The sequence below is a fragment of the Lutra lutra genome, chromosome 16, assembly GCF_902655055.1.
Source record: "Lutra lutra chromosome 16, mLutLut1.2, whole genome shotgun sequence".
Classification (NCBI taxonomy): Eukaryota; Metazoa; Chordata; class Mammalia; order Carnivora; family Mustelidae; genus Lutra; species Lutra lutra.
In genome coordinates, this window is record NC_062293.1 from 59,650,707 (window position 1) to 59,717,125 (window position 66,419).

General features: G+C 59.1%; 4 protein-coding genes across 20 annotated transcripts; 3 read left to right on the plus strand and 1 right to left on the minus strand.

Annotated features, from left to right (window-relative positions):
* Nucleotides 1-6,263: 6,263 nt before the first annotated feature.
* MINK1 (misshapen like kinase 1) lies at nt 6,264-49,226 on the plus strand. Of its 12 annotated transcripts, XM_047707163.1 has the most exons (34): nt 6,267-6,562; nt 34,245-34,310; nt 35,952-36,008; nt 36,097-36,222; nt 37,734-37,844; nt 38,102-38,192; nt 38,597-38,727; nt 38,968-39,022; nt 39,165-39,243; nt 39,459-39,634; nt 39,801-39,870; nt 40,076-40,289; nt 41,654-41,767; nt 42,213-42,299; nt 42,496-42,684; nt 42,818-42,991; nt 43,378-43,638; nt 44,035-44,120; nt 44,284-44,394; nt 44,531-44,640; nt 44,772-44,860; nt 45,065-45,088; nt 45,212-45,372; nt 45,646-45,748; nt 45,828-45,965; nt 46,062-46,170; nt 46,499-46,666; nt 46,765-46,908; nt 47,086-47,220; nt 47,332-47,432; nt 47,515-47,664; nt 47,737-47,896; nt 47,986-48,125; nt 48,406-49,226. In XM_047707163.1, the coding sequence occupies exons 1-34, from the start codon at nt 6,506-6,508 to the stop codon at nt 48,487-48,489; spliced, it is 4,071 nt and encodes a 1,356-aa protein (XP_047563119.1). In that variant the 5' UTR covers nt 6,267-6,505; the 3' UTR covers nt 48,490-49,226. The 12 variants fall into 12 exon arrangements, with proteins under 12 accessions (XP_047563118.1, XP_047563116.1, XP_047563121.1 ...); XM_047707162.1 differs by having other exon boundaries at nt 6,264-6,562; nt 43,438-43,638; nt 47,515-47,896; XM_047707160.1 differs by having other exon boundaries at nt 6,265-6,562; nt 47,515-47,896.
* Nucleotides 30,937-34,236, plus strand: LOC125087162 (uncharacterized). The gene is made up of 2 exons (XM_047707180.1): nt 30,937-31,486; nt 32,185-34,236. The coding sequence occupies exon 2, from the start codon at nt 32,735-32,737 to the stop codon at nt 33,827-33,829; it is 1,095 nt and encodes a 364-aa protein (XP_047563136.1). The 5' UTR covers nt 30,937-31,486; nt 32,185-32,734; the 3' UTR covers nt 33,830-34,236.
* Nucleotides 49,227-49,305: 79 nt separating the features above from the next.
* Nucleotides 49,306-54,495, minus strand: CHRNE (cholinergic receptor nicotinic epsilon subunit). 4 transcript variants are annotated; one of them, XM_047707176.1, is made up of 12 exons: nt 54,132-54,487; nt 53,228-53,683; nt 53,091-53,135; nt 52,872-52,981; nt 52,588-52,743; nt 52,394-52,494; nt 51,885-52,085; nt 51,696-51,810; nt 50,406-50,520; nt 50,149-50,335; nt 49,951-50,057; nt 49,306-49,864 (listed from the first exon to the last, which is right to left on the minus strand). In XM_047707176.1, the coding sequence occupies exons 1-12, from the start codon at nt 54,306-54,308 to the stop codon at nt 49,715-49,717; spliced, it is 1,920 nt and encodes a 639-aa protein (XP_047563132.1). In that variant the 5' UTR covers nt 54,309-54,487; the 3' UTR covers nt 49,306-49,714. The 4 variants fall into 4 exon arrangements, 3 of the variants coding, with proteins under 3 accessions (XP_047563132.1, XP_047563134.1, XP_047563133.1); XM_047707178.1 differs by lacking the exon at nt 54,132-54,487 and having other exon boundaries at nt 49,341-49,864; nt 53,228-53,367; nt 53,585-53,870; XM_047707177.1 differs by lacking the exon at nt 49,306-49,864 and having other exon boundaries at nt 52,635-52,743; nt 54,132-54,491.
* On the plus strand, nt 50,579-51,687 carry C16H17orf107 (chromosome 16 C17orf107 homolog). 3 transcript variants are annotated; one of them, XM_047707186.1, is made up of 4 exons: nt 50,579-50,705; nt 50,799-50,999; nt 51,104-51,388; nt 51,473-51,687. In XM_047707186.1, exons 1-4 carry the CDS (start codon nt 50,616-50,618, stop codon nt 51,569-51,571), a joined length of 675 nt encoding a protein of 224 aa, XP_047563142.1. In that variant the 5' UTR covers nt 50,579-50,615; the 3' UTR covers nt 51,572-51,687. The 3 variants fall into 3 exon arrangements, with proteins under 3 accessions (XP_047563142.1, XP_047563140.1, XP_047563141.1); XM_047707184.1 differs by having other exon boundaries at nt 51,104-51,687; XM_047707185.1 differs by having other exon boundaries at nt 50,627-50,999.
* Nucleotides 54,496-66,419: the final 11,924 nt, after the last annotated feature.

The window sequence follows — 66,419 nt, forward strand, 5'->3', positions numbered from 1 at the left end:
GGAGGCCCCTTTGGGAGTGGTTAAGAGCATAGCCTTGAGGGCAGGAAGAATGGGGCCGAATCCCGGGCTTGTCGTGGCCGAGGTGACCCCGTCAGGTCCTAGCACTTCTCTGGGCCTCAGGAGTCACCGCTGGGAAATGAGAGGAGCTTGCTGTAAAGATGAAGTCACCGAGTCAAGTATTTACTGAGCATCTACTCTCCGCCAAAGACGAGCGGGTGCTCTGTAGCCGCTTGCTGCTGGGGGCCTGCTTGCATATTGAACAGAGCAGGCATACGATTTCCATGCCGGCACCTGGCTCTCCCGGCCAGTGCCTCTCCGGACTGGAGGGAGGCAGACGCGCCCCAGGGGCACTGCTGGTCTGGTAGCAGAGCCAGAGCCGGGAAGCCAGCAGGGCAGCAAAGTGAGCAGCGTGACGTCGTTGGCCTCCCAGGGCTTGTTAGGGTCACACCCTTCATCAGGTTTACTTTCCTGCACTAAGAAGCTGTTACCTGGGGGCACCTGGGGGGGCTCAGTTGGTTAAGCATCTGCCTTCCCCGGGTCGTGATCCCAGGGTCTTGGGATCGAGTCCCACATTGGGCTCATTGCTCGGCGGGGAGCCTGCTTCTCCCTTGGCCTGTTGCTCCCCCTAAGAAGAAACTGTGATCTGTTGGTTGTGACGCATTGCTCGGTATTAAACATACAGGGGTGCCTGGGAAGCTCAGTAGGTTAAGTGACTGGCTTGATTTTGGCGCAGGTCGTGATCTCTGGGTCTGGAAATGGAACAATGTACCGGGTTCCACGTTCCATGGGGTCAGTTGGGGGTTCTCTCTGTCTCTCTCTCCCCTCCCCGCATTTGCATCTCTATCTCTCTGAAATAAATTAGAAAAAAACTTTTTTAAAGATTTTTTATTTATTTGACAGAGAAAGAGAGAACATAAGCAGGGGGAGTGGGAGAGAGAGAAGCAGACTCCCCACTGAGCAGGGAGCCCAATGTGCGGCTCGATCCCAGAATCTGGGACCATGACCTGAGCCGAAGGCAGACGCTTAACAACAGAGCCACCCAGGCGCCCCTAAAAAATGTTTAAGATTTTATTTATTTACGGGTGCCTGGGTGGCTCAGTGGGTTAAAGCCTCTGCCTTCGGCTCAGGTCATGATCCCAGGGTTCTGGGATCGAGCCCCACATGGGGCTTTCTGCTCAGCAGGGAGCCTGCTTCCTCTTCTCTCTCTCTGCCTGCCTCTGTCTACTTGTGATCTCTGTCAAATAAATAAATAAAATCTTTAAAAAAAAAGATTTTATTTATTTGACACAGAGAGAGAGAGAGAGCGCGCACATGCAGGGGGAGCAGCAGAGGGAGAGGGAGAAGCAAACTCCCCACCAAGCAGGGAGCATGATACAGGGCTGGATCCCAGGACCCTGGGATTATGACCTGTGCCGAAGGCAGACGCTTAACCCACTGAGTCACCCAGGTGCTCCCAAATAAATAAAATATTTTAAAAATAAAAATAGGGGGGGGCGCCTGGGTGGCTCAGTGGGTTAAGCCGCTGCCTTCGGCTCAGGTCATGATCTCGGGGTCCTGGGATCGAGTCCCGCATAGGGCTCTCTGCTCAGCAGGGAGCCTGCTTCTCTCTCTCTCTCTCTCTCTCTCTCTCTCTGCCTGCCTCTCCATCTACTTGTGATCTCTCTCTGTCAAATAAATAAATAAAATCTTAAAAAAATAATAAAAATAGGGGCACCTGGGTGGCTTTGTTGGGTACCTGCCTTCGGCTTGGGTCATGATCCCGGAGTCCTGGGATGGAGTCCCCCATCAGGCTCCCTGCTTGGAGGGAAGACTGCTTCTCCCTCTGACCTTTCCCCTCTCATGCTGTCTCTCTCTGTCTCTCAAATAAATAAATAAATCTTAAAAAAAATTTAAAAAACCAATAAAATAAAACATACATGCCAATACATGTAAATACTAGCATTGTAAGAACAGTTATGTTACACTACACTGTATTCTGTTAAATGCAATAGCATTAGGTCTAAAAACCCCCAGTGTATATACCTTAATTTTAAAATATTTTAGGGGCGCCTGGGTGGCTCAGTGGGTTAAGCCACCGCCTTCGGCTCAGGTCATGGTCTCAGAGTCCTGGGATCGAGCCCCGCATCGGGCTCTCTGCTCAGCAGGGAGCCTGCTTCCTCCTCTCTCTCTGTCTGCCTCTCTGCCTGCTTGTGATCTCTCTGTCAAATAAATAGATAAAATCTTTAAAAAAATAAAATATTTTAATTATGGCTTAAAAATTATATAAATATTAATATATAATGACAAATATTAATTATATGAATATTATAATAACATTTAATTATTTAAATAATTGCTGGGGCACCTGGCTGGCTCAATCAGAGGAACATGTGACTTTTTTTTAAGTATTTTTTTTTTAAGATTTTATTTATTTATTTGTCAGAGAGAGAGGAGCGAGAGTGAGCACAGGCAGACAGAGTGGCAGGCAGAGGCAGAGGGAGAAGCAGGCTCCCCGCCAAGCAAGGAGCCCAATGTGGGACTCGATCCCAGGATGCCGGGATCATGACCTGAGCTGAAGGCAGCTGCCCAACCAACTGAGCCACCCAGGCATCCCGGAACATGTGACTCTTGATCTCAGGGCTGTGAGTTCGAGCCCCACATTGGATGTAGAGATGACTTAAATCAATAAACTTTAAAAAGATAAAAATAAATAAAAAATAGAGCTAAAAAATGCTAAACATCGCTTGAGCTTTTGGTGAGTCATAATCACTGACTGCAGATCACCATAGCAAATATAACAATGATGAAAAAGTTTGAAATATTGGGAGAATTAACAAAAATGTGACACAAACGGGAAGTGAGCAAATGCTGTTGGGAAAATGGTGCCAATAGACTCGCCCAACACTGGGTTGCCACAAACCTTCCATTCGGAAAGTATGCAACCAAAAAACGAGGTCTGCTGGTAAACGGTATGGTCTGTGAGGGAGTGGAACCCGCACCGAGATGAGGAGGGTGACCTCCCAGGGCAGGCAGAGGGAAGGGGCTGACAGAATGACATAACAGAGAGTTCTTCACCTGAATTGCTGGCATTTCTTTCTTTCTTTTTTTTTTTTTTTAAGATTTTATTTATTTATTTGACAGAGAGAGATCACAGTAGACAGAGGCAGGCAGAGAGAGAGAGAGGGAAGCAGGCTCCCTGCTGAGCAGAGAGCCCGACGCGGGACTCGATCCCAGGACCCTGGGATCATGACCTGAGCCGAAGGCAGTGGCTTTAACCCACTGAGCCACCCAGGCGCCTGCTGGCATTTCTTTCTTAAGCTGAGTGGTGGGTAGATGAACTTGCCTTTTATACACATGTTCCTATCTTTCTATGAATCTGGACTATTTCACAATTAGGAAAAAGTTTAGCACGGGTCCTGGCTTTTGCCCGTCAGTCCCTCAGCCTCGCTCCCCAGTCTGAGAATTGACCACAGGAGCAGGGAGAGATGGAGGGGAGCAGAGGGAAGAGTTTGGGAAGGCTTCCTCGAAGAGGGATGTGCGGTGGATGACAATGGGGAGAGGGGGGATGCCGCCGCCTTGCTCCCATGCTTTGAGCCCAGCCACACTTTCCTCTGAAGAAGCCACTTGCACACAAGAAATCCCCCCTCCCATGGGATACCTGGGTGGCTCTTTCAGTTAGCGTCTGCCTTCAGCTCAGGTCACGATCCCAGGGTCCTGGGATCAATGGGCATCAGGCACTTTGCTCATTGGGGAGCCTGCTTCTCCCTCTCCTTCTGCCTGCTGCTCCCCCTGTTGTGCTCTCTCTTTCTGACAAATAAATAAATAAAATCTTAAAAAAAAATAAATCCCCCCTCCCACATACAGCGGTCCCCTGGTGCTAATTGGCATCCTGCTAATTAGCCTCATTGCCAGTAGTAAGTGCCTCTTTCCCAAGGGGACCGTTACCTCATTAACGGTGGAGGGGGATGGTGGAGACAGCAGGTGTCCCGAGCTGGGTTGGGGCTGGGAGGGCTTCTGCTTCGAACTGTCTTGTCGGTCTATCTGCAAACCCCTGAAGTCTGGGGGACTAAACTATCCCTGCTGTCTTCATCAGCTCACTCATTGATTCAGTATCTCTTTATTTTTTTTTTGAAAGATTTTATTCATTTGAGAGAGAGAGAGCACAAGCAGAGGGAGCAGCAGGCAGACAGAAGGGAGATGCAGACTCCCCGCTGAGCAGGTAGCCCAAAGCAGGACTTGATCCCAGGACCCCGGGATCATGACCTGAGCCAAAGGCAGATGCTTAACCGACTGAGCCACCCAAGCACCCCTCAGTATCTCTATTAAACACTGCCTATGAGGCAGGCATAAGCAAATGTATTGAGGACCTAGTGTATGCCAAGTGCTTTACATATCTAATTTTATCCTAATCTATTCTCTATTTCATAGATGATAGAATTGAACCTCAGAGATTGACTTGCCCAAAGGACTAACTTCAAATTCTATTTTTTCCTGCTATCCCATGGACTTGATCTTGCATTACCATATATCCAGTGTCTGCCCAAAGGACAGATGCCTTCATTCACTTAACATGTTACTGAACCTCTAATGGGCGCCAAGACCCACACTGAACAAGGCTGTCATGATTCCTGCCTTTATGGAGATGCGACAGACATTTACAATTCAAAGACTCCAGTGTCACCATGGGTTTAAACCAGGCAGTTAAAACAGAAGAGTTTGACTGAGTCTTGGCACATCAAGGAAGGCTTCACGGAGGCGGTGATTTAGATATGTAGGGCAAAGCAAGGCGTAGGCAGAGTGGGCGTGATCAGAATATTCAGGGAGAAACAGCAGGTGTGCAGGCTGAAGGAGCCAGAGCTGGGTTCCAGCCGCTGTGAGTAGATTTCACTATGGGTAGAACATGTGAGATCGGATGGCAGAGTGTTGAAAACAGTGCAGGAGAAGCAGGCAGAATCAAAGGGTCTTCGATGCCATACTTGATTCAAAAGTAGGGGCGCAGTGAAGGGTCTCAAACAGGACACTGAACATCAGATTTGAGTTTTCGAAAAATCACTGTGGGTATGGAGAACTGACTTAGGGGGGTCCAGGCAGGGAGACCAAGTAGGTGGCTGATAGAGAGTGATGGAGGTAAGCGGGGATTGTGGCGTGGACAAGGGCAAGGCAAACAGGAGGGGAGGGTAGCAAAGCGGGACGTACATCCAAATGTGTTAAAGGATCCAGAAAGGAGGGTGTTATCCCCTTTCTAAGGACTTTTCATTCAAACTCTGCTAAGCGATGTTTGCATTAAGATGGGCTGTGGGGTCTTTCGGAGACCGTACTGCTGGAAGTGATCTCGGGGAGCAAACAGCCTTGTTCCTCAACTTCGCAGGGAAAGAAAAGCCCAGAGAAGCAAAGCAACTTGCTCAAGGTCACACAGCATGACAGTGGCAGAACATGACTCCTGGTTCTTCTCATAGCGTCACCCAGGCTCCAGTGAGGCTAACGGCTGTGGGTGCTGCGCGCACACTAGACAAAGGTGACCCATGCAAGATCTGGAGGGGCTGGACATAGGTTCCTCCGCCTCTTGGGGCCACCTCTTACCCCACGCGCGGCTCCGGTGATCGGTCAATGAGTAATTGCTGAAACAGAGCCTTTGTGCAGAGACAAAGGTGTGCGGGAGGATTCCCGTCTTGAGATCTCGGGTCCCCCCTGCAACACTCCCGACTCCAGCCAGGTAAGGGGGTAAATGGCCCACCCGCGAGGCTCCCGGCGCCCCCGCCCAACTCCCACGTGGTTTCTCTAGCCAAATTCTCAGCCCGAGGCCCCTCCCTCGGTGGATCCGCCGTTGCCATGGCAATTAGGTGGGTGGACAGCCCATCCTATCTAGAGGCCACCCAGCCCTCGCGTGGGGAGTTACCATAACAACCCCCCTAGTAATGGGGGGTTGGGCCCCGCCCCCCTGCCCCCGCAAATAGAGGTGGGTAGCTTGATTGGCAGCGGGGCACGCGAAAGAGGAGGGAATGGGAAGGAAAAGCGTCAAAGGAGAGCGAAGAAGGAAATGGGGGAGAGAAAGGGCAAAACAGGGGAAGGGAAGGAAACGCGTGTGCGCACGCGCGCCGGCCGGTGGGCGCGCTCCGCGGCCGCCCGGCCACCGCCCACTTCTGCCTGCCAGGCTCGCGCGGTCGCTCGGCCCTCGAGCGCGCCTTCCGCGCTCGCGCTCTCTCCTGCGCCTGCGCGCAGGTGTCCGCGCCGAGGGGGAGGGGAACCCGGCGCGCCCGCGTCACGTTCCCTCGTCCACCCTCCCGGCGCGCGGCCACTCCGCGCCTGCGCAGGAGCGGCGGGAGGCTCGGGTTGCGGGCTCCGGGCGCTTGCTCCTGTCAGTCGGTGGGTCGGTCCTCCCGCCGGCCCTCCCCCTCCGCGTCCTCCGGGGGAGGCGCGGCGGAGTCCGCCCCCGGGATCCCCCGATGGGGGAGAAGCGGCGACGGCGGCAGCGGAATAACCGAGCCGGAGCGTGAGCGGCCCCGGGGCCCGGCTGCCCGCGGAGGCCATGGGCGACCCAGCCCCCGCCCGCAGCCTGGACGACATCGACCTGTCCGCCCTGCGGGTGAGCGCGCCGCCCCCAGCCTCGCCCCGGTTCCTGCCCCCCCCCCCCCCGCCGCCGGGGAGCGCCGCGGCCGCCCGCCTCACGTGACCCCCGGGCGCCCCTCCGCCGACCCCGGCGCCCCCCGCTCGTCGCCCTGGCGCCCGCCGCTGCGGGGCCCCCGCCCTCGGCTCCCCTTCTCCGTGCACGCGCTGCAGATTCCGGGAGCCGGGTCGGTCCCCGCCCTGTGCTGCCCCGCCCCCACACTCCCCGGCCACCTCTGGCTGCACGCGGGCCCCGGACCCCCTTCCCCCACCCCGCTGCCCCAGCCCCGCCACCTGCAGAGTCTCGCCGCCGGCGCCCCTCCCCGGCCCCCCTCCCTCGTCCGGGCCTCTTGCCAGCCTTGCCCTTACTTGTGTCTCCTTCCTTCTACTCCTCCTCCTCCTCCTTCTCGCTCTCGGCGCCTCGGGTTTTGACTTTGCCCCTGCCCTGACAGCTCCCCCTGCTCGCCCACCCCTGGATGCCCCTCTCCCCTGGCCGGCATTTCGGCCCTCCCCTTGCACCCCGCGCCTGCTGCGGTCGCCCTGGTCCCCGGGCTCGGCTCTCCGCGCGCCTCTTCTTGCGTTTCGGCGCAGCCGTCCAGAACCAGGCATTTCCGGTCTCAGGGTCCCTGCGGCTCGCACGGCCCCCTCGGCAGCGCTGCGGGGCGGGGGCAGGGGGCTGGTCCGCGCGCGAGGCCCCGGCGCGGCCGCCGGGAGGACGTTCGAGTGTATGGACTCGCCGGGACACACGCTGCCGGCGGTCTGGGGAGCCTGGGAGAGCAGCGGGGGTGGGGCGGGGGGAGGTAATGGAGGTCTCTCGGGGGAGGGGCCCATCAGGAAAGGGGGTCGGAGGAAACAACCACGGCAGGGATTTCTTGGAAACACCTATTTATTGTCCATCCCGGGGCACGTGCCGCCCCCATTTGGGAGCTCTCAGCAGAGTGCCGCTTGAGGAGCAGCGTAGGACTTCAAGGTGAACCCTCCAGGGACTGTCCGCCCAGGTGCTGTGTTCTTGCTGTGTCCGTGGGGCTTCTGCCACAGGCCAGGGTGTGGGGGGCAGCAGGATACCCCGTCGCTCGTCGCTCGGTCGGCTTCTCCCGAGGCCCCTGTTTCATCCGTCTGGCTTTGGAGTCAACCAGGGAACGTGGCCAGTAGTGGGAAAAGGGGGTCAGCCACACCGGTGCCCCGGATACGCTGGGAGGGGGAGAGGGAAATTGAGGAGAACAGAGTCATGTCGTTAATTGGGTTTCTCTAGGTGACACAGTTTTTCTTGACAGAGGATAATTTGTTTGGTGCTGTGTTGGGCCAGGAGACCTGGCTTGCTGGAGACAAGGTGATAAGTTGATAAGTTGCTGGGAGGGAGACACTGCGTTGAAATTTCATTCAGTGTGTGTGTGTGTGTGTGTGTGTGTGTGTGTTGGTGGGCAGAGGGTCTGGTGGGGTATGATACGATGGAATTCCCGGCTCCCCTTAATGTGCTCTGCTCCTAGAAGAACCCCTGTCTTCCCTTCCCACCTTGGTAGTTGATTAACCCTGGTCACGGGTCCCTGTGGCTGTGGGGGTTGACGTACAATAAAACGGGAGGGTCCAAACCGTGACCTTCGGTTGAAATCATGTGGAAGTCTGCTCCGGCTTCTCCTTTCCTTGAATCCTCCACTCTCTTGCCTGGACTCCCCAGCCTGGGATTTCCAGCAATTCTGCAAACACCCTCTGACCTTGGCTGTGGTATTTCCTTTCTGGACTTCTGTGCTAGAAGCAGAAGCCTCCTTCTCCTCTCCCTCCCATCAGGAATGCCTCAGACCTGCTCCCAGGGCATCTGTCTTTCCTGCCCCCTGCTTCTCAAGGAAGCACTCCCCATCCCCCTCCCTGTCCCCTCACCCCGCCACCACCCAGCCACTGCATGTTAGGACGGAGGGCTGTGCTTTCTTTGAAATGGGGCTAGGGAGGGCCTCCTTTCTCCTTGCTGCTGACCTTTTCTCAGTGCCTGTCCCCTCCGCTCCACCTCCAGAGCCGTGTGGCCCTGGGGAGCAGCGGCTCACTCATCTTCCTGTTCTGCGCCTGTCTGTTCTCCACTGGGAACCGGCAGCCAGGAGAATGAGTAGCAAAGCCTGTTTCCTTCTCCTACGGCATCTTGTGTTGGGGGCCTGGGGGGCTGGGGGGGACAAGAGTGGGACATGTTCACTTACTAGCTGGCCTTGCAGAGCCCACATCGTCTTTCTCCTCATTTCAGAGGAAGGCTCGGTTTTCAGCCCGTGATGAGAGTAATAGTCCCATAGGGGGTCAGACTGAATGGCACTCAGCTCTTGCCCTGCATGGAAAGGCCCGCGGGCCTGCCACTTTGTGAGCCCGGGAGCACTTGACCTCTGAGGCTCCATTTCTCTCCCAGCCCAGGAGCGCGGGGCTGTGCACTCCTGAGTTCACGTCCCAGCTTTCTCGCTCGCGGTGGAACCTTGTCAGAGTCCGGGGAGAGCCCTTCCTCCCTGCTCTGTGGGGCGAGAGTCGCGGTGTGGGTCTTAGAGCGCCGTGCATCTCCCCGTCCTGCACGGGGCACACGGGACCGTGTGCTGCTCCTGTCACCAGACGGCAGTCAGAGACGCCGTCCAGCGCAGCTGCCTCTGATGCAGCCCCGGTCCTCCCGCCGCGTTTCTCGGGAGGTTTTCTCTAGCATCCATCCAGTGGCTTTCTTCTGCTTGGTCGTATTCACCAACGGCGGACGGATACCCTTGTTTCTCTGTGCCTCGACGGGAACGTGAGGTCAGCAGGAGCCAGGATTTGGACCGTTTGGCTCATTTTTGCCTGCCGCTGTCTGTCGGTGTTTCGGACATGACGCGGGCTCAGTGTTCGTTGAATAGACGCGTGTGATGACACGGGTGTGCTCTCCGCACGGTGCTTGCTCAGAGAACGTCCAGTCAATGTGCGGTTCCACGTCCTCCTGCCTCTATTGTATGAACCCACGATTGAGAATCTCTCTTCTGACTTGTGTGTGGAATCAGACCTTGTCTGGTGGTAAACGGAGTTCTGGAAGCCTCCATCTGTGTATGATGCCCTTGAAGTAAACTGAGGACATCCAAGAGAAAACGTGGACTTCTTTCAGACTTCCCTGTGTCCAAGCTCGGTGATGTTCCAGGACAATCTTCCAACTCGTGGCTCTTGGCTTCCTGCTAAAGGAGAAGCATCCGTAAACCCGACGTGACAAGGAGGGAGCAGATCCCGGGCTGACCTCTTTCCTTTTGCGTCGCTCTTCTCGGTTGACCCACTTCATAAATCAAACAGCTTCTCTCCGCCGTCTGGGCAGCTCAAAGTTTCAGGCCGCAGTGTCCTTGAAACCGTGGAGCCGCGCTCGGGATCACGGTGTTAAGATCCCGTCGCGGCACCCGGTCAGGAGGGACTTTTGCCGCGTCGTCATGCAGACAAGATGGCCCTTTCCTAATGATTTTGTGTTGTCGTGTCTGTTCTTTGGAGAAGGCTCTTGCCGTCCCTGGCGCCCGCAGGAGGCTGTGGGGCCAGCATCGCTGGGAGGGCCGGCAGCTCTGGGCGGCTCACCGTGCAGCTGCTGATGGCACCTGCCTCGGGCAGCCGTGGGAAGCCTGACCTGCGGCAGAAGGAGGGGTGTCCGGTAGTGACCCCCAGAGAACCATGGGGGGCAGAGGAGGGGCAGTGAGGTGCAGGGCCGCTTGGGCAGAACAATGGAAAGAAGGGGACAGGGAACCTGGCAAAGCCAGCTGTTTGCCCATCCGCCCCGCACAGAGGACACCCCTAACTCTCCGCTGTCCGATGGAACAGATTGCCCTGATCCTGAGAGATGGGCAGATGGAAACGGTGTGTGGAAAAGCGAGCTTTCGATGGTGAAGACAGCAGGAAGATGGGTCTGCAGGGGAGCTGGCCGAACGTCCACACGGAACGTTCCATAGCGTTCCGTGTGGAACACTGACATCAGAGCCGGCCGTGGGACCCTGCGAACACTGGGCTGTGTGGAACGCTGACGTCAGAGCCGGCCTCCGTTCCTTCGACTCGGGACTCAGTGCCTCACATGGGGCAGCTGCCCCGCTTGGATGTGGAGTGTCCTCCCCTGTCGTTTTGGGGACAAGATGGCAGGAAGCATGCAGCCGCTCTTCACAAGCATGTGCCCAGGCCTGGGTCTATAAGTGAGGAATGCGGAGGTCACCCAGCACGGGCAGGTTCTGGGTGCTGTGGGGAGGGTGTCTCGTCGGGCTGGGTGCTGCGCCGGGCTGTGGCGTCGAGCCCCGGCACAGCTGCCTAGACGTGCGTGTGCAAGCCCAGGCTGCCCCTGCCTTCCTGCCTTCCTTTTGTTTGTTTGTTTGTTTTTAAGATTTATTTAGTTATTTTAGAGAGACTGGGGAGCAGAGGGGGAGGAGCTTCAGGCAGACCCCCCGGTGGAGCAGGGAGTCTGCCCTGGGGCTCCATCCCACCGCTCATGCCGTCATGTTCTGAGCCAGAACCGGGAGGCGGACCTTAGTCGACAGGGCCACCTGGGCGCCTGCCAATCTCCCCCTTTCTTAACTGTTGCTGAGCTCCTCAACACCCTGGCATCCTCGAGGTCGGGAAATTTTTTTTTTTTTTTGCTTTTTTGTTTGTTTTTTTAAGATTTTATTTATTGACTTATTTGACAGAGAGAGACAGAGAGAGAGAGGGAACACTAGTAGGGGGAGTGGGAGAGGGAGAAGCAGACTCCCCACCGAGCAGAGAGCCCGATGAGGGGCTCGATCCCAGGACCCCGAGATCATGACCCGAGCCGAAGGCAGACGCTTAACCGACTGAGCCACCCAGGTGCCCCGGAAGTTTTTATTCAATCCGATTCCTATGAATTATACCGATTTTCTGTTGTCCTGTCTTCAGTCATCTTGAAATCTGGTGCTGGGTCCTTTCTCCTCCTCGAGTGCCCACTTCATACCTCCAACTCCCTCCGTCTCTCCCAGGTTGCAGAAGTTGAACAAAAAGTAGTCAGGTTCATAAGTCACCTTTCACAGTGTTTCCTGAATGCCCCAGAACATAGGGAGATGCCAGCTTTTCTCGGTAGCAGACGTGGGCCCATGCCCATTCTTTCCTTCTCCTGTTCTCCCTGCCATTGTCCTCCTCACCAGCCCCGATTCTCCCCTCCACAGGAAGCTCCTCGAGAGCCCAACTGAGGCTTTTCATTCTTTCTAAGGATAGGGAATGGTCCATGGAGGAGAGAGGAAAGAGATGGGATTGCAGTGACCCAGGGAGCCGCAGTGGTTTTCAGTCCAGCCCCCGACAGCCTGAGGACGTGCTTGTTAACTGTGGCTAGGCTTCCTGTTGAGTTGCAGAAAGATCTGGAACTAGGCACAGAGGGCACATTGATGAGCGAGATAGACTGGGTTTTCCTGCAGGCTAGGCATGGGGGGAGACATTAACAAAATACTCCGACATACGTGTGTATGGTTACATGTCCAATTGACGCCCGTGGAAAAGACTGCGGCGGAAGACCAGTACCCGTGAGCACCTGTAGCAAGAACCACTCGGCTTTTCACAAGACGAGAGTATTTGGTTGGTCAACGAGAGAAGCAGATTGCATGTCCAGAGACCGAGCTGGCGTTGCCACAGAGATACCAGGTAGAGTAGGGCCAGCGGGAAGAGTTCTGTGACAGCCAGAATCGGGACACCCCGGAATGGGGCCGTGCTTGGGGTGGAGCGTTTACTCAACAACCAGTGCCCCAGCCTGAGGCTGGGTTGGGAACTCCAGGCTTAATGTCCAGAAGGATTTCTTCGGAACCTTCCTGTGGGAGGAGCAAGGGACTTTGTTGTGAAGGGTAAAGGAGTGTATGTGGGAAGGGCATATGACTCAGGCGACCCTCCTGTTTGCTTATTGGGGGGCGGGTCTGCGTGTGGGGTCGTCCCCGTGAACCGCACTGCAGAGAGTGGGGGAGTGTGCTCGTTTCTGGAGCAGGGGCGTGAGGGACAAGGGTTATCACTAGGCGGGTTATCTCAGGTTTGTGATAAAGGCGTATGCCCAAGGCACGTGGCAGGTTGTGTTTGTTCGTGCGTGTACATAGCAAAATGGTTACTACCATCCGGCTCATTCACATTCCCATCTGCTCACACGGGCACCTGCGCGGGGGTGGGGGTGTCACAGTGGCCGCGAGCCTGAGCACCGGCCGGGCTGCGAGGTCGGCACGGCTCCCAGGAATAAGCACAGGCCGGCCCAGCCCTGGGCCTGGCTCCTGCTCTCACATCTGTGGGCCGTGGGATTCCTCCCACAGCTTCAGGAGATGCTGCGTAGAAGTGGACGAGAGTCTCCGTTCGCACTGTGTGCAAGTAGAGGGTGAGTGCAGGGGGACTGTTCTGGTTTTGCACATTTGGAATGAAGCAGGGCTGGGGAAGCCAGTCTTGGCCTTCTTGAAGGAGACAGAGGCCAGGAGAATGAATCTGTGGTGTCAGGAGGGCGGGCCCTAGAGAGACTGGTTGGTGGCACAGCCTGTGGAAGGAGCCGTAGTGGCCAGAGAGGGATGAATGGAGGATGGCAAGGAGGGGACTCTGCCCAGGAAACACGGGGTAGCTGGTGAGGAAGGAGGCCAGAAGGCCTTGGACAGCAGAGGTGGTTAGACCTCGGACTCAGCTAGGAAGTGAATGTCCCCACAGCAGGACAGTCTGCAGGGCCCACCCTGAAGCCCTGGCACCCCGGAGCCCCCCCGCACCTGGAGCCCCCGGCACCCCAGCACCCAGAGTCCCTGGCACCCAGAGCCCCCCACACCTGGGGTCTGGGCTGCAGGGAAGCCGCTCTGTTTCCTGGCCTGTGGGACGAGAAGGCCTCTTGGGAGCAGGTCTGGGGCTGGTCTTCTGGGGGAGACTGGGGGTCCTCGTGCCCTCCTCCAGTGGGAACTGTTGGAGGCGAGGACTGGGGGGGGGGGGGGGGCTTGTGCTACTGAGCTGCTCCCGGAAGCAGCGGTCTAGAGGACTTGTCCCTGAACAGCGAGCTGTGGGGCACAGACGGAGGACCAGCAGGGCTGCAGTATGAGAAGGCCACCTCCTTCAGGCCACCCAAGTTTCTCCTTCCTCCCAGAAGCCTCTCCTGACCATGCCGGCCCTCACGGGTCACCTTCTTCTCACAGACCCTGTAATTCAGCATTTGGATACCTCCCTCCTCACACCGAATGTTGTTTTATGGTCTTGTCTGTTCCAGTGCTTCCTCAGGGATCGGGACCGTGACCGTGACCCTTCCTCCCTGCTGATCCCTCACAGAGGGCGTAGTAGGGCTCCAATAAGCACTCGCTTTGCGGGAGATGTGGCTCCGAGCCTTGCTGTGGCCTGTCCTCTCCCTCTAGATGGGATCTACGGGCAGCGAAGCATGGCCTGCGTGTCCTGTGCAGGTCCCTTAGTGGACGGGTCCCTTACGCAGCCGTCCTTGGCCAAGGAGGCACCGTCCTCCCTCTGGGGGCTGTCCAGAAATGCTGGGCAGGGCCATGTAGCGGTCACTGTGCAGGGCGACCGTGGACATTCATGCCCCGAGTGTGGGCAGCACAGGGGAGAATCCCGTTTCCACCCGGGCTGCTGGCGGGGCCGCCTGGGAGGGGTCTGGTGAAGTCCCCTCCGGTCCAGGCTCTGGGTAGGGAGGGGAGTGCGGGCTGTGCATGGGCTCGGCGCCTGGCACCTGCCTGTCCTGACAGCTCGTGTGCGTCTGCAAGCTCGCCTCCCAGGGTAAAGCGGGCAGGCTCCAGGCAGACTGGAAGGAAGACGGTTCGTGTGTTCTCTCCTTACCACCCGCCCGCTCTTCTTTCAAGGCACACTTCCGAGAAGGTGGCTGAAGCACAGAGTACTTGGTTTTTAATTCTGCGTGGCTGGGGAAGGAGTCTTCAGGGAGATAGGCGGGAGTGCCCCACAGCCGAGCACCAGCGGGCAGAAGCGGGTGTGCCCCGGGGTCTGGCAGGGGAGGCCAGCACACGCTTCTCTCTGCTCAGGTCTTTGCACTCTCAGCTTGGCTCCTGGAAGGCAGAGGTGTGGAGAACGAGCACCATGACTCAGATCACACAGGGAGGAAGGCAGCTTGCGTGGGTACACTTTGGGGGTGGGTGAGGGGTGGGGGGTAGAGCAGCGATGGGGACAAGCGGGTGAAGCCCAGGGACAGGGCTGCCATCTCTTCTCACTGCCTCTCAACCTGGCTTAGAGCAGAGCGTGGTGGGCTCTTGTTCTTATGCCCCCCCCCCAGGGCGTGGAGACGCCACGGTCCTCTGACCCAAGCAAGGTCTCTCTCTGGAAACCACCTCGGGCCCGCGTGTCGGACAGCACTGGGTTGGGGGGGGACAGGCAGCAGGTGGCCCTGCTGTTTGTTCCTTTGTCCTTCGGACTCCCAGTGAGCCCCTGTTCTCTCCTGTCAGTTCTGATCTGTCATTTCTGTTTTAACAGAAGGGGTTTTGGGGTCGGAATCACAGAGGGGTTTTGGGGTCCGAATAAGAACAGTGAGGGGCACTTGTGGTAGCTCCTGCGCTTACAGACGCTCGCCCGCCCTTCCGGTAGCCCTTACCAGCGGGCCATCTCCTCCCTTTCAAGGTGGAGTAGCCAAGCTTGCAGAAGGTGGGGAGTCCTGGACCTCGTCTAGAGTGGGCCAGCCAGGACGCAGCACATCTCGGAGTCAGACTCAGGTCTGACTCACCGCACAGCCAGAGCATGTCGGCGCCTGAGCCGTGGGCCGGTTCTGGGGGGCAGGGCGTGCGCAGGGCCATGTGGGGGCGAGGGCGCGGCGTGCCTGCCGCCCTGGACCGTGTGCTTGGAGCAGCGCGGTCTCCTCCCTGCTCCCGTCATGAATGCAGGCTGGTGGCGGGCAGCCTGTGTGGGCTCGCGCTGGGATGCGCCACTGTCCGTGTTTCTGGGCTTGCGACATCTGGGGACTTTGGGAGTGTGGCCTGCCTTGTGGACAGCCCGTGTGAGATGTGGTTTCTGCCCTTGGGGGATCCATGGTCCGGATCTGGGTCTCGGGAGAGGGCAGGCTTTATCCAGACATGTGGGACATGTTCTGAGAAGAGGGAGTGAGACGTTAGCCTGGGTCCCTGAGGACGTTGGCATTGGTGGGCCCTGGGCCAGGAATAACGAAACTTCACGGGGCCTGTGCCCGGCACAGATAGAGATTTTGGGGGGATGGGCTTCTGGGCAGAGAGCTCTGATGACAGGAGGGAAAGACTGCACGAGAGTCCAGAAGATTGGGGCACTCGGGTGCCTCAGTCGGTTGAGCATCCGACTCTTGTTTTTTTCCAGCTCAGGTCATGATGTCGGGGTCGCGGGGTCGCGGTGTCGCGTCCCGCGTCCAGCCGGCTTGGGATTGTCTCTGTCTCTCCCTCCACCCCCGCCCCAACCCTGTGCTCGCTTTGCACTCTCTCTAGATATATTAAATAAGTAAATCATTAAAAAAAGAACCCGGAGGATTTCGTTTGGAAGAAAAAGTTGAATGATTCAGAAGAGAGCTCTGTTGTTCCACAGGAAAAGAAGGAGACTGTCTCGTTCCTCCCTTTAAAAAAACAAGTTCTTTACTGTAGTTGCATAGGCATAAAATTTTACCATCTTCGCCAAGTTAAGTGTGCCCGGCAGGGGCACCAGGTCCTCTCCCCACTGCCGTGCGGAAGCTCTGGCCACCGGAAGCCTGCGCTCCTGACCCCTCCCGGTCCTTCCTGTGCGCCCCGTCCCCAGGGCGGGTGGGGGTGCTGCTCCGGCTGGCAGCGGTGTTCAGCAGACGTGTACTGGGGTATCAGTAGGGGCCATTCTGGGTGTCCAGGTGCCGGAAGTTCAGACACGGACAACTCTTGTTAGGGCAGTGGGTGGCACACCCCGATGTGTCTCCGGTGGGGTGAATGGCCGCTGGGAAGGCCTAAATACTTACTGGGGAGGGGTGGTGAGCTGCTAGAGGTGTTTTGGGGAAGCCGTGGGCAGCCCTGGAGGACCCTTCGGGGGCCCCTCGCGGGCCTCCAGGCCTGTAGGGTTTGGCGCGGGGTCAGCTGCATCGGGGGTGCCCACAGCCCCGGCAGACCCAGAGCAGGACCTGGAGTTGGGTTGGGTTTCTTAGGGTAGAGGTGTCCAGTGAGATGGCCTGCCCGGCCTCCTGGCCTGCCTTGGGCCGCACCTTTTGCCATTTCTTCGTTGTCCTTCAAGGGAAAAGACAGGAAAGGCAGGCTTGAGACTCGAGTTGTCCAGGGCACAAGGAGGGCAGGAGACCCCCCTCACAGAGAGGCCCATCCTTACTGTTTGGAGCCCAGGCCACGGGGGCCTCTGAGCCAGTGGCTTGGGCATGCTGACTTAGGGTCCGTGTTCGGGGCTTTGTCCCAGATCAGTATTTGTGCTGGGTCCCCAAGCCTGCGGACTTTTTGTCTGTCTTCTGTGCGCACCCTAGAGGAGGCTGCCTGTGCTCCCCTTGGCTTCCAGGCCCTACTCCCCCCACCCCGCGGACGACCATCTAGAGCCTGCAGTGCCCTTACCTTGAGCGAGGTTTGAATAGGGATTGCTGGTTTTTCTTGGATGCGCTGCTTTCCCCGACCCCACGGCTCTATGTTAGAATGAAGCTGTGCTCCGCTTAACCCCCTAGAAGCACTGCCTGGCTTGCGTGTCACCTCGTGGTCCGGCAGCATACGCCGCCTGGGTCAGGTGGTCAGGTCGTCACTGCCGCACTCGGACAAGTAGGATAAGGGCCAGTGGGGAAGGCAGAGCTCACGCGGGCCATCTTCCCGTCGTAAAGGGGCCTGCAGTAGGTCATCGGACTCCCCGCGCTCACACGCTAACCCCTGCCGCACCTCTCAGACCCCCTGCAGCCCAGGGCTCCCGTGAGGTCTGCCTGGGGTTCGAGGGGCATTCTCTGCAGATCTGCTGCCCTGGCCGCCTTGTGACCTCAGATGGGGTCAAGGTGACGACCCCAGACAGCTGCCTCAGGAGGCCTGCGGACACAGGGCCGCTGGGGCTGAGGCATCACGATGCTGGAAGACCCGGTTCCAGCTTCCAGCCCATCGCTCGGTTCCCGCATGCATGTTGTCTCTCTGGGACCCGGCTTCCTCGCTAGCGGAATGAGGGATGAGAACAGTGACTGTTCATCCGGCTTCTTTACCCTTTGCGTGCTCCGGCCCTGCCTTGGGGGCCGTTGCCGTGCACCCGCTTCCCCCTTCCCTCCCCTTTTACTTCCCAGACGTCTCGGAGGGCCTGCTAGGTGGTGCGCTGTCTGTTCTCAGCACTGCAAACACACGAGCCGGGAAGATGCGTGACTTGCAGTGTCCTGCGCGTGAGGAAAGGCACACTTATTGGGGGGGGCGAGTGTGCAGGGGACGCTGGGCTGGAGGGAGTGGAGGGAAACGGGCCTGGGCGGGGGCTGGCCAGGATGGGACGGCCCAGGGTGACATCCCGGCTTGTCTGGGGAACGGCAGCGCCTCTGTACGGACCTTAGGGGGCGAAGCTGGGATGTGAGCTTGTGGCTGGGCATCTGGGAAGGACACGAACTAAAGGGAAGGCTCAGAAGAAGGTGTCCCGGCCTGTCTGAAGCACAGACCTCCGTGTGCGCTCCGGGCACTGCTGCCCAAGTCCGCCTGGGCCCAGGGCCGGAGCAACCGGACCAGGTGAGGACTGATCTGGGGGGACGGGAAGGGGCCTGGACTCATGGGGCCTTCCCTGTTGCTCGCCCCTAAGAGCACCGGCCTTGGAGACAGAGTCGGATTCACATCTGAGTTCCCAGCGTTTATTGGGCGACCGCTGGCCAGGTCTTTTACTACCCCTGTGCCTCATTTTCATCAAACGACACGGCCAGGCCCACGTCATGGGGCTGCTGTGACGGTTACACGGGTGTGGTGACGACGTGTGGGTGACCGCTTGCTGGAGGTGGGAGTTGCCTGACTGCACTTCGCAAAGGCCCAGGAAGGGCGTCTGCTGGGGTCTGTGGGCAAGCCTGTCCTCCTTGGCGTGCTTTTCGGGAAAGAGTAGCCAGCCTAGGCCGTGGGTGGGCAAGTCACCGAGCCCCCAGGTGGGAGCATGGCTGGCTTCCTTTTCACAGCCCTAGAGCCTTCCACTGTCCCCTGAAGGGTTTCCCAAGTCCCTGGAAGAGACACCAGCTGCGAAATCTCATGTCTGAACCAGATGCTCCTGTCGGTCCTGCCCCTGAGTCAGGAGGCTTGTGCTGTGCCCTCTGCTGGGAACTCGCCCTCTGCTGGGAACTCGGGCCCACCCAGAGGAAGTACTGGGCCCAGGGGCAAAGCCTGGGCCTCACTCTGGCTGGGCCGAGGGGGACGCGTGGCTTTGTTAGGAAGTGGTATCCGGGACTCAAGTACAGAGAGCTGCAAAGTGCTTAGCCGAAGGCCCAGTTCTGGACGCCAGGCGGGGGGCTGGGGTGGCCGGGCTCCCCTGGGCGAGAGATGGAAGGCTTTCCTGCCCCAGAGCCGGGAGCCTTCTGTAGCCCCAGCGGGCCTCTCGTGGCCCCCTGTGCTGCCAGGACCCCGCCTTAGCCCTTCCGGAAATGCTGCTTCCCATAAGCTCTGCCAGGGAGGGTGCTGCTCTGCTCCGTTCATCACCGTGGTCATGGTCATGTCTCCCGCAGGTGCTCTGTCACTGTTGGCTGACAGAATGTATGAGCCGGTTTACTGGGCCCCCCACCTGGCGGGAATGCCACCAGGGAAGGTTCCCCAGGAGAGCAAGGGAAGGGTTGGGGGAGCCTGTTGGCTCCATCCTGCTGGTCAGGAAGCTCTCCTGTATCCTCTCCCTCCCCGCAGCTGTCACTGGCTCTGAGTTGGCCCTTGGTGGGGCCAGGAAGATCTGGTCCCCACCCTTTGAAGAATAGCCTGGGTTTGCCTTCCTCAGTCTGTGATTCAGACAGCCCTTCCCCCTTCCTGCTGGCCTCTCCCTCCCCGGCTGTGCAGCCTGACTCAGGTCTGTGCCCTCTGCCCTCCCTGCCCTTTCCGAAGTCTCCTTCTATGCCCCCCGTCGCTCTTGGGGGATCTCTCCCGAGGGTGTCCTCACCACACCTGGATGGCCACCCGTCTGGAATTACTTAGTAGTAGTAGTAAATATTTATTATTATATGTAACATAATATACATTATTACCATTATTATTTATTTATTACTATCTTTTAAAAGTAGTCTTTCTGCTCCATATGGGGCTCGAACTCACGAGCCCGAGATTCAGGAGTGGCTCTGCCACAGAGCCAGCCAGACACCACCCCCACGCCCAGAGTCAGAAGCAGTGAGGGGAGAGATAGGCCACAGGTTTCCTTGTCCCTTCCCCGGATCTGCGGACACCTGACCCCCCAAGGAGGAGGTTGGCAATGAGGTATAATGATTTGTTTGTGCTACAGTGGAAACCCATCAGTGAGAAGCCTTATTATTACCCAGCCCCTGATTACTGCTGTCCTCCTCCGTGAGCTCCCTGTCTGCAGGCTGAACTCAGGGCTGGCGGTCCTCTCCCGCCCCCTTCGCCCTGCTGCCGCTGCCTCTGCCTCCCCCTCCTCCCTCCTCCTCCTCCCCTCTCCCTCATCTTCCTCCTGTTCAGTCTCCTCCCGTCTGTCTTCGTCTTCTCCCTCCTCCATCCTCCTCTTCCCCTCCACCCTCCTCCTCCCTCCCCCTCTTTCCTCCTCCCCTTTCCCTCCTCCCCTCCTCCTCTCCTCCTCCCCCTCCTCCCCTTCCACCTTCCGCGCCTTCCACAGGGACAACCTTCCTCCCTCCTCCCAGCTCCTCTCAGCCCTGCCTCTAGGGCATTCAATCTGCACCGCCCCCCCATCTTTCACCTGTCCTGTACTCGGTTCTGCTTTTGACTGGTTTCTCCTCTCCCGTGTTGCCAGTCTTCACCCTAAATCCCCGGGACACCAACAGTGTTCATAAGTCACCTTTTGACAGTTTTCCCTTGCTCTCTAGGAGGCAGTCTCTTCGTAATGACTCTGTGCGAATTTGTGGCACATAGTGGATTTCAAAACGTTTTCCCATCCAAGAATTCTTGTGACAGGATTGAGTAGACGAGGAGAAGGGGCTCTCAGAGAGGAAATGACCTGCTGGTTTGCCTCCATCACATGGAGGCCTCAGAACCAGTGCCAGGCCTTCTGGGTCTCAGGGACACGGGGCGCTAGCCAGGCTGGGCTTTGGTGTCCCTGCCCTCCTGCGGCTGCCTCCAGGGCAGGACCTTCTGCCCCTCTCACCCAGCCCAACCTCTGCCTTCTTCTTTCTCCTTTCTCTTCCAAGACGTTTTCCCTGGATCTCTTCTTGCCTGCTGGCTTTCCACAGTGTCTGGATCCTTATTACTGGTCTGGTTTGGGGGTGCCTGGCTGACTTGGTTGGTGGAGTGAATGTGTAGGTCTTAATCTCAGGGTCATGAGTTCAAGCCCCATGTTGGAGCCCACTTAAAAAAGAATCATGTTCTTGTTTGGGTTTTTTCAACTATGTAGGAGTTCGCTTCTTTAACAAAGTCCACTTTCTAGAGGCCCAGGTGCACCACGCATATAGGTTATGGGGCATCGAGTCATGTGACAAAAAGGGGTTCACTCTAGCAGCTGCCATAGTGCATTGCTTTTAAGTGACTGTCATGGATTATTTGGGAGGAATGGAGATAAACCCAAAACTAGCGTTAGAAACCATCAATGGCGCTAGGGAGGAAGGAAGAACACCAGCTTTCTTTAATTTCTGTTTTCGCTCAACAGACAGGTTTCGAAGGTGGTCCTGATCCCTAAGACAGCCTAGCAGAGAGGCAGTGAAAGACTTGGTCGCAACAGTGTGCTTGTGCCTGCAAATGTGTGTGCTGTGGAGCCGCTGGTGCCTCCTGGAGCTGTGGTCTGGTGCAGAGCGCTGAGCAAAGGCGTGGCGAGTTGGAAGGGCCCAGGGAAGTGCAGGGGTGTGCAGGGCCCTGGGCCTCCGCCCCCACAAGAAACAGGTGACCCCAAGGTGGGGTTGGCAGACTCCAGATGAGCCCCTCCTGGGAGGTCAGCGCGGAGGCCAGCTGGGAGGCGGTGGGATCTGAGCCTGAGGATAGCATCTGGTCCGCAGATGGCAAGTGAGATCTCCGGGAGTGGGCGGGGCTCCGAGGGGAGGGAGCTGCTGCGTTACCAGGGAGTGGGCCAGGTGGCAGCTCAGGGTGGGAGTGGGCGGGGCTGGGGGTGGGGGCAGCGCTGCGTGGACCGCGGGAAGCCCCCTTGGACCCGCCTGGGGCTCGAGAGTCCCTGCTGTACTGGAAGCCTTGATCCTCGTCTGTGAAATGGGTCGGCAGGTACTGCCTGGCCCTTGCCAGTCCTAGGAGCAAGCACACCGGGAGGGCTGGGCTCGGGCATTGGCTGTGGCGCTTCCCAAGCGTGCGGTGACAGAAGGGGTTGCTGTGGCCGCGGGTGGTTCTGTGGCTTCGGGGCGACCAGACCGCTCCTCGACTTGGGACCTCCTCACAGCCCCTGAGCTGTGAGGAGGCTGAGGTCAGGCCAGGGCTGTCCTCTGCAGCCTGCCCCCCTCTTTGCTCAGAGCGCTGTGGAGGCAGGTGGGACCTCGGACACACGCTGTTTATCTTCTAGGGGTTGGGGTTTATTTTTAAATTCCTGACTGTGGTGATATTTATTTTTTCTTTTCCCTTTCCCCACTTCTCCAGCTCAGCGGCAGAAAGGGACCATCTGTCCCCTGCCTTGCCTGTGGCCATTTTAGAACCCACCCCACTGCTGGTGTTCTGGCCCTTCTCTTCCTTCCCTCCCTCCCGCTGCTGACTCCCCCTTCACATCCCAGCCCCCCACAAGGCTCTGCCTAGTTCCCTCCCCTCCCGTCTGGATGGAGGGCCCGGCTGCTTCACCTGCCTGGGCTCCTGTCTGAGACCGCTGTCTGTCTGTCAGTCCATGTGTCCCTGGGGAAGCTGGGCATGCGGGCGCTCAGGGGGCCACTCCCCTCACCACCCCCCGCCCCCCACTGCTCTCACTGGCTTCCCGTTAGAGTGGCATTTTGTTCATGCACATGTCATGTCTGGACCTGTTTCTGCCTCTGTGTGCGTGCGAGTCCAGGTCACGTGTGTGTGCATGTCTGTGTGTGTGTGTGTGTCCCCTTCTGGAGGAGAGGCTCAAAAACTCTGCGTCTCCCCAGCACACAAACCTTTCTGGGTTCCTTCTGTCCCCTCGGCTCCCAGAGCCTGCTTCTCCCTCCCTCGCTGCCCTCTAGTTACCACCTTCCGCCTGAAAGCCCTTCCCTGAACCCGAACCGAACCCCTGAACCAAACTGGAATCCCAGGAAGCAGAGGGCTGATGCCGCCCCATCATGGGAGGAAGGGCTGGGCTGGAGGGGAGTGGAGAACAGAGAACCGGGGAGCGACTTTCTGGAGGTTTTATTTACTCCTGGGTGGGGCAGCTGGTGGGAGCTGGGTGCCCCGCTCCTGGGTGGGCTTCCTTCCCAACCCGGAGCCTGTCCTCACATGCTGTGGCTTGGAGCCTGCCTCCTCGGGGAGGAAGGGGCCATGACACACTCCCCGCTCCCCCAGGTCATCACAGGCGTGGGGGCACCACACGAGTGGGCCAGACTGGCTCCCCTGAGGGAGCTGCCTCCTGCCGGGGAGGCTATGTGGTCTCTGCGGGCCAGGAGGAGGAGGCCCAGGAGGAGGAGGTGATCGGGTGAGACTCCTGCCTCTCCCGCCTCATCTGCTCCCCTCTGCCTCTTGCACTCGCATACTTTCCCGCAAATGCACACCCGGCTGCGGCTGCGGAGCTCTCTCCTGGGCTGGCAGGCACACTCGGCCTGGGGCTGCTCCCCGCTCATTGAAGGATGGCTAGACAGCCACCCTGAGGTTCTGCCCCCTGCAATGTCCCCTTGAGACCTGAACTGGTGGGGGAGGCTGTCAGCCCCACCTCTTAGCCTCATCCCTGCCTGGCCCTGGCTTCCCAGGAGTCCTGTGGTTGGTGATGGGACCGAGGGCAGGTCCCAAGCTGCCTGTGCTGGGCAGCCACTGTGTGTGCACGTAGGCTCCTGGGCTGCTGGGCTTGTGGGGGTGGCTCTGAGGCTGCTGTCTTGCCCCAAGGAGGGTGAGGGCCCCTCTCCAGCCTGGACCTCAGTACCACGTGGCCTTTGTCCCTCTTCCTCTCTGTGTGGGCCTTTCGGGGTCACAGGACAAGCTCAGGCAGCCAGGCCTGTTGTCTCCCTCTGGGAGGTAGGCAGAGGGCCACTGCGCCCTCCCACTCTCAGAATCAGAGCTGTGGCAGCCCACTCCCCCAGGCTCCCCAGTCTCCCCTAGGCCTGAGAGCTGCGTGGCTCTGGGCTGTATTGTGCTGCTCTTGTTGGGTCCCACTGTGGACCACAGCTTCCCACTCTTTCCCTAGAGCCCCTTCCTGTTGTCTGTTGTCTGTTCTGTCTGCCACAGGTTCTTCTGTGAAACCCTGCCCCCACCCCTGCAGCACCGCCTCCTGTCCAGGGCACAGTGGCACCTCTAGGCCCTGTGTATAGCGGCAGGACCTGTCAGGGCTCATCCCAGTGCATAAGTGCCACGGGGGCCTAGAGTGCAGGACAGACCCGCCCTCCCCCACCCCTCTCCCCAGGCCTTACAGAGTCCCTTTCCTGCCACTCCAGAGCCTCCTAGAATCTCTTGGGAATTCTGAGTGGACGGACCCTTCCTGCTCTGAAATTGTGTAACCCTAAGACCCACGGGAGGGGGAGGGGCTCCTGGCTGGCTCCTTGGAGGAGCACATGCCTCTTGATCTGGGGTTGTGACTTGGAGCCCCGTGCTGGGCATAGAGCTTACTTTTAAAAAATAAAATCTTTTTTTTTTTTTTTTAAAGATTTTATTTATTTATCTGACAGACAGAGATCACAAGTAGGGAGAGACAGGCAGAAAGACAGGCAGAGAGAGAGGGGGGAAACAGGCTCCCTGCTGAGCAGAGAGCCCGATGCGGGGCTCGATCCCAGGACCCTGAGATCATGACCTGAGCCGAAGGCAGAGGCTTTAACCCACTGAGCTACTCAAGCGCCCCTAAAAAATAAAATCTTAAATAAAGGCCCATAGGTCAGCAGAAAAGTTGGGGGGTCCATTTCCCATCATACCTCTCTGTCCTGCCGTGGCACATGTGACTCGTCAGTGCGTTCATCCTGTCCTCTTTGTGCTGGTGTCTGACTTAGAAACTCCTAGAAGGTAGAGCCAGGGTTTAAGGAGGCCTGGTGTGACCGGCATTTAGAAAAGCTGTGGCTGATACCGATAACAGTTTGCATTGGTGACGAACTTCACAAAGCCCTTTACCCACCGGGGGCTCCATCTGCAGGCAGTGTCCCCACGGCACTCTGGCCACCGGAGCAGGCCCGTTGTCCGTGGAACAGGACCGGATACCAGGGTTCAGCCCTGCCAGCTTGGGGCCACTTCCTGGAAATGTCATGCCTGCCCTAAGGTGCTGGCCCGCCTTTGCCCATTCTGTCACCCACCACTTTCCTCCTAGACTGCAGGGAACCTGGAGCCCTCCTGTCCTCTTGTCCCTTTGTAGGTCCCTGAACGTTAGTCTGTCCGTGCCTTGCCCCATGGCCTTGGCCCTCTGCTCCTGAGAGCCTGAGTTTTAGTTAGCATCCCCCGCTCCCCAACTGCATCACAGCCTGGGCCTGACCGTGCGCTGACTGGCAGTGCGTTTTCTCTTGGGAGGTGGTCCCAGCCTTCATACTGAACCTCATCTCAGCCTCATCACTGCCATGTTCGACGGCCCCGGCCTTCAGGGAGGGGAAAGCAAGGTGTCAGCTGGTGCTGGGCACCCAGCCCCGGACTGGGTGTCCTGCTGGTTGTCAGTCCGGCTCGCCATTTCCCCCTTGTCCTTCCTCCAGATAGGAGCTGTGGGAGGCCTGGGAGCTGATGGAGGGCCCACAGAGCAGGGGACGTAGAGCCAAGGCCAGAGTCACTGGCCAGCGGAGCCAGTGACCAAGGGAAGGACCCCAGTGCCGGGCCTCACTATCACTCACTGACATTTGTTGGGCCCCTGGCCTGCGCCTGATGCTGGAAGGGTCCTGGGGCCATAGCTGGGGTCACCGACTCCGTGAAGTCTTTAAGGGGGGCTTGAGGGGACCCGTGCACTGAGAGACGTGCCTAGTGCCGGGAGGAGACGGGCCAAGGGGCCTCTGTCCCGTGTGAGCCACGTCCTGGGTATGTGCCATGGCATTGCCTGGCTGTGGGACACACGGCCCTAGCCCCACAGCTGCTGCTTCATGGGCGGACACGTGGGGTGATGAACCGTAGTGGACACCATGCAGCAGAGGGCACAGTCCCCCCAGAACCCAGCTCTGCCAGCGGCAGGCCTCCCGGAGAGAGTGTGGTTCCTGTCTCCCAGCCGCGCTCATCAGTAAGGGATTCCAGTGTCTGTGGGATGGTCTCGCATCTTTGTCCACATCTCCTGTCCACGGGAGGCTTCCTGAAGTTGTAGCGTCTGTAAGCGCTCTGGTCCTGAAGCTCTCGGGAGTCACCGTCGCCCTACATGCTCCCTGTACGGCACAAGTGCACTTGACCCTTGACCGCTGCGGCATTGGGGTGCCCCGCCCCACACAGTCAGGAACCCACGTGTCATTCTTGACTCCCCAAAAACCTAACCAATAGCCTGCTGTGGGCTGGAGGTCTCCCCGGGAACATGAGCAGCCGCCAGGACCGCATCCTTATGGGACAAGGAGGCCTTGTTGCTCACTGCTGTCTTCCGGCACCCGGCAAGGACACGGCCTGGAGGGGGCACCTTCGTGCGATGTGCACGGGCGTGCTACAGCCACAGACGGGGAGCCAGAAAGTTTTCTCTTCTTGTTGAAAGGGAACCAAGGGTGGTTCGGTGACTTCCCTGCAGATACACAGCCTGTTAGCAGCAGAGCCAAAAATAGAAACCGAGTTCCCTAACTCTTGATCCTGTAAGTGGTTGTATCTTTTTTTAAGATTTTATTTATTTGAGAGAGAGAGAGAGAGAGCTCGAGGAGGGAGAGAGTCAGAGGGAGAGGCAGACTCCCCTCTGAGCAGGGAGCTGACCCGGGACTCGATCCCAGGACTCCAGGATCATGACTGGAGTCACCCAGGTGCCCCAGGTGGCTGTATTTTACCATTTTCTGTGTTTGGCTCAGGACCTTATGTGTTAATAGACCAAAAGCACTTAGGGGGCTCCCTTCCATTTTCGTAGGGCCGCTTTCTTAGCGTGGAGCTTGTCACTAATCAGAATTCTTTATTGAGTGCTCTGGGCGCTATTCTCAGAATAATTTTTCTTTTTTTTATTTTTTTGGTTTTTTTTATTAAGTCATCTCTACACCCGACGTGGGGCTCGTCCGCCCGTTGGCAGGCATTGAGGTCATCCCTGCTCTTGGGCCGCCAGGGCTGATGCTGCTGTGAGCCCTGCTTTGTCCGGATTTTGGTGCATACGTATGTTTTCAGTTCTCCCAGGTAGCTCCCTGCTGTGTCCTGTGATAACTCTCGGTCCCACATTTTGAGGAACCACCACAGTGTTTCCCAAAGTGGCTGTGCCATTTTACATCCCCCCAGCGGTGCACAAGGGCTCCAACTTCCCCGCCTCCTCCCATTGCTTGTCATTGTCCGTCCTCAGGACAGTCCCTGTCTTAGTGGCCGTGACGTAGGAGCTCGTGTGGTTTGGGTTCGAATTTCCCTTGTGAGTAATGATGTCCACCTTTTCGTGTGCTTGTGGGCCACTGTAGATCCTCAGAGAGATGTCTGTTCAGAAATTTTGCCCATTTTTTAATTGGGTTATTCATCTTTTTATTGTTATTTTGGTTTTTTTTTCTAAGATTTTATTTATTTATGTGACAGAGAGCACACAGGTAGGCAGAGCAGCAGACAGAGGGAGAGAGAGAAGCAGGCTCTCAGCCAAGCAGGGAGCCCGATGCAGGACTCCATCCCAGGACCCCAGGATCATGACCAAGCCAAAGGCGGCTGCCCAACCAACTGAGCCACCCAGGCGCCCCTGTGATTTTGTTTTTAAGGAGTCCTTTTCTATTCTACTTGCAAGTCTCTTATCTGATATATAGTTTAAAATGTTTTCTCTCGTAACGTGGCTGGTCTTTTCACTTTCTTCATGGTGCCCTTTGAAGCACGAAAGTTTTAAATTTTTTTTAAAGATCTTATTTATTTGACAGAGAGAGACACTGCGAGAGAGGAAACACAAGCGGGGGGGGGGGGAGTGGGAGAGGGAGAAGCAGGCTTCCTGCCGAGCAGGGCACCTGATGCGGGGCTCGATCCCAGGATCCAGGGACTTACGTGGGTTTGTTTCCTTTCGTGGTATATGCTTTGGGTGCCCTTTGTAAGAAACCATTGCCTGATCCAAGGTAATGAAGATTTACTCCTGTGTTTTAAGATTTCCATGGTTTTAGGGGGCAGGGAAAAAAGGATTTGTGTGGGGCGCCTGGGTGGCTCAGTGGGTTAAGCCGCTGAGGTCATGATCATGGCCTCATTCGGCTCAGGTCATGATCTCGGGGTCCTGGGATCGAGTCCTACGTCGGGCTCTCTGCTCAGCAGGGAACCTGCTTCCCTCTCTCTCTCTCTCTCTCTCTCTGCCTCTCTATTTGTGATTTCTCTCTGTCAAATAAATAAACAAACTCTTTAAAAAAAATAAAAATAGGGGCGCCTGGGTGGCTCAGTGGGTTAAGCTGCTGCCTTCGGCTCAGGTCATGATCCCAGGTCCTGGGTTCGAGCCCCACATCGGGCTTTCTGCTCAGCAGGGAGCCTGCTTCCTCCTCTCTCTCTGCCTGCCTCTCTGCCTGCTTGTGATCTCTGTCTGTCAAATAAATAAATAAATAAAATCTTTAATAAATAAATAAATAAATAAATATAAATAAATTTTTTTAAAAAGATACTCAACCTTATTTATAATGAGAGAAATACAAACGAAAACTACACTGAAATCCCATTTTTCACTTACCAGACTGATAAAAAAAAAAATCCAGAAGTTTATACCTGATTTAAAAAAAAAAAAAAAAAAAAAGGATTTGTGTGATTTTAGCCCTTACATTTAGGTCTGGGATCCACTTTGAGTTAAAGTTTTGTATGGCACAAGATAGGGGTCTGACTCCATTCTCCTGCGTGTGGACACTCTGCTGTCCTGGCACCGTTTGTTGAAAAGACTTGACTGCCTTGGTACCCTTGTCGATGATCAGCTGACCGCAAACCAGAGAGGTGGTGTTTGCATCCTCTGATCCAGACGCCTGTCACTCCGCCACACCACTGTCTGGAGTCCTGTAGCTCTGAGTGAGTTTTGAAATCAGAAAGTGGGAGTCCTCCAGCTCTGTTCTTCTTTGGCAAGATCGTTTATCTCCTCTGGATCCTTTGCATTTCTGTACGATGTTTAGGATAAAGTTGTCAATTTCTGCAAAAATGCCTGCTGGGATTTTGATAGAAGTGCACCAAACCTGTGGACTCTAACAGTATTGAGTCTTCTAGTCCATGAACATGGCAAACCTGTCCATGTATGTGGTCTTTAACTTGCTCAACAATGTTCATATTTTGAGTGGCCACATCTGACACTTCTGGGCTTAAGTGTATTCTTTTGGATGCTACTGTACATGGAATTGTTTTCTTTTTTCTTTTTTTTTTCTTAGAGATTTTATTTATTTGACAGAGATCACAAGTAAGCAAAGAGGCAGGCAGAGAGAGGGAAGGAAGCAGGCTCCCCGCTGAGCAGAGAGCCCGATATGGGACTCAATACCAGGACCCTGAGACCATGACCGGAGCTGAAGGCAGAGGCTTAACCCAGGAGCCCCTGGAATTGTTTTCTTAATTTCATTTTTGGGTTAGTCATTGTAGAACATAGAAAAGGGGTTGGTTTTGTTCATTAATCTCACATTCTGCAACTGTGCCAAACTCATTGATTCATTCTCGAAGATTTTTAGTCGATTTTTTTTTAAAGATTTTATTTATTTATTTGACAGACAGAGATCACAAGTAGGCAGAGAGGCAGGCAGAGAGAGAGAGGGAAGCAGGCTCCCCGCTGAGCAGAGAGCCCGATGTGGGGCTCGATCCCAGGACCCTGGGATCATGACCTGAGCTGAAGGCAGAGGCTTTAACCCACTGAGCCACCCAGGCGCCCCATTTTAGTCGATTTCTTAGGATCTTCTGTATGCATGATTATGTCGTGAGCACACAGAGATAGTTTCCCTTCTTCTTTTCCAGCCTGGAAGCCTTTTATTTCTTGATCACACTGGGTGGAACCACCAGCATGACATTGACTGGAAGTGGCGGGAGTCGACAGCCTGGTCTTGCTCTCGGGTCATTCCCAGAACAGCATGTCTCCACGTGGTCCTGTTCTTGAGAAACTCAATCTCTGTGCCATTAATACATGAAACCGAGGTTGACGCTCACGGGTGGGACAGCTTGGGGTGGGCTGGGATAGCAGGGAAGACTTCCTGACACAGGCGGGAGTTGGCTTGGCAGAGGGAAAAGGTCATCGTTGGGCAGGGTTGGCGCATGAACGTACAGAAAAATGGGCATGAGCGAGTCCCTGCGTATGGAGGAGCTGCGGGGCTGTTACAGGACGGGAGTTTGTCACAGGGGTTCCGCTGCGGGGAGGCCCGCACCCCACCCACCTGTCAGCACCCTTTGAAGTGCAGAGTTTGACCGACCGACCCACAGTAGAATTGGGGGAGGGGCATCTGTCCCATAGATTCGGCCCCTTGCCCCAGACCCGCATGCTGCATGGGAGGCCCGGGAGCCAGATCCCAGCAGATCTTTTCCAGAGAGCCTGGTGGATCCTGAAGGCATCTCCTCCCCAGCTTTCCCATCTCACTTGGGCCCGCCTCCCACATAGCAGATGATCTTCCCACCCATGTGGTCGGTGAAGTCAAGGCCGCCGGCTGCTCCTGGGGCTCCCTCATCTTCCTGCTGGCCTCGACCGACCGGCCAGTGTCTCTTCTCAGTCCCTTGGGTCCTCATTCGCAGCCTTGTCCCCGTCCCTTCCCGCCTCCCAGCATTTGGCCGGACAGGAACCTGGCGGCTGAGATTTTGAGCAGCCAGAGGAAGAGCTGGAGGGTGCTTCTAGCACATTCTCCCGGAGCTGGTCCTGTGTGCGGAGGGCAAGCCTGGGCTGCCTGGTGCTTCCCAGGCACAGGGCACTGCTGCAGGGGTGTGTGCAGACTCCCAGCAGACGGAGCCACCAAGCACGTGGACGGAGTTGAGCATAAATGTGGGCATTTGAATGGGGTCTTCTGGACCCTCACATGCATGTAGGGGAAGAACCAACGTGCCCAAATCGCTTCTGGAACCCCTCGGGGGACGCAGCGCACATACAGGCTGAGAAGTCAATTCAGCAGGCTTTGTCGGTCTCCTGTCTTTTTTTTTTTTTTTTTAAGATTTTATTTATTTCACAGACAGAGATCACAAGCAGTCAGAGAGAGAAAGGGAAGCAGGCTCCCTGCTGAGCAGAGAGCCCGATGTGGGGCTCGATCCCAGGACCCCGAGATCATGACTGAGCTGAAGGCAGAGGCTTAACCCACTGAGCCACCTAGGCATCCCGGTCTCCTTTTTGTCTTCTTCCCTCCCACGGGCAGGGGAGACCTTCCTGTTTTGGAAAGCCTGTGACACTGCTGCCCCGTCATCAGAGTCCCCTTCCGCTCAGCCCGGCTTCCCCAGAGGGCGCCACTTCCTCCAGCGCCCCCCTCCCCGGGCTGCAGCCCCCACAGAGGGACTGCAAGTCTGCGGCCGCTGGTGCTCTCCTCAGTGCCACCCATCCTGCTGTCCGTCATGGGGCACAGGGCTGTTCCCCAGAGGCTGGCTTTTGGGTTCTTCCTTCCCTGGACGTCCGTCTCCCGTGTCCACTCTCAGTCTGTTTCCAGACCCTCGTTCCTAATTGCCTGATGTCCCCAAACATCGCAAACGCAACATCCAAACCAAGCCTCCGTCCCCGGCCCAATACTGCTGGCTCTCACTTTCCTGGCACCCGCCAACCGAGCATCCAGCCTGCAGGAGCCTGCCCGGCGCACCTGGCCTGCTTCCGCCTATCCCCAAAGCCACAAAATGGACCTTCCGTCCAGTCCAGCCTCTGTGTGAGCAGGACAAAGTCCCAAACACTTAAATGTTCGCGCGGTACACAGCTGATGCCCAGGACCCCCTAGAAGGCCACTTTCCAGGGGCTCCCACTCTGCCTGGCAGCTTCTCGATGCCTCGAGGGCCTCTGCTCTCTCTTTCAGCATAAAATCCTAGAGCACATAGGGGTCCTTGGCCCGTAAATTATGAGGTCCGTCTCTGACCTTCCTCCCGTGTTTCTCACGTATTGCTGAGCTCTGCTCGTGCCTGACTGAGGAGTTGTCCCCGAGCTCGCACTCAGTAAATGTTTGATGTAAGTGAAAGAAGAGAAAGTTACCCTACAGATTTCCCCGTGCTTAGGGCCTAGGCTGGCCCAGGGTAGGTATAGACACTCATTCAGAAAATATTTATCGGTTCGTTAACAATGGGACAACTGGATACCCAACGGAGGTGTCGGCTCTGGGCATGAGGGGAAGGTCAGGAGGGTGACCTTGGGCCCCGGACTGAGACGTGGTAAGGCACAAGCCAGGAGTGGGGGCGCCCCAGGTTTGAGAGGAAGACCAGCAGGGATGTCTGAAGGGAAGAAGGGACGGATGACAGGAGTGGAAACGGTCCTGCTGTTGGTAGAGAGGACCCCGCCCCCACATTCTGTACCGGGGGGAGGCCGGGCATCGCGACACCCGTCAAAGGCCTGGTCTTGGGTCCGTTGTCTGGAAAGCTCTTCCCAGGAAGTGCGGCCGTCCTGGTTAGCGGGTCAGGAAACCAGCTTGGAACCACAAAGCTGAACCCGGAGATCACGTCTGACCTCAAGGACTGTTGTCTTCCCCAGCACCTCCCACACTTCCGAGGAGGAGGCGGGTTCAGGTCTGAGATCAGACTTGAACCCGTCCGTGCTGATTTGAGGCACCAGCCGTGCCTGGTTAGGACGCTCAGGCCCGTCCTCCTTCTGTGTTAGGTGAGGAGCGCCCCGGAATTCACGACCGCGAGTCCCAGGTCCGCCTCCATCCACCTTGGAAAGAGTAGAGTGGACGTAGGAAAGCGCGGCCCAACAGGCCAAGCTCGAGGCCCCTGAGAGGCCGAGCCCTTCTGGCGGGAGTTGGGGCCTGCAGGCAGACAGGAGAACCGGGTCCGGGCTCCCGGCCACTCCCATCAGCTGTCCCCACAGTGACACTTTCTCCCTTTCCTGGGGCTTACTGTTCCATCAGACCTGCTCAAGGTGGTTCCATTGTCGGCCTGTTTTTTCGTGGGGTGACCTCAGCTGGAGCCAAATGCTTGCACAGGCAACTATAGAACTCTGGGCCGGCTCAGCCCAGGCCCCAGGGATGCACAGTCAGGCAGCCCCTCCGCACCATCTCCCTTTTCGTCCCCGGAGCAGCTGCGGGCCGTTTTCTGGCTGCCTCGAGCCGGGCCCAGGCAGGGTGCTGGACATGCCACTGAGCAAGGAAGGTGCCATGCCTTTCTTCCAGGAGTTTCCACGCCAAGGAAAGACATGGCTTTGGTGCGCAATGGTGTGCGCTCTGAAGGAACGGACGGGGAGGGGACTGCTCGTGTGGGCCCTCGGGTCCCCTTGCTGGGAAAGCAGGCGCAGTCAGTATCTGGTGCGGAAGCCTTGGGCCGCCATCTCCGCTGTCCGGCCCAGCCAAGTTAGGTTCTGCTGCTCTCCGAGGAGGGGCCGTCAGGCGTTCTTTGTTTTCCAGAAATCCTATCCTGGTTTCAGAAACAGGGAGAAAGCAGTTTCAGGTTCTGGGCTTTTAAAACGATCAGCCCAGAGATCTGGGCACTGCCCAGAGAGTGTGTTCTCGGGGGTGTCGCCCCCCTGCGGGACCTGCAGGGGGCCGAGGGGCAGGCTGACCTCCTGGCCTGTCTCCAAAAGAAGGCCACACCAGAGGGTGCGGAGGGCGTCCCCACAGCTGGGCTGGCCGCGTGCTCTCGGGCCAGCAAGCCAGGAGCCTCTTTGGTGGCTTTGTCTGAGCCCTTCCAGACTCTCCTCCTGGCACTGCCTGGCTCCAGAGAGTGGGGTCTGGAAGTACTCCAGCCCCTGGGCCCTCTCCGTGGCCCTCTCTGTCACCTGCTGTCCCACACTGGGCATCAGGAGGACTGGGAAGAAGCCAGAAAGGGACAAGAGAGGAGGCTGCTGGGTTTGTGGCCTCCGGCTGGCTTCCCTCCTCCCTGCTTTTACAAAATCACAACAGTGGGCACCTGGTGGCCTCAGTCAGTTGAGCATCTGCCTTCGGCTCTGGTCATGGTCCTGGGGTCCTGGGATCGAGCCCCGTATTGGGCTCCCTGTTCAGTGTGGAGTCTGCTTCTCCCTTTCCCACTCCCCCTGCTTGTGTTCCCTCTCTCGCTGTCTGTCAAATAAATAAAATCTTAAAAAAAAAAATCATAACGATGATTATCTTGTACTGCGCACACACACTCTGTGCCGGGCTCCGTCCCAAGCCCTTCACCATGGTCGCAGGTGTGTGCAGGGGACCCCAGCTCCGGAGGTGCACGCTCAGGCACCCCTGTCTGGCAGAGGCGGCCACAGCCTCCCAGAGTTTGCCGCTGCCTGTGTGATCACGGGCATGTCTGAAGGCCAGTGGGGTTCCCACTGCTGTCGTCTCTCCCCTTCCTCTGACCTTGCCTGTAGAACACGAACCCTGCAACCCACCAAAACCACCGCTGGGTCTGGGTTCCCCCAAAGCCCCTTCGTCATATCCCTGTGCTCACTCTGACCGGATACGTCTCTCCCGCTCTGTTCTGAAGTCCCCACGCCTTGTTCTGTCTCCCTCCCCACAGGACCCTGCTGGAATCTTTGAGCTGGTGGAAGTGGTCGGCAATGGAACGTACGGACAGGTGTACAAGGTGAGCCTCTAATGGGGCCCTCGGGGGGGGGCGAGCAGGCCCTAGTTCTGGGGCCGTGGGAGGGGACGGAGGCTGGGAGAGGTAAGGAGTGTGAATGGTGGGAGAGAGAAGCCCAGCACGTGGGATGTTTTGCTGGGCTGTGCATGGAGTCTCCATGAGTCCTGGGTTCAGCAGGAGGAGGTCTGGAGCCAGGCTAGTGTGGGCAGGGGCCCGGGAGGGCAGTGGTAAGTGTGTGTGTGTCTGTGTGTGTGTGTGTGTGCGCGTGTGCATATGTGGGTACCTATGTGTATCTGCGAGCATGCATGTGTGCACATGTGTATCAGTGTAGGTGTAGGCACGCACGCGTGTATCTGTGGGTGTGCGTGGGTGTGTGTGCGTGCACATGTGTGTGTGGCTGTGCATGTGTGTCCATCGGGGCTCACCTGGGAACTCCGAGCAGAGCTCAGGCCACAAGGGCAGTTCTGGCTTCTTCCCAGACCTCTCCGAGGCCTAGCCTTGGCATTGGTGGAGCCCCAGGACCTGTCACAGAGGGGAAGTGGTTTTCTTGAGCTCTGGCTTTCTGCTCCGGGGGCCGTCCCTGTCCTCCACACAAAGTAGCAGTTCCGAGACCGTTGCCTGTCGCTTCAGCTTGGCCCACCCAGCCCAACCACAGGTCCCACTGGGAGGAGGAGGTGGCACATTAGATGTCCCAGACGGATGCTGTCCCCAGAGCTGGAGCCTCTAGGGCACATGCCCGCCTTCTGCCTCTCCTGATGTGACGCTAGGCCTTTCCACCAGTCTCTGCATCGCAGGGGCATTTCCTGGGTCATCGGGACCACCCTGTGAGCTTTGGGGGAAAGGTGCGCCTCCTCCCCCAGTCTCCCATTGCCAGCCTGGTTGTTGCCATGGAAATAGTAGCTGTGTTCTGCTGCTGCTCTGGGCTTGGGGTCTTGAATGACTGCTGAAGACAAGAATGATGGGAGGGGCTGACCGTCCCTCCCCCAGCTCCCTGCTCTTTCCCAGGAAGCCTGGACTCCCCTGTCCCAGGCTGGGATGGCTCCTGGAGGAATGTCAGAGGGATGAGGGGGGAGGAGAGAGAATGGCAGGGACATATTCTAGAAGTTCCTTCCCATTAGCACTAGCGGTGGGGCATCGGCAGGCTGGTCCGCTTTCTGGATTTCCCCGAGTTCCCTCAAATCCCAGCTCTGTCTTCATTCTTTCCTGCCAATAATAATAAAAAGCCTTAGAAGGGGGCGATTCTGGGAAAGGCTTCCTGAAAGCACGAGGCTGTGGGTCTGGCATAGAAGCTGCTAGAGAGGCGGAACCCCTCCCCCAACCCCCCCAAGGCAGGGGAGGACCTCTCTCACCCCCTGCTCTTCAAACTGGGAGGCCCAGACAGAGGTGACTCCCACGCGCCTCCCTGAGCTGTTTAGGGGGCAGAGCGGACCCGTTGTCTCGATCCAACTTGCGCTTGGAGTCTGGGCCCCGTAGTTGTTCTGAGAGGCTTCTGCCTGCCCCTGTGACGCACCCATAGATGGAGTGTCTCGTCACCACGGGGACACTTTCTAAGACCGAAAACAGCCAGAAGGCACGGCCTGTTCCAGAATCACCCATTCCCAGACATAGACTCAGAGCCTCCGCGTCCACCTCTCTGCCCCACAGGGTCGGCACGTCAAGACTGGGCAGCTGGCTGCCATCAAGGTCATGGACGTCACAGAGGTAGGGAGCAACGGGAGCGGGGGACAGTCAGGGACACCGAGGTGGGCGGGGGGGGGGGTGCTCGGGCTCAGCCGTCCAGTCCTCCTAGGACGAGGAGGAGGAGATCAAACAGGAGATCAACATGCTGAAGAAGTACTCTCACCACCGCAACATCGCCACCTACTATGGGGCCTTCATCAAGAAGAGCCCGCCCGGGAATGATGACCAGCTGTGGGTGAGCCGGCCCTCCGCAGCCCTCCCTGCCTCCAGGCCCCCAGCCCTCCTTCCGTGCACACGGCCTCCCTGCCTCCCTACCCCACACGCTGTGGCCTCTTGCCAGGCCCTCCAGGGTCCTGGGGTTCGCCTGCATCCTCCCTGAGCAGGGCTGGGGCAGGAGGGGAGTGCGTCAGTCCTGCCTCCTTGCACAGCTCCGTGGGGAGCCACAGCCCCCAAAACTGCGTGGAGGCAGAGGTCGGATCCTCCTGGAGAGCACAAGCCCTTCTGGACGATTCCTCCATGGAGAGCTGTGGCTCCTTTGGGCCTCCCCCAGATTCTCTCCCGAGAGTCACTGCCCTCCTGGCCAGGCCTGCCGTTGCCTGGCCTCGCCCTTCCTGCTCTGCAGCCCAGCGCCCGGGGAGTGTTGCAGGGACCGTGGCTGCGGGCTCAGGGCTCAGCGGGGGCTCCTCTCCCGCCAGCCACGGACAGGTGCTTCCCAAGCACCGTCTGTGCACTCTGCACATAGGCATGCGTCATGGTCCGTGTTCCCGAGGCACTCATGCACGGACTGCCCGGAGCAGGGGCAGCGACTCTGCCCGCTGGGTGGTGGGTGGGCGACCCCAGGACTGGAGGCTAGGCCCTACCCGGGGCGCCCCCTGCTGGATGCACTGCACTCCCACCCCACCCCCACCCCGGGCCTGTGGGGGGCAGGGGCCCAGATGTGGGGCCGCAGATTCCCGTCGCTGCATTTGCGCGTGTACACGTCCCCGCTGGCCTTTTTCCACATGGGATGTGTGGGGGAACACGGCCACGGGCCTCCCGATCCCCAGGGTGCTGGCGGCCGGGCCTCTGCGGCCTGTGCAGGGGTCTCCCCAGGACCCCTCCTGCAGCTCACTGGCCCGCCCTGCCTGCCACTTCCTCTCCAGCAGGCCTGGAGAACCGTTCTTAGTCCCCGCCGTGCCTCTGGGTCCGGCGCTGGCCGCGAAGGCTGGGCAGCCGGTGTCTGGGGCTCTGTGGACCCTATAGTCTGTGACGGCTACTCACGGCGGCCGCTGGGCCCCAAAACAGTCATGGGCAGTGCGCACATGAATGGGGACGGGAGTGTCACTGGGTCCCCAGAAGCCTTGACTTAGGACATTCCAACTCCAATTTTATAGGATTCTTAGTTTGATTTTTTCCAACCGTTTAGAAATGTGAAAACCAGGCTTAGCTCGCAGGCCAAAGTCTGCCAGCCCGCGCTCCGAGGCCGCCCCTATGGTTTTGGGCTGCAGTCCCCATGGGGCCCAGACGAAAGCCTGGGGCCGTCCCCGAGGAAAACGCGCATGGGCACTTCCTTCTGTCTAGTTTTCGGGGTTCCTCGGGCTCCCCCTTGGTGCCCAGACCGCCTCCCTCAGCCCCTCATGCATGGCCTTCTCGTCTCCCCGGCTCACCCCACTTGTGGCTCCGAGGCCTCTGGCCCTCCTGCAGGGGCTGGGGCGGGGGCACGGAGGCCCTGCCTGACGGATGCTCTTCCCCGGCCCCGGGCCGCAGCTGGTGATGGAGTTCTGCGGCGCAGGCTCGGTGACGGACCTGGTGAAGAACACGAAAGGGAACGCCCTGAAGGAGGACTGCATCGCTTACATCTGCCGGGAGATCCTGCGGGTGAGCACCCGAGGCCCTGGCCGGTCGGGGCAGGGACACCTAGCCGGCCCTGCAGAACCCTCTGGCGGCGGGGGGCACAGCCGCCTGTCACTGTCCGTGCCACCTTGCAGCTGCTGGGCCTTCTCCAGGGGCCGCTCCCCTGAGGACGCTCCCGCGTCGCGTGGGGGCAGCCCCTTCAGCCCAGCCCCCTGTGCCCCTCTCCTCTGGGCGGCCATACCCTCCAGCGCCGGGGTTGAGCTCCCCTCCCCCCACCCCAGGGTCTGGCCCACCTCCACGCTCACAAGGTGATCCATCGGGACATCAAGGGGCAGAATGTGCTGCTGACGGAGAATGCCGAGGTCAAGCTAGGTACGCAGTTCCTTTGAGGCGGCGGGTGGGGCACTCTGACCTCCAGGACAGAGAGCAGGCTGCGCGTCTTGCTCTGGGCCTGTCGCATCTCCTCCCCCGTGAGGCCCTTCCCCCTGCTGGGAATCAGTGCAGAAGTGCCCCCCACCCCCCCACCTCTGCGTCCCAGGTGCTGCACAGGTCCCTCAGGGGAGATGGGATGCCTTGGCCCCTCCTGCCTGGCCCTTGGCCCTTTCATACTGGTTGTCCCCCCAACACAGGGACATTAGGTCAGGCTCCTCAGGATGTGGACGGGGTGGCGGAGGTGTCCGGGAACGTCTGGGTAGGCAAGGGCTCCTGCTGCCTCTGGGGCACACACCTGCCAGCGCCAAGACCCCCAGGACGACTCCCCCCCCGTGTCTTCCCAGTGGATTTCGGGGTGAGTGCCCAGCTGGACCGCACTGTGGGCAGGCGGAACACTTTCATCGGGACCCCCTACTGGATGGCTCCAGAGGTCATCGCCTGTGACGAGAACCCCGATGCCACTTACGATTACCGGGTATGGAGCAGGGGGCGGGCTGCACGGAGGCAGCCAGCGGTGGGACGGTGATGGGGTGGCGGGTAGACTGAAGGCGGGGGCAGGGGCTCGGACGGCCCGGGTGACACGGTGAAGGTGCGGTGCTGTGCCTGTGGTGAGGGGTGGGGTCAGCTGGATCCCAGGAAGTGGTCCTAAAAAGGCCAGGATGGTGGGCACAGAGGGCCGTCAGGAACATGCTCCCATCCCTCCTTCCCTCTGCAGAGTGACATTTGGTCTCTAGGAATCACAGCCATCGAGATGGCAGAGGGGGCCCCCCGTAAGTGTGGACCTGGGAGTAGAGGGAGCCCTAGAGGGACTGTGGGGGGGTCACGGAGGTTGTGGTGGGAGGGACTGCTTGGGGCTCTGCCCAGGGCTGCGAAAGGGACTCATGGTGTGTCCCCCCCCCCCCCACGTGCCAGCTCTGTGTGACATGCACCCCATGCGAGCCCTCTTCCTCATCCCACGGAACCCACCCCCCAGACTCAAGTCCAAGAAATGGTAGGTCCCTGGACCAGCCCCCGCCCCCCGCCTTCACCCCTGTGCCCAGTGAGGGTCTGCACCACAGAGGGCTGGGGGCAGGGCCAGGCTTGGGATGTGGAGAAGACCCGAGGGAAACCGAGATGGCTTTTGGACGGAGGATCCCTCTCTCTGGCCTGTGACCGCCCCCCGCTTCCAGGGGGGCCCCTCCCAGCGTGAGCCCCCTTACCTTCTAGGTCTAAGAAGTTCACCGACTTCATTGACACGTGTCTTATCAAGACGTACCTGAGCCGCCCGCCCACAGAGCAGCTGCTCAAGTTCCCCTTCATCCGCGACCAGCCCACTGAGCGCCAGGTCCGCATCCAGCTCAAGGACCACATAGACCGCTCTCGGAAGAAGCGAGGCGAGAAGGGTAGGTTGGCTGGTCCCGCCTTCCCCCCCAGAGCCCAGTCCTGCCGCTCCCGGGAGCCCTGCACACCCCCTCGCGGCCGGTGCTGCTCACCCCTGTGGAAGGTTCCTTAGCCCGGGGTGGGGTCTGGGGCGCCAGGCCAAGGAACAGCAGTGGCCTCCCCATGCAGAGGAGACGGAGTACGAGTACAGCGGCAGCGAGGAGGAAGACGACAGCCACGGAGAGGAGGGCGAGCCCAGGTGGGCCCCAGCCCCGGCTGAAGGGGGGCAGCCGTACTTGCGGGCACGGGGGGGCCCTGGTCTAGGGTCGGGGGCAGAGAACCCGGCCCAGGTGTCGGAGGAGCGGAGGGACTGAGAGAGGGGGGCGAGGGTTGTGGGGGTGGGGGTGGCGGCCGCGTCCCCCCAACCCCCCCCCAGTGCATGCCCTGACCCCTCCGCCCCCCAGCTCCATCATGAACGTGCCCGGGGAGTCCACGCTGCGCCGGGAGTTCCTGCGGCTACAGCAGGAGAATAAGAGCAACTCGGAGGCCGTGAAGCAGCAGCTGCAGCAGCAGCAGCTCCAGCAGCAGCGGGACCCAGAGGCACACATCCAACACCTGCTGCACCAGCGCCAGCGCCGCATCGAGGAGCAGAAGGAGGAACGGCGGCGTGTGGAGGAGGTGCGATGGTGGAGGGGGTGTGCCCTGCTGTCCTGCTGTCCCAGAGGGGTGGGGGAGGCCCCGGCCCCACAGGGGCGCCTTCCGCAGGGACAGGCCTGTCCCTGCTGTCCCTGCGCGCCCTCCAGTGCTGCCGCAGCAGCTGTCGGGTCTGATCCGGAAATCCCTTCCTGAGATCCTCCTTTGTTTTTGGTTGTTTGGCTTAGATTTGCTAGAAAACACTTATTGGGGTGCGTGGGAGAAAGACCTCTGAGTTAATAGAGGGGCGCATTTTTTTAAAAGATTTTATTTATTTATTTGACAGAGATCATAAGTAGGCAGAGAGGCAGGCAGAGAGAGAGGAAGGGAAGCAGGCTCCCTGCTGAGCATAGAGCCCGATGTGGGGCTTAATCCCAGGACCCTGGGATCATGACCTGAGCCGAAGGCAGAGGCTTAACCCACTGAGCCACCCGGGCGCCCCAGAGGGACGCATTTTTTAAAAAAATTTTTTAAGATTTTTTTTTTAAGATTTTATTTATTTATTTGACAGAGAGATCACATGTAGGCAGAGAGGCAGGCAGAGAGAAAGAGGAGGAAGCAGGCTCCCCGCTGAGCAGAGAGCCCAATGCGGGACTCATCCCTGGACCCTGAGATCATGACCTGAGCAGAAGGCAGAGGCTTTAACCCACTGAGCCACCCGGGCACCCCCTAGAGAGGCACATTTAAGTGGCGGCGTATTTTAGATCGGTTTAGAAAGCGGGCATCCGTATGTACACGTGCTCAGATGCCTTTATTATGCGGAGGGATGGGCTGAGGAGGACGGCGTAAACCCGGCCTCAGCGTCGGCATTTCTGTCCAAACGGTGATGTGACCGCCAAGTTCGCGGAGAACCAGACTTAAGAAAACCGTCTAAGTTGCGGGCGATACCTGTCGGCTGCCCCCCAAAACCTCCCCTGAGCAAAGGACCGGCAGGAGCCGGCCCCGGGGTGGGGGGCGCATGTTCCCGGCAGCGGCCGCACAGGCTGGGGCCAGGCAGGGCACAGGGAGCTCCCGGGCTGGAGGGACCCCTCGGGAGGCCTCCTCTCTAGTGTGGACACACGGGCCACCCCTGTGGCCGGCCTGGACCAGGTGCTTCTGTGCGGGCACCTGCCGCCCCCTTGTGTCCAGAGGCTGTCCCTGCGGCCCACTCCGTGCTGCTGGCGGCCAGGCGGGTGAGGGGCTAGGGGGGCTGGGCGTCTAACTCCCGGGCACTTGGCTGCCCTTGCGGCTGGCTTCGTGCACAAGTGGACAGAGAAAGCATCATCCACGGTGGCCCCCAGGGGCGGCAGGCGCCAGAAGCGGGCTGGGTGTCCAGCGCGGGCCTGAAGGGCGCCTCTTCCTGCCCACAGCAACAGCGGCGGGAACGGGAGCAGCGGAAGCTGCAGGAGAAGGAGCAGCAGCGGCTGGAGGACATGCAGGCCCTGAGGCGGGAGGAGGAACGGCGGCAGGCCGAGCGCGAGCAGGTACAGCGCCCCCAGCGCACACCGGACTCACCCCTTCCCTGCCCGCCTCCCCTCTGCTCCTGCCGCCTGCCTCCCCTGCACCTCGATACCCTGCCCTGTCTTTCCCGTCCCCTAGATTCCTGTCTTTTCCAGCTTCACTCTCTCTCTGTTTTCTCCCACCCTTCAACCCCCACCCTGGCTCCTGCCCTCCTCCTGTCTCTGCGCCTTCATTCCCCATCTCTGTGCCCCATACTCGACGCCTCACCCCTGCGCCTGCCCTCTGCCCCTCACGGGCCCTCCACCCCGGCTTCCTCCTCATCGCCCGCCCTCCTGGGGCTCATGCCCCCCCATCTGTCTCTCTCCGACGCTGCCTGCTCTCCTCATCCTCACCCCACCGATCCTGTCCTCCGACGACGACGCCCCCCGCCTTTCCCCCTGCCCTTTGCTCCCCCCCCGCCCCCCCCAGGAGTATATCCGTCACAGGCTAGAGGAGGAGCAGCGACAGCTCGAGATCCTCCAGCAACAGCTGCTCCAGGAACAGGCCCTGCTGCTGGTAACGGGGTCCCCGGCTTCCTCTGGGAAGCGGCGGCTTTGGAGCCTCTGTGCCAGAGTGGGATGGGGACACCGCAGGGCAGGGGGTCCGGCCTGGCGCTGGGGGAAGACCCCACGTCTCGGTTGGCCGGAGAGAGGGCCTGCCTGCCTCGGCCCGGGCCACGCCGCTGAGCCGCTCTCCCTCCCCTCGGGCCCAGGAGTACAAGCGGAAGCAGCTGGAGGAGCAGCGGCAGTCGGAGCGGCTCCAGCGGCAGCTGCAGCAGGAGCACGCCTACCTCAAGTCCCTCCAGCAGCAGCAGCAGCAGGGCCTGCCCGCGGACAGGAAGCCGCTCTACCACTACGGCCGCGGTGTCGCTGCCACCGACAAGCCGGCCTGGGCCCGGGAGGTACGGGTCGCAGCGCCCTGGCGGGTCCGGGAATGGGGAGTTTGGCACCGGGCACGGGACGGGGACGGAGGGCCTGTGCTCCAAGGACGGGGAAGCGAAGCCGGCACCCCCCGGGCCTCCTTTCATGCTGCAGGTGGAGGAGAGAACGAGGATGAACAAGCAGCAGAACTCCCCCTTGGCCAAGACCAAGCCCGGCAGCACGGGGCCCGAGCCCCCCCTTCCCCAGGCCACCCCTGGGCCCCCGGGCCCCCTTTCCCAAACCCCTCCTATGCAGAGGCCGGTAGAGCCCCAGGAGGGACCGCACAAGGTGAGCCTCTCCCTAGCCTGTGTTCATGCGCAGATACCGGTGCCTCCCTCTGCACAGCTGTGGCACAGCCGTGCACCCACATGTGCACAGACTCATGTGCACATACAAACAGGCACGTGTGCACATACAAGCACATGCGTGCACACACATGAACACTCAGCCAGGGCTCACAGATCTCGGGGTACAAGGGCAAAGACAGACACCTGACTGCCTCTGCGTGAGTCTGGCCCTGTCCCCTGTTTTTGGGCTTCCACAGCCCCTCTCCTCCAGTGGACACTTGGAAGCCAGAGGCTCTCCTCACAGCTTCCTCCCAGCCCAGACCCCCGCTCCCGGGTGGGGATGTGCCACAGAGCGGGCAGCCCACTCTCCCTGGTCTTTCCCTGCAGAGCCTGGTGGCGCACCGGGTCCCACTGAAGCCATATGCAGCGCCTGTACCCCGATCCCAGTCCCTGCAGGACCAGCCCACCCGAAACCTGGCTGCCTTCCCAGCCGCCCACGAGCCCGACCCCGCCGTCCCCACGCCCAGCACCACGCCCAGCGCCCGAGGAGCCGTCATCCGCCAGAACTCAGATCCCACCTCCGAAGGGCCTGGCCCCAGCCCGAGCCCCACAGCCTGGGTCCGGCCGGATCCTGAGGCCCCACCCAAGGTAAGGGCTGAGCCACAGGACCAGGAAAGAGGAGAAACGGGAAGGAAAAGTAGGAACTGGGGAGCAGGCCCAGTGGAAACAGGGTTCAGGGCTGGAAGGGAAGAGAAGAGCCAGGCGCCCACCCTGGGCCCTGTCCCGCCAGCCTCCAGGCCAGAGGGCAGGCTGCCTGCTCTGGGACCACGTCCCTGCTCCCAGGGCTGAGTGAGGGACCCGAAGTGCACCCACGGCATTTGGGAAGCCACAGGGGAAGACTTGCGGAGCTGGAGTCCCAGCTTCATGACTGGAAGATCTGTGAGCGTCCCTGACATCTGCTGGCGGGTCCGCGAAAGCCGGGGAGAACACCGGCCGAGTTGAGGATGCACCGCACTGACCGCACCCAAACCCGGTCCCCCTCAGGTGCCTCAGAGGACCTCCTCCATTGCCGCTGCCCTCAACACCAGTGGGGCCGGAGGGGCCCGGCCTGCTCAGGCTGTCCGCGCCAGGTAGCCCCCCGGCGGGGGGGAATGCATGGTGGCCCTGGGGTGGGGGGCTGGGAGGGCACAGGGGAGGTTGTCAGGTCACCCGCTCAGGGGTGGGCCAGCCCCACCCCAGTCACTTCAGAGTCCCCTGCCCCGCCCCCCGGGCACCCCTGTGCTCCCTCCACAGACCTCGCAGCAACTCCGCCTGGCAAATCTATCTGCAAAGGCGGGCAGAGCGGGGCACCCCCAAGCCTCCAGGGCCCCCCGCTCAGCCCCCTGGCCCGCCCAACGCCTGTAGGTAATGGAGTTGCCCCCCCACCCCAGTCTCACCCTCACTGCGGCCATTGGCTGCCCCCTGGTCATGGCTCTCTGCATTGCAGCGCTATGCTGGAGTTGGGGGTGCGGCTCCCTGACTGGCCTCTGCCCTCCCACAGCAACCCCGACCTCAGGAGGAGCGACCCTGGCTGGGAGCGCCCGGAAGGTGCCCTCCCGTCTCATGGGCACCTCCCGCAGGCCGGCTCACTGGAGCGGAACCGCGTGGGAGGTATGGCCTGGCCTGACTCTGGGGCCCACCCAGACACTGTGGGGGGACCCTGCCTCAGGCCCGGTTGGCTGTGGGTCAGTGAGGGCGAGCAGGGGTCTGTGACCTCCCTTCTCCCGCCCTGCCCTATGCAGCCTCCTCCAAACTGGACAGCTCCCCCGTGCTCTCCCCCGGAAACAAAGCCAAGCCCGAGGACCACCGCTCCCGGCCAGGCCGGCCCGCAGTAAGTCCTGGGCAGCAGCCGCAACCCCGCCTGCTCACGTGGGGGGTGGGGTGGGGCTTGGGGCTTCAGGGCCCCCAGGAGCCCCGGGCTGGGCCCTCTGCGACCTGGTGCCAAGGGGCTACGGGCCGCGCTTCTTGGCTACTGATCTCTCTCCACCTCTCTCTGCTCCTCCCGCTGCCCTGCGGCCCCCGCGGCCCCTCCCAGAGCTATAAGCGCGCCATCGGTGAGGTCAGTGATGAGGCCTGCTTGGGAGCCCCCGTGCCTGCCCCTTCTCCTCTGGCTTTCTTCGTACCTGACCCCACCCTCCCCACCCCCCCTCCTTACGGGTCCCCCCTCCCCCCACCCCTGCAGGATTTTGTGCTGTTGAAAGAGAGAACCCTGGACGAGGCCCCACGGCCTCCCAAGAAGGCCATGGACTACTCGTCCTCCAGTGAGGAGGTGGAAAGCAGCGAAGATGAGGAGGAAAGCAACGGCGAGCCCTCTGAGGGGAGCAGAGATACCCCCGGGGCCCGGTATGGGGGCACCCTGGGGGAAGACAGGCTCCCCCTCTCCTAGATCGGAGGACCCTGCCTTTTCCGGTCTCTGGAGAAGGGGATCTGGGCTGGTGTACCCACCTGTCTCCCACTGCTGTGTCAGCTGAGGGCGGGCCTCCCCCAGGTGCCAGAACCCCCGACTCCCACGGGGCAGTGTCCACTGGAGGGGAGAGCGCTGGCCCTCCATCCCTGGCGGGCTCCCCGCGGCGGGCTGGACCTGGGGGCTGACGGCCATCCTGTCTCCCACGGCAGTGACGGAGACACCGACAGCGTCAGCACCATGGTGGTCCACGACGTGGAGGAGATGGCCGGGACCCAGACCCCCTATGGGGGCGGCACCATGGTGGTCCAGCGCGTGAGTGGCCCCCCTTCTTCCCCACACCTGCAGTGCCCGCCCCCGGCCCGGCACTGGCTCCCTTCCCTCTGTTCCTCAGACCCCCGAGGAGGAGCGCGGCCTGCTGCACGCGGACAGTAACGGCTACACCAACCTTCCTGACGTTGTCCAGCCCAGCCACTCGCCCACAGAGAGTGGCAAAGGCCAAAGTCCCCCCTCGAAGGACGGAGGCAGCGACGTAAGTGGGCACATGCAGCCCTGGGCATGGAGCCGTGGGCGGGGGCGCGGGGTCCGGGTCTGGAGCGTTTGCCTGACCGCTGCCCCACCCCCACAGTACCAGTCTCGCGGGCTGGTAAAGGCCCCTGGCAAGAGCTCATTCACCATGTTTGTGGACCTAGGGGTCTACCAGCCCGGAGGCAGTGGGGACACCATCCCCATCACAGGTGAGGACGGGAGGAGGTGTGGCTCGAGGCCAGGGGGAGGGCACAGGCTGGCCCCTGATGGTGTGGCTTTTCCGAGCTGCCGGGCCTGCACTTGGGCCTGAGCACCTGCCAGGGACAGGCAGCCGGGGCGCCTGAGGGACAGGATGGGGATTTTGCTGGGCCTTCCACCCACTTTCCACTCCTCCCTGCACCTTCTCCTTTCTCCACCCTTCCCCTGTCCTGCTGAGTATGCAGAGGAGCCCCCCACCACCAAATGCAGGGGTGGGGTGGGGAGGGCTGGGGGGAGGGGGCTGCAGCCCTCCTCCCCCTTCTCTTCTCTTTCCGGCAGCCCTGGTAGGGGGAGAGGGTGGCCGGCTGGATCAGCTCCAGTATGACGTCCGGAAAGGGTCAGTGGTCAACGTGAACCCCACCAACACCCGCGCTCACAGCGAGACCCCCGAGATTCGGAAGTACAAAAAGCGGTTCAATTCAGAGATCCTCTGTGCAGCCCTTTGGGGTGAGCCAGGGGCGGGGGAGAGCAGGGGCGGTGCACCCCTGTGCTCTCGGCCTGGGAGGGCGGGCTGCGGGTGACCCGCTCGCCGGCTCCCGCCACAGGCGTCAACCTGCTGGTGGGCACAGAGAACGGCCTGATGCTGCTGGACCGCAGCGGCCAGGGCAAGGTGTACGGGCTCATCGGGCGGCGGCGCTTCCAGCAAATGGACGTGCTGGAAGGTCTCAACCTGCTCATCACCATCTCAGGTGCGCGGGGCACGGCGCTCATGGGGCCCGGTGCGGGGACCCCTGCACTGTCCCACCTGCAGCCTAGGAGGAGGCGGGGACTCCCCTGATGCCGCTGTGGGGTGCGGCCGACCGCGGGCGGAGGGGGCGGGAGGCCGGGGCTGGACTGCGGGTGAGGGCCTGTGTGTCTGCCCTCAGGGAAAAGGAACAAACTGCGGGTTTATTACCTGTCTTGGCTCCGGAACAAGATTCTGCACAACGACCCGGACGTGGAGAAGAAGCAGGGCTGGACCACCGTGGGGGACATGGAGGGCTGTGGGCACTACCGCGTGGGTGAGGAGGTCACCGCGGGGCGGCCCGGGGGCCTGGGCAGCATGGCCGGGCGACGGGGCCAGGCGCTGTGACAGGCCTGTGGGACCCAACCCTCCCCCGCCCTGCCCGCAGTGAAATATGAGCGCATTAAGTTCCTGGTCATCGCCCTCAAGAACTCCGTGGAGGTGTATGCCTGGGCCCCCAAGCCCTACCACAAGTTCATGGCCTTCAAGGTAGCCCTGCCGCAGCCCCCCACCCGCCCAGCCCGGCCACAGTGGCCGGGCTGCGGCCCCTGAGCTCCTCTCCCGTCCACAGTCCTTCGCCGACCTCCCTCACCGCCCTCTGCTGGTCGACCTGACCGTGGAAGAGGGTCAGCGACTCAAGGTCATCTACGGCTCCAGCGCCGGCTTCCACGCAGTGGACGTGGACTCGGGGAACAGCTATGACATCTATATCCCCGTGCACGTAAGCTGGGCGGGGCTTGGCGCGGGCACGGCAGTGGGGGGCGTAGCCTGCAGCACGCCCTCTCGCCCCCAGATCCAGAGCCAGATCACGCCCCACGCCATCATCTTCCTCCCCGACACTGACGGCATGGAGATGCTGCTCTGCTACGAGGACGAGGGCGTCTATGTGAACACCTATGGGCGGATCATTAAGGATGTGGTGCTGCAGTGGGGAGAGATGCCCACCTCTGTGGGTGAGCAAGGTGCCCGCCCCAGGGCTGCCCCCTGGGCCCCCAGCCACCGCTGCAGCCCACTCACTGGCCCTCCTGCCCTTCTCCCCCAGCCTACATCTGCTCCAACCAGATCATGGGCTGGGGTGAGAAAGCCATTGAGATCCGCTCGGTGGAGACGGGCCACCTGGACGGCGTCTTCATGCACAAACGGGCCCAGAGGCTCAAGTTCCTGTGCGAACGGAACGACAAGGTGGGAGCCCCTGGTCCTGCCCCTGCTGGTGGATTCGGGGCGGTGGGGGGGGGGGGTCGCCGTGGGGTCTTCTGGGGGCACAGCCTGCATCACAGCCTTCTTCCCTCTCTCCCACCATCACGCGGGCTGCCCTCTCCCCAAGCAGCTCTGCCTCTGGGGAGGGGGGGGTGGCGCGCTAAGATTAAATTCTGCAGTTTCCAGCTCTCCCCCTGTTGCTGCGGCTCACAGTTAGTCCCAACCACCCCCTGGCCCCCATCTCTCCTGACCTCTCCTACCGCAGGTGTTCTTCGCCTCCGTCCGCTCCGGGGGCAGCAGCCAGGTTTACTTCATGACGCTGAACCGGAACTGCATCATGAACTGGTGATGGGACAGCCGCCCCCGCAGCCAGACCCCCCAGCCCGCCCTCCTTTCCCCTCCCTGGGCTTTTGCTTTTGACTGGTTTGATTCACTGGAGCCTGCTGGGAACGTGACCTCTGACCCCTGACGCTTTTGTGATCACGTGACCATCCTGTTCCCCCCCCCCCCCAGTTCATTCTCTCCCCAAAACTGTGCCTGTCCCAATTCCAGGGAGAGGAACGGCTTCCCCTTACCAGGAATCCAGAGGGCCGAGCCCCACCCCCCTTTTCTCCACTTCCGAGGAGAGTGCTGGGGCGGGCACCCATACCCCACTGCTGCTGACCAGGCAGGGCCCTGGGCCCCTTCATTTGCACGTCAGGGGAGCCGGCTCCCCCCTTGAATGTACCAGACCCTGGGGGGGGTCACTGGGCCCTAGGTTTCAGGGGGGTCGCCCGCCACTCCAGGGGCAGGGACCATTTCCTCATTTTCTGAAAGCACTTTAATGATTCCCCTCCCCCCAAACCCCAGGGAATGGAGGGGGGACCCCGCCAGCCAAAACATTTCCCCCTTTCCAACCCCTTTTCTTTCTAGCCTCTGTCCTTCTCTGGTGGAGGGAGGGAGTGGGGAGCTCTCGCTCCCCCCTGCACCCCCTTGCTTGCCTCTGTATATAGTGTGAGCAGCAAGTAGCCCTGCCCCGCCCCCCCTCAATGTAGTGGCCTTGGATATTCCGTTTGTTAATAAAGACAATTCAACCAGCTCCTACCATCCAGGGCCCCTGTCTTCTCTCCCAGTCCCGACAACCAGCCCGGCTAAGCCAGCAGGCCTGGGACGAGGGGGCGGCCCAGGGGGCCTTAGCCCTATGGCCTTTGGGACATGTGAGTCCTGCGCGCTCCCCGGAGGTGGCACACGGCTTCCAGGTTCCAGCCGCCTCCAAGGCCATCCTGTCGTTTTCTGCCGATAAAGGCAGCAGCTCCCAGGTCTGGAGAGAGGGTCACGAGGGCCTAGGCTCTGAGAAACACTGGGGAGTCGACAAGGCTGGATGCAGGAGTGGCGAGTGGTTTCCGGAGGACCGTGCTCTGCCCCCGACCCCGGCGGGGCAGACCTCCACAGGTGCGCGCACTCAGCCACACGAGCCCGCGCACAGCCGGGGAAGTTGGCACAGCGCCGATTTATTGCAGCAGCGAGCACAGGACCGCACCGCAGCGGGGCTTTCAAAATCGGTTTCCTCCAGAAGCGAGTGCGGGGGTCGACGTCTACATGCACGGCGGGTAGGGCAGATCAGGCACTCGGTTCAAGTAGCCCCCGAGGAAGATGAGGCTGGACCCCACGCCGAAGAGCACCAGGGCGGCCCAGAAGCAGACGTTGTCCAGGGCCTTCCCCATGCGCACCCAGTCGGATATCTCCTGGGGAGGGGCGGACACGAGCTGCGTCTCCCGCGGCGCCAGGGACTGGGGGCCTCCAGGCCATCCCACCCCGGGGCCTGTCCCACCTCGCCGGAGGCCTCCTGGTCCCGCGTGCTCTCGGCCATGAAGTTCACGGCGTCCACGCAACAGCGGACCTCGGGGGCGGCGGCGCCCAGGCTCTGGCAGAGGGCAGCTGGTGGGGCGTCCGGGAGGGAGGGGAGGGGAGGGTCAGTGGGGAGCCCGCCCCGCCACACGCGCCCGCCAGCGCGCTCCCCTCCGCTCACCGGTCCAGACCCCGTGCCGGTGCCTCTGCCCCTCAAACACGAGCTCGCTCCGCGGCTTTTTCAGTATCAGCTCCTCGGCCCGGAGCAGCAGGCCCACGGACGAAGCGCGCCTGGGCGGTGAGGTGGCCCGGGGAGCCTCGGGGGGCGCGCCCGAACCCAGGAGGCGCGGCAGCAGCTCCAGCAGGACCTGGCGGAGGGGCGGGGTGAGCTCGAGGTCCCGCCCACCGGGCCGCCGGCCCCGCCCACCCGGCGCTTACGTGGCGCAGCCGAGGGGACATGGTGTGCGTAGTGGGCGTCCGCAAGGATACGTTGAGCACGATGACGCAGTTCACGACGATGACCGTGGCAACCACCATGACGAAGATGAGGTACCTGCGGAGCCCGCCTTGCTTGACCTCACAAACGACCCTCCCGGCCCGCGAGGCTGCTCCTCCCCGGCGGGCCCAGACGGCGCGCTCGCGGCCCCGATGCCCCCCTTTCCGCCGGCGGCCATGGAGGGGACCCCCAGCTCGCTGGAAACCCTGCTGTGGGTCTACCACTTCCACAGCTCCACGGAGGTGAGGCTCCGCCGGCGGCCCCACCCGGGGCGGGCGCCCCCGGGAGCTCCGCCCGGTGACCCGCCGGCGCCGCCGCCCCCGCTCCTTGCCCAGGTGGCCCTGCAGCCCCCGCTCCTGTCCTCCCTGGAACTCGCCGTGGCCGCAGCCCACGAGTATCTGGAGCAGAGTTTCCGGGAGCTCGAGTCCCTCCAGCCGCGGGAGCCGCAGGGGCCGCCCGACCCGAAGCCCACCCTGGGGCTGGTGCTGAGAGAGGCTGCGGCCAGCGTCGTGAGCTTCGGCGCCACCTTGTTCGAGGTGGGGCGCGGAGGCTGCCGAGGGGCGGGGAGGCGACGTGGAAGCGGTGGGAAGCGGCGGCAGAGGCCCCTGCGCCCCCGCCAACTCCCGCACCCCCACCGCAGATCTCAGCCCTGTGGCTGCAGCAGGAGGTGCGGCGACTGGACGGCGACGCCGGCAGCCCGAGCCCGGGCCCGGCCCCAGGCGCCGGGGACCCGGGCGGAGCGCTGGCCCGAGTAGCCCAGGCGGCGGGGCAGGGGGCTCGGCGAGCGGGGGCTGCGGCGGGCGCGGGGGCCCGCCTGGCGCTGCAGGGGGCGTGGCTGTGCCTGTGCGGGCAGGGCCTGCAGGGCTCCGCCTCCCTCCTGCCGCCGTGGGGGCGCCCGCTGGGCCTCGGGGCGGCCGGGGGACGGGTGAGTTCAGGACGGGGAGGGAGGGGGGAGGAGCCGGGGGCGGCAGGGCTGGCGGGGGGCACTGAGCCGGCCCGCCCCCGGCAGAGATACTCAGGGGACCTCAAGGTGGCGTCCAGCAGCAGCGCGGAGGACGGGGGACCCGAGAACCCGCCGCCGCCCCAGCCCCGCCCCACGCTCGAATAAAGCCCAGGCGGGCCCGGACGGCCGAGCGGCTCCCTGTGTCTCTTGGCCGTGGCCCCGCCCCAGGCTCGCCTGGCCCCGCCCCGCGGCCCCGCCCGCACACGTGGGTCCCGCGCCGCGCCGCCACCTGCCCAGCATCGGGACGCTCAGCGACGTCTCGGGGATCTTCTGCGCGATCAGGAACAGGAAGACGGTCTGGGCCAGCAGGACGTTGATGGACACCGTGCACTTCTGGCCGCCGGCTGGAGGGAGCGCCCGGTGAGGCAGGCCCCGCCGCCAGCCGCGCGCCCGGGGTCTGGCCCCCGCCGCCCCTTACCCTGCGCCGGCAGGAAGTAGGCGAGCAGCACCAGGCCCGATATGAGCACGCAGGGCACGATGATGTTGATGACGTAGAAGAGCGGCTTCCGGCGGATAATGAGCGTGTAGATGACGTCGACCACCCCCGGGCCGCCCGCGGAGGCGGCGTTGGGGCGGCGGATCAGCCCGGGGCAGAAGTCGATGGCCCACTCGCCGTTCTCTGCGGTGGGGGCGGGGGCGCGGTCAGCCGGCGCGGGCGCACACCTGGCGGTGACACCTGGGGCTGCGGACGGTGGGGAGGTGTGGCCGGCCCGCCCCCACTGGTGGGGTCTCGGGTGATCTGGGCCTTCGGGGCGAAGGCAGTTCCAGCGGAAGGGTGGTCCCGCGCCACCGTGGACAGTGCTTTCAGTGGAGGGGCAAGGTTAAGATCAGCTGCCCGGCCTCCATGGCCTGGGGCCACCGCCCTCGGTGCGTCCCCTCTGCAGACCGCGTCTAGGGGCGGGTTTTCGGAGCAAGAGGAGGCCTCACCCGTGTAGGCCTCGGTGTCGATGTCTATGTTGCTGATGGTCTCGCCCTCGTGGTCCACTGTGAAGACGAAGTCCACCTCTTCCGCATTGTAGGTCTGCGAGCTGCGGAGCCAGGGCCAGCGCGTCCGTGCCGCCCCCCGCCCCTGCCCCCCATCATCACACCCCCCTCCCCCGCCTCTGAGCGGCTCGCCCCACCGGAAGACGAGCGAGCAGTTCTGCCAGTCGAAGGGGAAATAGGTGATCTCCACGGCGCAGGTGCTGCGGTAGATGGCCGGGGGCAGCCAGCTCACGTAGCCGCCCTCGTAGATCAGCACGTTGGCGTCATAGGCCACGCCGAACTGGCCGTCAATGCTGGGGACCCCGAGAGAGCCGGCGTCGGTCAGGCTGCCAACCCCCTGCCCTCCCACCAAGCCCAGCCCATGCCAGGTGCAGCCCCAGGCCCCCAGGCCCTGGCTTCCACCAAACAGAACGATGCTCACTTGTTTTCCAGCACAATCTCTGGGAGCCAGACAAGTTCTGAAGGGACCCGCAGGGTCTCCACGCCCCCAAAATCATCCTTGCTGTAGTTGAGTCGGTAATCCTGCCAGTTCTAAGGAGTGAGGATGGTCACACAAGTGCCCTGTATTTCCCACCTTGTGCCCGCCAGGAGTTTGGGGGAGGGGGTCGAGACCTGCTGCTGCCCCTCAGAGCTGACTCACGATTCCGATCCAGACGCTGGTGGTCAGGGTCTCCTCTTTCTCGTTCTGCAGAAACGAGCGGGTCAGGACGGTTGGAAGTGGGAGTCCAGAGCCAGGAGTGGAATTCCAGGCTCCGGGGTGGGGATGGGGTGTCTTACAAGGGAGATGAGGTTGGTCAGGGTGACCTTGAGGGTAATGGTGACCGTCTCTTCAGGCTCCTTCACGGGCCGGCACTCGGGGTCGTAGTTGTCGAAGAGATGGTGGTAAAGACGCAGCTCCTCGTTCGCCTCACCGGCACCTGGGGAGGGGTCCAGCTGTGGGCTTGCTGCAGACCAGGGGCTGGGGGGCTCTCTGCTGCCCCGGGGTCTACATGGGGCTCTGCTGTGAGTGTGCCCCTGAGGCTGTGTGCTTGGCCTGCCTCCTGAGCCCGCCACTGAGTCCGCTTCTCCGTCTCTCGTCCTGGCCCGTCCCTGGGCATCCCTACCCCCGTGCGCGGGACGGAGCCCCGGCCATACCCAGGAGCCGCAGGAGGAGCAGCACGCCCAGCAGAGCCCCTGCCATCCTGTCTGGTCCTCGGGGTTATTCTGAGCTCGGGCAGGCTTCAGGAGGGCAGGCTGGGGTGTGGGAGGGAGGGCGGGCGGGGGTGTTAGTTCCGGGCTAGGTTAGGGGACTGTCACCTAATCCTCTTCCCTCGGCCAGAGACCTCTTGGCCGCTCCCACTGGCAGCTGCCCTGTCCTGGCATCCTTTGCCTGCTGTTTGGCCGCAGACCCGACCCTTTTAAGCTGGGGAGCAAGCTGGGATAGGTGCGGGTCTTCGCAGAGCACCTGAAACCGCAAGCTTGGCAGTGGGGAATGGGTAGCCCTGCTCTGAACTAGCGCCAGTTTCCCTGGAGAAGCCGCCCAGTGCAGGTGACCTCCTGAGCCGCCTCTCACTCACGCAGCACACCTTTCCACCCCCCACCCCCCACCCAGCCAGAGTCACAGTAGTGCTGGCAAAGTTCCCACAAAAACCTGGTAGTAAGACAGGCGCCCGCAGGGGAGCACTCGGCAGGAACGGGCCACCTGGCAGGGGGACCCTGCGGCACCAGGGCCTGCGGCCTCCCGCAGCCTGAATCCCAGGTGCGCCCACCCGCCGCCCCTTAAGCCCACGCCCGCTTCTGGCCTCCCTGCTGCCCCCTTGTGGCCGCGCGTGAGAACGCCGGCTTCCCGCCCCAAGCGCCCTTGAACTGACGTTTTCATCTTAAAGTCTCCTTAGAGGACTCTAATCAATCATCTGAGGTACTTGCTTAAAATCCTAATTCCTAAGCTCCATCCCCAAAGAGCCCTGAATTAGGGGGATGCCAGGAATCTTGTGTGTTTAAAAAGCTCTTCGGACTCGCGGATGCCGTGGGAGGTGCTGAGCTCTGCACCTTCTGTCCCCCGCCGGCCACGTCCTCACACGAGTCTGGGAAGCCGGGCACCGCCGTCCCAAAGGTGCCAAACAGGGCCCCGGTCAGGTCCGCAGCCGCCCGAGCAGGCGGGCGGTGAAGCAGGAGACGGAGCAATTTGTTTCACCGACCGTGCGCACCTGTGTTCCCGTTACACTGCACCAAACACCTGTCCTTTTGGGGTGTCCTTCCTCGGCCTGTGAGGTCCCTCATCCTCGCGCCCGGGCCACAAGCAAGGACCCCAAAGGCCAGAGGGTCCGTGCGGCTTGTCCATTTCCCACAAGTCCTTGAAGCCAGTCCTTCAACGCTCTCCCTTCCGGCCCCGCAGAGCGGACCTGTTGCGTCCTGCTCACCTCTGTGCGCGCTGGCGGGTCTCCTGGCTCTGGTTGGGGCTGGTGCCTGTTTCGTGGCCCCCACGTCAGGGCCTGGGCAAGGGCTGCAACAGATGCAGAGATTTACCGGACATGAATGCGCCCTCCAAGGTCCCTGTGCTGGCCCAGCCACTCGGGTTCTAGAGCGATAAAGTGGGAGGGAGCAGCCTTCGGGGACAGCAGCGCCGACAAGGGTTGCTAAGTCGCCGGGTCACTTGGCCTCCATGTGTTACCAGAATCGGCTCTGCAGGCCAGGTGTGCGGTGGGCTTCCGTGAGGGCTGGACAGACGGGACCCGGGTCGGAGGCGAGGGCAGCTCCGGGGACCCATGTGCCGCTCCCCCTTTCCCACCCGGCTCTGCTCCGTGCTGCTCCGGCTTCTGACCAGCCTGACTTTTCTCACTCCTCTGTAAGCCCCTCTGGGGCGAGGGCTCAGCTTTCTGGTGGCGGCAGCCGCCCTTCTCAGGGGCAAAGTTTGGTCCTTGATCCCACTGACCCACCCCACCCCCGCCTGACACCCTGGAGCCGCAGGTGCAGCCGGGAGCAGGCGTGAGCATGGGGTTGGCCTGAGACTGTCCTGGGTGGTCACAGAGCGGAGTGGGTTCGCTCAGGACGATGATGGCCCGAAGCAGCAAGCTTCCTGCGCAGTGTGGGGTTAGGCACCTGACGGGGGCCTGGGCTTTGTGTTTTTGTGGTGTTTGGGTTTTTTAAAGATTTTATTTGAGAGAGAAAGCACGGAGGGGGAGTGAGAGGGAGAAGCAGGCTCCCCGCCGAGCAGGGAGCCCGATGCGGGGCTCCATCCCAGGGCCCTGAGACCACGATCTGTGCCAAAGGCAGACGCCTCACCGACTGAGCCACCCAGGCATCTGGCTTTGTGTTTCTCTCGTGAGCACCCCACAAAATAGTCTTCCCAGGGATGCCTTGACCTCCAGGCTGGACCCAGAGATCTCGGCCTAACAGGCAGCTACTCCCTTCGCCAACTCAGAGCAGTGGCCGCCCCCCACCCCCGCCACAGCTGGGCCCGGATTCTCAGCCATGGGTCCCCTCACAGTCGAGACACCCCAGGCCCATCTGATGAGACTCCCCCGCACGCAGCAGGAAGAGCCCCCTTCCTTCTGTCAACAGGGAGAGTGGGGTCAGCCAGAGCCGTGTCTAGCCAGCCCTGTTTCCTACACCGTCCCCCTCACTAGCACCCACGTTCTCTGGTCGCCGAGAGCTTGCTGGTTTACCGTGTTCGGGGCACAAAGCCCAGAGCCACGCACATCAGAGGCACTTGACAAACACTGAACAGGTAAGTCGTGCACATGAAGGAACATCTTCCCAGCATTGTCCCTTCTTTTCCAGCCAGGGGACCCCAGAAGACTGACCAGGTACTCAGAGACGCCTGGCCTCTGGCCAGGGTTGATGGGTCCAGGGGAGGATGCTGGCCCAAGCCCGGCCCGAGGAAGTCCATCCCTGACGATGTCCAGCGGTTCAGGAAGGGGGTGTGCTCTGCTGGGAGTGGGGACACAGGACCGCACACTTCCATGGGGAGAGACATGACGCACCGGGACACAGATGACAGAGGGCCTCTGGCCTCCCCAGCCCTGGCCGGCTGCACTGGCTGTCCCCCGTAGGCTGGTTGGCTTGCATTTCTTTGAACGAGTCACCTCCCCAGTCAGTCCCCCTCTGGCTTAACAACAGTAGCATGAAGAACAGTAAACTAGGGCGCCTGGGTGGCTCAGTGGGTTAAAGCCTCTGCCTTCGGCTCAGGTCATGATCCCAGGGTCCTGGGACCGAGTCCCACATCGGGCTCTCTGCTCGGCGGGGAGCCTGCTTCCTCCTCTCTCTGCCTGCTTGTGATCTCTGTCTGTCAAATAAATAAATAAAATCTTAAAAAAAAAAAAGTTCATGCATTAAAAACAAAACCCAAAGTTGGTGCCTTTTGTCAAACTGTTCTCCAAGAAAAGCACATGCACGGACACTGGTCACGTGGGACCGAGGACGAGAACGCTTGTCCTCACGTCCTCCCCAGGACAGAAGAGCATTGAGCTTGAAAATTTTTTGCCAAACCCGCAGATGAAAGCCGCGGCTCCTGACTTGGATTGACCTGTGCCGAGGAAGAGGGTCAAGCTGTTTCGGTTCAGTATACGAGAGTCTGAAAATAAAATAGTACATTAATATGGAAAAGAAGACTTAATCAGATAAATCCTGTTGTAACAACTAGAAAACCCATCAAAATAACCAGCAGACCCTCAACTCCCGAATGCCGCTCTCTGGGCCAGATAATGCGCATATGATACGAAACCCAGAAAGCCCTACAGGAAAGCCAGAAGAAGGCCTTTCTTCCCTCCCCTGCAGCCCCAAATCCGGCCATAAGAGAAAGAAAAACTACAGAATGTTCCTGTAGGGTCAAAACCCTAAACCCAAAGGCAAGCAAACAACAGACTGAGACCAACGGGTCGTGTCCTCGGTCGCTGAAAACCGCCCAAGGCTCGCGAGGTCGTGGGGTGCCTGCGCTGCCGGGCACCACACCTCAAGGGCACCGATGGGGACCGGGTAGAGACGCCTGTGCGGAGAGGGTGGTGGTCCAGGGTCAGAGGGGAATGCGGGCCAGAGCAGGACAGCCGCTGGTCCCTCAGGAAAGAGATGAGAATGAAGACTCATAATAAAAATCTTTAGCAGGGAGTGGCCAAAACGAGACAGAGTCAGAGATGGGAGAGGGAAGGCAGAGGAAGGGGCATCTGGGGTGGCCGACGCAGCCAGGGGCCCCCCCAGCCCGGGAGGACGCCCGCACCCTCCCTAGGATCTGCCTCTTCCCTCACGTGGCTACAGGAGAAAACAAGAGTCGTTGGGGCTCACGGTGTAGGAGAGAAGGGGTCCACTCTGGCCGGCTGGCCACAGGCCATCCAGAACCCACTTCTCCTCTAGAAGAGAGGGAGAAGCCAGGAGGGCAGGTCTCAGCATCAGCCAAACATGGACGGTGAATTCCAGGGAACATTCTAGAACATCGTGGGCTTGGCTCCAGAGAGAGAAGGCCACACTACCACACGGATCCTGCTGACGGTTCTGGAAGCCCAGGAGAAGATGGTTCCGAGTGCGAGAAGCACCTCTGCCAGGAACTCCCGGTTCCCCCGCCAGCCCCGAGCCGGGCCGTCCTCACACAGGCAGGGCGCGAGAAGCCCCGATAAGCTCCGACTCCCGAGCTCTCCCCACCGGGGACCCAGCTCCGTGCACACAGTGCGTGCTGTGCTCGGACTAAAAGCAGCGGGACTTGGCCTTTTAAAAAAGCCGTGGGTGCGTTTCTCTGTGTAAATTATGACTCCATTTCTAAAAGTCTAAAAAAAAAATAAAAAGTAAGATGGACTGTTGCAGAGCTCCACAGAGGACTAGCTCCAGGAGCAGACCTGGGCGTCCTAACGGTGAAGAGACCCTTTGAACAATCAAATACTCACAGGGACTGTCCGCTCACCGACATCGCGGGGCGGGTTTTGAGGGTCTTGTCTGTGTCTTAGAGGATGACGGTTGTGAGAGACACGAAACAGACACAATTCCTATCGTCCCTCCTCTCAGCGATGGGCGCACACCTGCGACACGCAGGACGTGTTTTGGGAAAGGTTTTTGTCTGATCTCCCTGCCCATCCGTATTTTCCTTCCAAAAGTCCCCTCCGTCCCGTGCTGAGATCATGAAAAAGACCCTTCCTGAGAACTAGTCATCACGGACGTTTCTCCTGCCACCGTCAGTGGTAGCAAAAGAATGGGTATACAGTGACGGTGGACAATTCAGTTCTGCTCTGGGGGGGCACCTGGGTGGCTCAGTGGGTTAAAGCCTCTGCCTTCGGCTCAGGTCATGATCCCAGGGTCTTGGGATCAAGCCCCGCATCGGGCTCTCTGCTCAGCAGGGATCCTGCTTCCTCCTCTCTCTCTCTGCCTGCCTCTCTGCCTACTTGTGATCTGTCTGTCAAATAAATAAAATCTTTTTTTTTAAAAAAGGTGAAATGTTTTTGACAGTATAATGGTCCATGAATGGCCACATCAGTTCTGAAAAATAAAAGGGTACGGGATCACCCCAGCAGATCTTAAAACACCCCACGAAGTTCTGGCAAATAAGCAACAACAAACAAAAACACAAAACACACAAGGACACAGGGGGCCTTGCTTCGCAGCTGACAAGCGAGCGGTGGGAAGCGGGTCAGAGCGGAGAAGCCGCCCGGGCACACACACAGTGTGGTGGCGGCGAACAGTGGGGTGACGTCTGCAAGGGCAGGTGGGATCACAGACGGGGTGAGCCGCTGCCTCCCCCGCGGGGGAGCAATGCAGGAAGAAAGCCAAGAAAGCCGCCTCCCTGAGACATGCCACACAAGGAAAGGGCAGGTGGAGGAAGGACTTTAAATCAGCGGGAAATCTGTGAGGCTAAGAGAGGAGAACGTGGGAGAGTGTTTTGCGACCTTGGAGTGGGATTTTCTTAAACAAGACACCAAGACCACGAACCATGAAAGGAAACACTGATGGCCTGAACACATCACAATTAGGAGTTTCTGCTCAACAAAGGACATCGCGCGCGCACACACACACACACACACACACACACACACACACATACACACACAGATCGGGCTGTTTGCAGAGCTCAGTGGGACCAGTTTCCCTCCTGGAATTCCCAGATCCGGAACCATTGACTCCACCATGGTCCCCCTGAGGGGCACATCCTTAGAGCCCAGGAGACCCCCGCAGATGGCCCGGTTAGTGGCTTTGCCGGCAAACACTGCGTGGGAACATTCCATACCAGACAACAGTCAGGACGGTTCCTGTGAAGTGAAACCTGCTTCCCAATCACAGGTTTGGTTTTTAGTCCAGTTCTGCCAGTTATGAGGAAAAGGAATACAGTTAAAGCACCTAGAAAGATTTTGGGGCAACTGGGTGGCTCAGTGGGTTAAATAAAGCCTCTGCCTTCCGCTCAGGTCACGATCTCAGGGTCCCGGGCTCTCTGCTCAGCAGGGAGCCTGCTTCCCCTTCTCTCTCTGCCTGCCTCTCTGCCTCCTTGTGATCTCTGTCAACTAAATAAAATCTTTAACAAATACAAATAAAAAAAATAAAGCACCTACAAAGATTTTTTCAAGCTTCCCGGCAATGATGGAACCCCACGAGGGTCACTGAGGGGAGCCTCGGTTTGCAGGCCAAAGTCTAATCGGGAACAGGGTATTTGCGCTGGATCCAAACATCTCCCCACAAAAGCACTTCTTAGCAACAAAAGGAAAAACAGGATCTTGACCGTGGGAAAGCGCACGGGGTCCACCTTAACCACTGGCAGAGCGAACCTTGCCAGATAGGTCAAATTAACATAAAGTGTTTGCTGATACGATTGGCCCAAGAAAGCCATAGTCCCCACCAGAAACGCCACCCCAAGTCCAGCCATGAGAGACGTGGGACAAACGGAGGGAGATTCTGCACAGTTGAGGGAACTTCCACGTAACTACTCGATTGTGGCTTTCAAAAATGTCAAAGTCCAAAGAATAAAGACAGTTACGGGAAACCAGAGAGCTGCGGTCTCCAGCGGGATCCTGGGCTTGGGTGGGGGCGGGGGGGCTTGAAAGGACATCTTTTTGGACAGTTGGTGAAATGGGAACGTGCACTGTAGATCAACTTCCTGAATTAGCAAGCGTACTGCAGTCATGTCAGAAAATGTCCCTGTTCTTAGGAAACACACATGGAAATGTGAGAGGCAGAGGGACACGATGTCTCCGCAGTCGTCTCAGATGGTTCAGGAAAAAACACTTGAGAGATAAAGCCAATGAGACAAAATGTGAACACATGGTGAGTCTGGGCCAAGTTGATACAGAAAATTAACCCTCACACGGCGTGTTTGTTGCCGACGGTGAGAAACCGAGAAGTTGGCCGTGGGAAGGTAGCCAAAGCCACCAGGGAGATTTCCGCTTCTGGGAGGTGGGAGTGGATGTGCTTTTCCCCTGTGCGGCCCACTGAGTCAAGCTAAACTCCAGAACATTCTGTATAAACACGTAGGTGAAGGAGTCGGCAAATAGAAGCAGGCACAGACAAAATAATATTAATAATAGGGGCGCCTGGGTGGCTCAGTGGGTTAAGCCGCTGCCTTCGGCTCAGGTCATGATCTCAGAGTCCTGGGATCGAGCCCCGCATCGGGCTCTCTGCTCAGCAGGGAGCCTGCTTCCTCCTCTCTCTCTGCCTGCCTCTCTGCCTGCTTGTGACCTCTCTGTCAAATAAATAAATAAAATCTTTAAAAAAATAATAATAATATTAATAATAATAATAATATCCCAACAAAAGCCTGCTTGCTCTAGCCAAAGGACCAGGGGAGGGGTAGCCTAACAAGGCAGACCTTGGACAATAAGGGGCAACTGGGAGCTCAGTGGCTGAAGCCCTGGCCTTCGGCTCAGGTCATGGTCCCAGGAGCATGGGATCAAGCCCTGCGTCGGGCTCTCTGCTCAGTGGACAGCCTGCTTCTTCCTCTGCCTGCTACTCCATCTGCTTGTGCTCTCTCTCTGACAAATAAATAAACTCTTTAAAAAAAAAAAAAAGAACTTGGAAAATCGCCCCTCTATTCCTGACAAATATCACAGACCAAAGAGTGAGCCTAGATTTCCACCCTCCCCGGGCTCGTTATGAGGGGCCCCAACATCCCTGCTGGGGCGGGGGGCTCGGGGTGAGGCAGCCGGTGACCACAGGGGAGCCTGGGTTTCCATCCAGGCTGTCGCGAGGCACCCCTTCCCCTCCCCGCTGCGGGGCCTCAGTGGAGGCAAGGCGGGTCGGGACTGGTACTCATCTTTGCACTTAGAAGGCCACAGGGAGTGCCTGGGGAGCTGGGACCCCCCCACTCTCACCCCAGCAGGTGCCAACAGAACCTGAGGGGGGACTTGAACCTCTAACTCTGCCTGGCAGTGCCTCTCCTCGCCAGAGCGGTGTCAGGAAAAGTCAGCTGGAGCAGAAAGGTTTTAGACCCAGACTCTCATAAAATAACACAAAAATGGCCGTGTTTCCATTAAAAATACGTATATATCATTTCTCATGCCAAGACCTGCAAAGACCTCAACATGAATGGCAGAGACAACCAGTCGCTGCCAACAGGCGCAGGGCGGAGGTGTGAGGGTTCTGGAGAAGATCTTAAAGCAGCCAGACCAAAATGCTCGAACGAGACGTTATGGACGTGCTTGAAGCAGATGCAGACCTGACTTCTGCAAAGGCATGGAAGGTCCGCAGACGAGCCAGAGGGAGACTGTGCAGCTGACAGGCAGGACAGTTGACATTAAAGCTCAGGGCAGGGGCCCTGCAACACAATGGAGGGAACAGAGAAATGAATCAGGGCACCAGAAGATACAGCTATGGAAATCACCCATTCCGAACAACAGAGAGAAAACAGACTTCAGAAAGGTGGGGTTTGGAGGCCCCTGGGCGACTCCATTGGTTACGCGTCCAGCTCTGGATTTCAGCTCAGGTCGTGATCTCAGGGTCGTTGAGATTGAGCCCCACATCAGGTTCCTCGCTCAGTGCAGAGTCTGCTGGAGATTCTCACTCTCTCTACCCTTCCCCCTCCTCGTGCTCACTCTCGCTAATAAATAAGTACAATAAATCTTAAAAAACAAAAAAAGGAATAACCCAAAGATAGACTCCCCAAAATAAACACGGAATGACCCTACGACCAGCAATTGCACTTCTGGGCATTTCCCCAGGGAAACGAAGACGGATGCTCACACAAAAATCTATACGCTGATGTTTAAGGCAGATTTATTTGTAACAGCCGACTACTGGAACCTTCCGGGGGTGAATGGTTACGCCGCACTCCGTTCACACAGTGGACTACCGCCCAGCCACAAGAAGAAATGCGCTACCGCTGGGTGCTCCGAACCACAGAAACGTGCTGGGTGGAGAAAAGCCAAGTCCCCAAGGTCATACACTGCACGATTCCCACATGACAAGACTGCAGAACCGAGGGACAGAGCAGCGGGTGTCAGGGGAAGGAAGGGAGCTGAGTGTGGGTGTAAAGGGGCCACAGGAGGGACCCTTATGGTGAGAACAATGTCCATCTCCAGGTTGTGATATGGTCCTGTGGGTTTGCAAGACGTTGCCAACGGGGGAAACTGGATGGAGGGGCATGCAGGAGCCCTCCCTGTCTCATTTCCTACAACTGCACATGAACCTACAATGGCCTCAAAGAAACGCTAAGTGTTTGAAAAGCTACCTGAGATTTTAAAAATTCCTTTGCATGCAACTCTACTTTAAAAAAATGGAAAATATAATTTTTACCTCTTTTTTTTAAGATTTTATTTATTTATTGGACAGAGATCCAATAGATCCAAAGAGATCACAAGTAGGCAGAAAGGCAGGCAGAGAGAGGGAAGGGGGAAGCAGGCTCCCTGCTGAGCAGAGAGCCCAATGGGGGACTCGATCCCAGGACCTTGGGACCACGACCTGAGCAAAAGGCAGAGGCTTTAACCCACTGAGCCACCCAGGCACCCCTAATTTTTACCTCTTAAAGCTCATTATGTTGCAAGTAAATATCCCAATACCAACTTTTTTTTTTTTTAAGAAATAAGCAGATTTTTGGCTCACAGAATGTCACAATTAGTTCAGTACAACATCTTTGTGATACCAATGGTTTTTTTCCCACTTTTTTTTTTTTTAATGCCTTTCCTGACATTAGCTTCATCCTAAGACCACATCCCCTTGGGATCACAAGCCCGTCCAGGGTTACATATCTCCTGTCCACATCTAGAGAAAGCATGCCTTCTCCAACCCTCCCACAGAAGTCACGGGCCCCCTTATGAAAGGTACCTGCTTGCCTTCTGTTTCCGTGCCTGGACCAGTCTCACCTGACCACGGGATGCTCTGAACTGCTTCTGTCAGGCTCCTGGCTTGGGCCCTGGGGCCTGGCTAAGGTCCGCTTTTGCAGGGGGAATAGAATCATTCCCACCAAGAACCCTAAGATGGAGGCAGAGTGATTTTTCAAGAGATAAAAAAGAAATCTGAGTGGACCTTGAGTAGGTAGGCCTCCAGCTAATGTCTCCTGCACAAGCTCTTTAAAAATGAACCACAGGGGCACCTGGGTGGCTCAGTGGGTTAAAGCCTCTGCCTTCGGCTCAGGTCATGATTCCAGGGTCCTGGGATCGAGTCCCACATTGGGCTCTCCACTCAGCAGGGAGCCTGCTTCCCTTCCTCTCTCTCTGCCTGCCTCTCTGCCTGCTTGTGATCTCTGTCTGTCAAATAAATAAATAAAATCTTTTTAAAAATAAATAAATAAATAAAAAATAAAAATGAACCACAGCCAGAACACTAAATTGGATTCTTTGGCTGAGATCACCTCTGCCTAACTTAGTGTGACAGAGACTAGGTGGGAAGAAGCAGGACTCACTGGGCACAGGTGAGTGCGGACAGTCCAGAACGGCTCAGGGATCAGGCGGCAATGGGGCCTCAGTAGGAGGAACCGCTCTATGCTTTTCCTGAGCACTTTGCTGAAATGAATGCTGCTCAGTTCTATTTTCTCTTGCCTGTCGCCACACTCACCATTTGAAATCCTAGGACGAGAACAGTCGTCCATGATTAGGTTACAGCCAGGAGCTAAACTCGGGTGGTGACAGAAAGTAAGCAGTGGAAGGAGCTTCCGAAAGACATTTGGGTTTCCAAAGTGGGAGGGCAAGGTGCCTGCTTCTCTACTCCTGTCAAGTCTGTGCTCCTCTAGGGAGAGGCGACCTCCCAAAATGAAACTGGGGTCCTCTTATCCAAGAGGAATGGATGCTGAATTAAAAGAATTACACATATTCCCCTTAGGTATTACGTGATAAAGTACGTTAAATGGATCAAAGAATTATTCAGATGAAAAGTATTGGGGCGCCTGGGTGGCTCAGTTGGTTAAGCAACTGCCTTCGGCTCAGGTCATGATCCTGGAGTTCCGGGATCGAGGCCCACATCCAGCTCCCTGCCAAGCAGGGAGCCTGCTTCTCCCTCTGACCTCTTCCCTCTCATGCTCTCTTTCTCTCTCATTCTCTCTCTCCAAGTAAATAATAAAATCTTAAAAAAAAAGTATGAATTAAGTGGATTTTCCTGAAAAGCAAGAAAGACTGAAAATAAGGGAACTAAGATTTCAACTCAAGAAGGTAGGAAGAGAACATGAAAATAAGCTCAAAACATGAAGAATTATTAAAAGTGGAAGCAGACATTCATCATCAAACAGAAAAAAAGCCAGCAATTGTCTAGTAAAACTAATCAATCTGGTTCTTTGACTAGTCCAATAAAAGAGACTAATCTTTGGCAAGTCCAGTGAGGGGAAAAAGAGGAGGTGGGAGAGGGAGAGAGAGAAAAGACAAGGGCTCATAAGCGCAAAATGGATATTTTAACAAATGATAAGAGTAAACATATTCAAACCTGCCAAATAAATTTGAATAGCCACATGCAAGATATTCTATGAGAAACTACCAACTACCAACACTGACTCAAGAAACCTCGAAAGACCAAAAATCATAGAAATTGGAAAGGTAGTCCAGAAGCTATCCCCCAAATGGCATCCAGTCCAGATGGTTTTATAGGTGAATTCCACCAACCCTGCATTGAATGGAAAATCCCTGTGATCTCTAACTTTTCCAGACAATATAAAATTTTCCAACTTAATTATTAAAGCCAGCATAACTCTGGTAACAAAGCGAAACAAACAAACAGAAAAAGACAAAGCCCCTCAAAAGAAATCTATGAGCCACTTCTATTTTCTTTTTTTTTTAAGATTTTATTTATTTATTTGACAGAGAGAGAGAGAGAGAGAGATCACAAGTAGGCAGAGAGGCAGGCAGAGAGAGAGGAGGAAGCAGGCTCCCTGCTGAGCAGAGAGCCCGATGCGGGTCTCGATCCCAGGACCCTGGGATCATGACCTGAGCTGAAGGCAGAGGCTTTAACCCACTGAGCCACCCAGGCACCCAAGCCACTTCTATTTTCTAAGTTAGATGGAAAAACCTCTAAGTAAAGTGTGAGCAAACCAACCTAGTATTGAAAGAATAATTCCCGGGGCACCTGGGGGGGGGGGGGGCTCAGTCATTAAGCTTCTGCCTTTGGCTCAGGTCATGATCTCCTGGGATCAATCCCTGCATCGGGCTCCCTGCTCGGCAGGAAGCCTGCTTCTCCCTCTCCCCCTGCTGGTGCTCTCTTTGGCTGTCTCTCTCACTCTCTATCAAATAAATAAAATCTTAAAAAAAAAAATTCCTATTGGCCAAGTAGTGTTCATTCCAAGCATTCAAAGATGCAAAATTAGGGAGCCACTGGGTGGCTCAGTGGGTAAAGCCTCTGCCTTCAGCTCAGGTCATAATCTCAGGGTCCTGGGATCGAGCCCCACATCAGGCTCTCTGCTCAGTGGGAAGTCTGCTTCCCTCTCTCTCTGCCTGCCTCTCTACCTACTTGTGATCTCTGTCTGTCAAACAAAGAAAATCTTTTTTTAAAAAAGGCGAAATTAGAAAAAAAAAATTCAGACGTTGCCGTGTGAGGAATGTCAAACACAGATCACGCAGATCACATCAGTAGGTTCCAAACCAGAGGAATCCCTTTTCTGCGTCTGCAGAAGCCT

Coding starts and splice junctions, on each gene's coding strand:
- C16H17orf107 (XM_047707184.1), top strand. CDS start 50,616: ATGCCCCCCTTTCCGCCGGCGGCCATGGAGGGGACCCCCAGCTCGCTG. Junction 50,706..50,798: donor ACTTCCACAGCTCCACGGAG/GTGAGGCTCCGC, acceptor CTCCTTGCCCAG/GTGGCCCTGCAGCCCCCGCT. Junction 51,000..51,103: donor TCGGCGCCACCTTGTTCGAG/GTGGGGCGCGGA, acceptor CCCCCACCGCAG/ATCTCAGCCCTGTGGCTGCA.
- LOC125087162 (XM_047707180.1), top strand. CDS start 32,735: ATGCTTGCACAGGCAACTATAGAACTCTGGGCCGGCTCAGCCCAGGCC.
- MINK1 (XM_047707160.1), top strand. CDS start 6,506: ATGGGCGACCCAGCCCCCGCCCGCAGCCTGGACGACATCGACCTGTCC. Junction 6,563..34,244: donor TCGACCTGTCCGCCCTGCGG/GTGAGCGCGCCG, acceptor CCCTCCCCACAG/GACCCTGCTGGAATCTTTGA. Junction 46,909..47,085: donor CCTGCTCATCACCATCTCAG/GTGCGCGGGGCA, acceptor GTCTGCCCTCAG/GGAAAAGGAACAAACTGCGG.
- CHRNE (XM_047707176.1), bottom strand. CDS start 54,308: ATGAAAACGTCAGTTCAAGGGCGCTTGGGGCGGGAAGCCGGCGTTCTC. Junction 50,521..51,695: donor AGCGTCCCGATGCTGGGCAG/GTGGCGGCGCGG, acceptor CGGGCTCCGCAG/GTACCTCATCTTCGTCATGG. Junction 50,336..50,405: donor TGTCCCCTCGGCTGCGCCAC/GTAAGCGCCGGG, acceptor CCCCTCCGCCAG/GTCCTGCTGGAGCTGCTGCC.